The following is a 61,055-nucleotide window of genomic DNA, read 5'->3' on the forward strand; positions in this document are numbered from 1 at the left end:
GGTGTTATATTCAACACCGTGGAAAGCTTAGAAGATTCATCACTAAATCAACTCCAAAAGCTATACAAAGCTAACCTCTTCCCCATAGGTCCTCTACACATGATTGCCAATGATGCTAACAATAGTAGCATTCTGCAAGAAAATGATAATTGCATATCTTGGCTAAATTACAACAAACCAAGAAAGTCTGTGTTATATGTAAGTTTGGGAAGCATAGCTAGTTGGGAAGAGAAAGAGCTAACTGAAGTTGCTTGTGGCTTAGTCAACAGCAGACAAAATTTCCTTTGGGTTATTCGACCTGAGTCAATCAGCGATGTTTCAGCGTGGTTAGAATCCTTGCCGGAAGATGTTAAAGTAGGTGTGGCAGAGAGAGGCTGTGTTGTGAAATGGGCACCTCAAAGTGAAGTTTTGGCACACAAAGCTGTTGGAGGCTTTTGGAGTCATTGTGGTTGGAATTCTACATTGGAGAGTTTGTGCGAAGGAGTACCAATTATCTGCCAACCTTCTTTTGGAGATCAGAGGGTAAATGCAAGGTTGCTGAGTCATGTTTGGAAGGTGGGTTTGGAATGGTGTAATGCCATAGAAAGGGATGAGATTGAAAGGGTGGTTAGAAGACTTATGGTGAATTCAGAAGGGGAGATGATGAGACAAAGAGCAACAGAATTGAAGCATGAAATTGGGATAGCTGTGAGGGGTTCTTCATGTGATGCACTAAATGGATTGGTAAAGTACATCTTATCATTGAATGCCTGATTTCACAACAGAATTTAAGGGGGGCAAATTGAAGTACCTTGTAATTATGATAAGACTTGAATATATGTGAAATAGAAGAAATAAGATTGTAAGGTTAATTGAATAGGAGTTACTTTTTTAAAATTAAAAAAAAAAACATTAATTAGTTTGTTTTGTGGTGATCATTAAGGTAATTAATGTTTCTTGATTTAATTTATATATGAGCTTAAACCTACCGTAAATTAAAGACAAGAAGTGTAACCAAAAAAATTAAAGACAAGAAGAACCCGAATTCGAATCTTGGTTGAAACAGTAAGACTCTAAATTACCAGGTTCCTTCCTCTAAGAACCGGGGTAAAACAAAAAACCTAGAGGTAATCCAATACAAGAAGACCACAGTTGATTAGACGAAAGAGCGTCATTAATCATAACTTAACTTGTTACATTATTAAGTCAATTCCTTAGCAGTATTCTTCAAGAAGACCATGGTTGCATTTGCATGTCTTCCATACTGAGCTTCTCAGCAGCAAATTAAGGACTCCTTCAATTTCTCCTCCCTACCCTTGGCCAGAATGCGACCACCTTCCACCTTCGCAGTTGCTACCTTGGAGTTTGCCGGGGCCTTGGCATGCTCCACCTGACAGTCCTCCAACCTTTTGCTCAAAATTATTCGTTTACATTTAAAAAAAAGCACCCACGTCAAAATTATGCTTGCTAATGGAGCCTCAATTACTTGTAAATGGAAGATTTTACTTATCACGTCAAAATTATTCTTTAAGCCCTATCAATGCCCCTAAGGAGTATGTAGAAGGAGCATTGGAAGCTAGCCTGATGAGAGTTTTGAGCTCAAAGATCAGGCTGATTTACGATCTTATGATGAAGTCCTCTACAAATAGGTTCTCTTCAAGGACAGCAGTTGCGGGAAATAGAGGCGAGCGAGAAAAGCCATAAAGGTCCAACCATTTTTGAATCCCAAGGGAGAATCATTAAAGAAGCAGTCAAGTGATTCGTACTCCTATAGCATCTCTTAGTGAGAAGAGTAACTAGAACGTAGAGAATCAGCCGACTTGGTCGACAATTGTCTCTGAACTCCTTAAGATGCAACAACAGTCCAAACGGGACGAGTTTGAAGAAAAGAAGTGGCATTTAGGAATTATGATTTCAAGAAAATAGCAAAACCATTACTTGAACAACAAGCAAATGGCTCTGATGAGAAAACATGATCAAGGTCGAGGCTAATGGTTGATACCACATGATAGATATTTCAGTCTCAGTTCTTTTTTTATGACCATCTAAAATAATTTGTTAGATGCATTAGCATTTTCAACAAGAAGCTGATGAAACATACAATATTTGCGTCTAACATAACATAACATTACATAGATTAAAAAAAACATACACACCTATGAAGCACAGACACAGATAAAGATATTAGACACGACACGTATCCGACACTAGGACACAATTATCCGAGGATTGTTTGTGTTTCATAGATACTCATTATTATTATTATTATTATATATCATATATATTGTGATATGAAATAGACACGCACATAGAAGCATGGTAACACACTACAATAATAAACTTAAATCCCAAAAGAACAGACATACATACATACATACACACATATACATACTATGATTTGAAATAGACACAATTTAAGGAAACAAACTGAAGAGATTATACACATTCAGTCGGTGCCTTCAATTTCAACAACCCTAATGTTCCTCCCACCAGAACCAGAAGATTGTTGAATCTTCGGAACAGTGACAACAAGAACACCATTAACCATATTCGCTTTAAGCTCTTGAAGGTTACCATCATCAGGAATCTTAAACCTACTCATGAAATTACCACTCTCAACACTAACCTGAAGCATTCTCTCATCTTGAAGCTCAACAAACACATCTTCGTTTGTGAAACCAGGAAGCACCACCTTCCAAATATGAGCTCTCGGTGTCTCTCTCCAATCCATACGGGTGTTTAGGGATGATCCGAAGCTGAAATCAGGGAAGAAATTGGTGATGGGTGAAGGGAGTGGGAAGTGGAAATCCATGAATGGATCCCATAGAGATAGGGGATTTGGATCCCAAAGGTTAAGAGATGTGTTGGAACTGTTGCCTTGACGGTTGTTGATGGGTATTAGCGACATCTTTGGAAAGATTGATTCTGTAAGCAAACTGGTGTGTAACTCACTTTGGAAGAAGGTTATGGATGTAATAATCTCCTTACTTTGAATGTTCTAGAAACTTGGAGACTTCCACTTTTTCACCGTTTCATTTTCCACTTACTATTTCATAATTGTGCAATAGTCTGTATGAACACAATTAAGCTGGTTCTTAAGAAAAAAAAAAATAAAAAAATTCAGTTGGTTGGGACACCACAGTTAAAGTAAAAGACGACCTGATATGAATAAATTTTAATCATTATTTACAAAGGATTTTTTATTTTTTTTTATAATTTTTTTCAATAAAACATAATAATTGTGAGTGTTCGTTTTCCCTGAAAAAAAAATAAAAATTGTGAGTGTTCGTTAGTTGTTTGGTTTGGTTTTTGAGCATAAAAGTCAGTTAACAAAATAAAAACTGCAAATCAAATTAAACCATGTGGTCGAGTAAAAAATGATATGAACACATCCAAAGCAAATGTAGTTTTTTGTGGTTTCAATTTGTGTTGGTTCGGTTTGCAGTTTTTTTATTGGATTGATTTGATTTTGTACACCTTAATAATAATAACATTGGAAGATTTAAAAAAAACAGTTGAGAGACCAATACGAAAGTGCAAGGACCAATATCAAAAAATGTTTTTTTTTTTAAGGGAACAAAAAATGTTGAAAGTGCAAGGACTAATAATATTTTTAAGTAAAAAAATAATGTATAAAATAATAATAAAATGTTGGAATATTTTAATTATAAAAAATTTTCTTTAGTGTGCCACATGGAGTATAATAACTGGTCCACGTGAAACACCGTTAGTTTTGCTTTTTTTGTAAACTAAAACTTAACAGAAGAAGGATTAGTTGTGAAATTTTTATAAAATGCAGAGATTAATGCTAATAAAATGGTCTAATGCCGGAATATGGTAAAAGTGAAAGGATCAATAACATATTTAAACATAAATTTTATAATATGAAAAAGCAAACACCCTCAAAAACCCTTCAAATCATGTCGAAACACCTTTAAAAACCCTCAATCTTTTCATATATTTTATAATTTGAATAACGTGTGCTAGAGAGAAGAGAGTGAAAATAAATTCCCCTACTTTCCCCCCTCTTGTTTTGGTATGATGTTTGAGATTTAAATTTTTGGATAAAGGTCAATACAATTTGGGTAGCCAAAAAAACTGAAGAATTACTGTAAGAATACCTCATATTGCTTACGTACTCCTAAGTTGCCCAAAATGTCACTATTGTATACGATCTCAAGTTGCGATGTGATTCTATTTGGAGATAGCATTTGATCCATTTGGGATTTAAAGTCCAATCCGTTCGCGAGATAACTTATGTTTCGAATAAATAGGTAATTATCTCCCCCGAAATTGTAAGTTTCATCAATTAATCTCCTGAAATTAACAAAATTTCAATTACCTCTTTAAAATTTCACAACATTAATCAATTTACCCCCTCCGTCAAATTTTTCTGTTAGTGAACATGACGTTTTGCAAATACCCCCCTGAAGTTTTACACTTATGTGCAAAATGCCCCCAAACTTAAAAATTTATATTATTTTTTCTTAAAGACAAACAATTAATGATTAAATATTAAAACTAACTATTAATTTTGGAGTTTGGGAAAACTACATGCATATATACATCAAATAGGGAAAAATGTGTATTTTTAAAGTGACAATAATGGTTATTTCTAATAGACAAATTATTATTTTTAGGGGTTTATAGACAAATTAATAATCAGTTTTAAATTTATATTTTCTCCTTCACCATCTTAGTCTTTTAACTCCTCCAACTCCTTCAACAATTTGCTCAAACCATTTAAACTACACAACCCCCAATATTTTCATATGATTTGTTCTTGTTTACACACTTTATAGAAAACTTCATTCTAACTTCTTGTTTGTGCTTCAGGCAGGGACAATCATTCATCGTATACAATTTAGCTCACACCACAATACTATCAGACCAACATATCATATATAGCATATTAAGTAATATTCATGTAAAAAAGACACAAATCACCAGCAAATGAAATATGTGATTGGTATGTATAGAGGAACACTTATTGAGAAATGTCAAACACTTAGACATATATTTCTTTGCCTTTGAAATTAATCCACAAATCATCCCATTATTGTCACTTTAAAAAATACACATTTTTCCCATTTTGAAGCCTATTTTGATGTATATATGCATGTAGTTTTCCCAAACTCCAAAATTAATAGTTAGTTTTAATATTTAACTATTAATTGTTTGTTTTTAACAAAAAAATAATATAAATTTTTAAGTTTGAGGGGCATTTTGCACATAAGTGCAAAACTTCAGGGGGTATTTGCAAAACGTCATGTTCACTAACATAAAAATTTGACGGAGGGGGTAATTGATTAACATTGTGAAATTTCAGGGGGGTAATTGAAGTTTTGATAATTTCAGGGGATAATTGACGAAACTTACAATTTCAGGATGATAATTACCTATTTACTCCTTATGTTCCTATCAGGAGTTAAAGTCCAACGGACCTGGATAAAAAAGATGAGAATGACAAAATGCCTTTTAATTTGTCGTAGACATATATTTGTGTTTAAAATGCTTCATAAGAAAACATCAAAATGTTCCATAACAAAAAATATATATGTTAAAACATCATATTAAAATCATTCTAACAAAACAACAAATTGTGTTCATTAACAAAACATAATAATTAGGGTTCCAAAATAAAACCGCAAATCGATCTAAAAAAATTGAAAACCACAAAAAATCGAATATTTTTGGATGCGTTTGGATGTTGTTTTATCAAAACCGTTAGGATCGGTTTGAATTTTGGATCACTTTCTCAAAACCGAACCAAACCGAACCACAAAAAGTAAATATTAATACTTATTTATTCTTTTATTAGTATTATAGATTTTATAATTATGTTGCTTGTTGGTTTTTAATCTTATATATTGTGCTAATTTAATCTATATTATTGTTACTTCATAAGTTTAAAAAATAATCGATAAATTTCATATTGTAATTTTAATTTTTTAATATATTTTACATTAAACCTATTCTTTTGCCGTATTTGTGTATTATTAATATTGATAAAAATTATATTCTTCAACAAAAAGTAAATAAAAAATATATATATTTTGCATTTTGGATATCCAAAAACCGATCCAAATTAAACCGCATATATTTGGATCGGATCGGTTCAATTATTTTTTGAATTTTCATCCAAACCGGACTGAACCGCGTGTGATTTTTATTTTGGATAAGATGACATTTTACCTAAAAATCGATCCAAACCGCACCGCAAACACGCCTAATAATAATCATTTCGATAAACAACAAAATGGATAAATTATATGTGTTCAATGCTGATGCATATAAATAGTTCTCTCGAGTGCAGCGAAGATAACATGTCTATAAATGCCCAGAAAACATCCATTCTTTTTAAGCACACACTCAATCAAGTGGAAAAAATACACCAACAACCACACATGATCCATCCTACATGTGTGCGTAACCTTCATGATTCCTCTAATTATCAAAGACTAAAAATCATATGACGAGATCAAGGCAGATTGACAGTTTTGCCTCATGGATGGACAACCCGATCAACGTTCATGATTCCTCTGATTATCAAAGATGAATTTACTTGCAATATTATATCCGTAAATAGGATATTCGTCGGACTACCTCATGGGAACCGTGGAAGGGGAATTTTTCTGCACGGGGATGGGGGAGAAAGTCCCCTTCAAGGCAGGGCATGGATTTTCGCACAATACTTGCAGAAATTTCATTTATATTATATTTCTTTACGATAATGTCTTAATATTATATTTCTTTACGATTAAATTTTATTTTATTTACCAACTAATTGATTAAAAATAATAGAAATTTAGTGTTATTTTTTCATGCTGATGGGGATGGGGAGGAAAAACTCCCCATGGCAAAAAATGAGAACAGAGATGGGGGACAATTTGAGTGGCGGAGAGTGGAAAAATACTCCCCCACCTCCGTCCCGCCCCATTGACATCTCTATGTTTTCCATACTAGATTAAGAACAATATAGAGTAAGATGGGTTTTCAAGCGGACCATCCTGATTGGTGGTCGATGGTGGTTTGGTACTTAAAAATCACCTAAAATATCGATTGACAATGTTTCTTAAAAGTAGAAGTTCACGTGTCCTTCTTGATCTTTATGATTGAAACGTCGATTAGATCGAAATGAGGAAAAATTAATGGGTAATAGATGAGTCTTATGCACTTATATTCGTTTCCTCTTGACTTTGTCATCACCTCTCAACTGGGAAAACTGAGAACTACGATCTTCTACTTTCAAAAGATAAATATATGTTTGGTGTTAACAAGGTTTCAGTCGATTTTTAGGTACGAGCCAAGTATACGGCACTCCCATGCACCTATCAAAGCTAAGTGATATAATATAGAATTTGCCTATAGTGTCAAAGCAACATGTGGGTTATATGATGGAATCACAAGAAAAAAGAAATGTCAAAACAACATGTGGGTTATATGATGGAATCACAAGAAAAAAGAAACTCCACTACTCTTGCACATGCATTAAATATAGCGAAAAGTTTTTTCATTATGACTTGTTTTAATTCTATGATCATTACCAATATGTAAGTAAAATCATAAAAATTTACTGTTGGTTTCCGTAGTCATATCAAAGATGATGTAAACTGCTCTTTTTCTGAGAAAATTTGCATGAGGATCATTTTGCTGATATTGTCAATAATTGGACTCAAGACATCTCTAATTAGCACTTATTGTTTCATATCTATTGGATTCGAGAGAGTAAAGTGGAAACCAATATTCAATTGTAATGATATTTTTTTGGTTGAGAAATGCTATTAACACACATTTTAACATACTCTTTTTGATTGATTAAAATTTACATGGGCTCCACCAAATTTATATAGATCTCATACGATTTATATTGAATGTGTTAAAATGTGTATTGTCAGCATTTCTCTTCTGGATTATATTGATTGTTGTCCATTGTATATCGTGTTGTTTAGTTAACTTTTTTCATCGTGTACTAAACTAGTACTTGTACTAATGTTTTTTGTTTTTTTTTTAATCAAGTACTTGTACTAATGTTGAACGCGTATAATTTGCATGTGCTAAAGATTAAATTAGTCTAAACTACCAAATAAAAGATTAAATTAGTCTCCTTCAAAAAAACAAAAGATTAAATTAGTCATATTTGAGACAGTGTTATGTAACTGCCAACTGTTAATATTATTATTAAAATTCTAATAAGTTGAGATTAAAAAGTTGTACAAGCAAAAACAAACAAAAAATGAGTTGATTTCTGCAACGCATGGTTCATGACATATTTTCCTTTTTTAAGCTTAAAATGGTTATATGTTATAATATGAAAACTAATTTTAATCTGGGTGAAAAGATTAAATTTCATTTAATCTATCATAATGCTACGTTGATTTCTCATATTTAAAAATATATAAATGAGATTTTTTTGACACAATAAATATTATAGATGTATATAAAAGAATATGAAGAATGGATTCATCTTCTATCCAAGAACTACCTCACATTACATTAGTTTTATAATGACAAATATATGTAACGCGATTACAATGACTATATTTTATACGATCTCCGATCAATCATATGATACACGAATAGTTGGTATATATGCAACGCGTGATTGATAATTGATTTATTTAAGCAATATTCAAATAGCATCATTACAGTTTTGGATCTTATTCGTAATGATGATGTCTTGCTTTGAACCTTCACCTTTTGTTTATTGTACAAACAAATGGTTCAACACTTCAAATTATTATTTTTTGACAAGTAAAAGGTTCGATCTTAATCTTATATTATACGGCGGAAAGCGATATAAGTAAATATTAGGAATCTTTTGCAGCCTAAAATATGGCCTTTGTGCCATAGAAAGGACGACACATGTTGTGCAAGAGTGATTTTTTTGACTCAAATTGAACATTTTTTATTTTGCTTTTAGTTTTGTGCTACCTTGTGCCAACAACTTTGATCTCAAGCCTGCATAGAATGAGGAAATTTTATCCTCTTCTTTTGATACAAACATGAGTCCATTATTATACTTAGTTATCTATTCTATTAAGAGAAATGTTACTTCTATAAGCTTGTCATGAAAATTAAAAAACACAGTAACAAAAATATCATGAGAATAATTACGGTCACAGATGTCTCTTTGATTAAATGATTATAATAAATTTGTGGTGTGTTCATAGCATTGCATCAACCGAAGTTGAATCTAGATTGATGAGCTAACATGATACATCGTGACAATTAATATTCGAAGTTTAGTTAAGAGAGATATCCATATATTTGAAATCTAACTTTACACACTTATTTTGAAAAAATGTTTGTACATAGCCACAAGAAATAATATATAGTATTTTTCTAAAAAGAAATATATTGAAGAAGGATGGTATATTGTTTTGTTGCGTTTGTTTCAAACTATATTTAGAAATTAGAAGTTTGCAAATTGCAAAAGCTACTTGCTTGAAGTTACTAACCAGTGCCCGACACCAAACGTCAGAGAACAGAACAATCCATACAAATCAACCGCAAAAACAGGAAAAGAAGAAATTATCAAAACAAAGAAAACGGAAAAGATGAAGTGAACATAAAAGACACTTTATCCGTTTTAAATTATGTTTTTTTTGTTAGTTTTATACAGTTATTAAAAAAATTATTATTATTGTTGATTTTAACGGTAAAATATAGTTAGTAGAGTTGTTAGATGATTAAAATATAATAAATAAGAGTATGCCGGTAGAAATGAATAATAAATGTTGTACTCATGTTATAAAATGGATAAATAATTTGAGACATAAAAAAATAGTAAAGATAAGACCTATCTTGATACGGATGGAGTAATTGGAAAATGACACTCCCTTTGCTCCAAATTATGTCTCTTTGAAAAAAAATTCTCCTAAATTATATGTCGTTTTACAATACCAATAAAAAATTAATGTTATTTTTCCTATTATTCTTTAACTATTTATTACTCTTTAATTTTTCTCATTTAATTTATTAAGGACAATTTTGTAAAACAACTAATATTTTTTTTTTGATGAAAGGGAGGGCCGAAGCCCGAAAAAAGAAATTATATCTTAATCAAGCGCCGAAAAGTAACCCCCGCTTGATCAGCAGCTAACAAATGGTTAATTTGAGTCGGACACGACTCATAAAACATCATCTCATTCCCCATGATACATCCAATATTAGCTAACGCATCAGCACACCTATTTGCTTCACGATACGAGTGTTTAACCTTCACTTCCCATTCCATTTGAAGAAAATTTTAGGATAGATGGGAAATGTCCAAAAGGGCATAGTATAATTTGGGAAAGAGGGGAGTAATAAAAATCCTTTTAAGTTAAGACACTTGTTAAACAATATAATATAATAAGAGTCACGGTAACATGTGTCATAAAGGCGCATGATAGAATTTTCATAAATAGTAAGTATTTATCAAAAAAAAATATTACTTTAATATATATTATAAGATAAAGTTCATGTTTAGATTCATTCAATAAATGACGTATTTATTCTATTTTAAAAATTAGATATATCATTTATGTATTTTGACAAAAGATATATTATTCATTGAATAAACTTAAAATGTAATTTTTTTTATAATAAAAATATGAAAGAGTAGTTGAAAAAATGTAAGAAATAGATGGAAATGATTTTCGATACATAATTTCTATATTTACTTTTAAACATGTGCATGTAATATGTACCCTTATGTTTTGTAATTTATGTAAAGATTCTTTAGAAGTCTCAAAAACATTCTTTTCTTATAAAGCTTCTTTGTTAAAGTTCTTTAACAAAGGTTCTTAAACACTAGTTAACCTAGTTGAAAGTTACCGTATAAATTATTTTATGGAAATGTTAATGAGTACTTTCAATATATTCGTTAAAGACTATAAAGAGTAAGTATTTATAAAAATGTATGTAATCTATGCATTGAAAATTAAAATATTTTATTTTTTTAGAGAATAATTATTTGGTTTGATGATATGCTTAAAAAATATCTCGAAAACACTCGTTACCAAGACCCTTTATCTTAAGGACACAAGTAAACGACGATTTCTCTATTAGCTTTGCTCGACCCCAATCAAACGGCTGAGATTAATGTGAGAGAGGACTAGGTGGGTCCACGTGAAGCCCACCTACTGAGTCCCGTTGACGAATGGGTCCATATTTTAATCAAAGCTTTCTTACAAGAAGAGAATCAAAGCCAAAAAAATCCAATAAAATAATGCATCACGTGGGGCCTAGGATCACACACTACACTATCTAGTATCTATCCTCTTTCTTCTTTATCGTCACCGCTTTTTGCTCTCCATCATGTCACTATCACCGTTTGATCTTATTGTTTTTTAACCTTTCGATTGGATTCATGAAATGCATAGGCCGCTCCCCCCATAATCTGGACTTCTTTTTGCCACGTCATCGTGACATACCCAGCTTAATTCGAAAACAGGGACATCCTAGAGTAAACAACTTAGTCAAATTCTCTTCATTTCTCAAAGGGATCCCGATTTGCTGTTCTAGCAAAATTACACAGTTCCACACAGATATAGATCTTAACCATTAATTTAAGATCCGACCATTTATATTACCTTAATAATTTCACAATTAAATGATATTATTCGTTGATATTGATCAATAGTCGAAAGTTCGATTATCATAAAGATAGATACAAGTAAAATATTGGTGAAACATAAATTTGTTATTTTAATACGGCGTAAAATCTTAAATTGTTTGAGAATTGAGATATATTATCATTCACACTCATTAATTTAATGAAACATATTTTATAAAGATAAAATCGTGACGATTCACTCAACAAATAAAAACAGACAATACCTTAAAATACGGTATGTATATTTGAGGTTGAAACGAGACATCTATCAATATTTTATCTTTGTTTATCTTTTTTGTTGAAGTAATCATATTTGTGTTAATCTCATACTTAACAAGAAGAAAAAATGTAACCAAAAAAAATACTTAACAAGAATTTAACCTAAAAATATTTTATATATGATCGATAATTATTTTAACTAAAATTTTCTTTCAATTGCTCTCAACTAAAACTCATTAACAACTTAACTATCCGACAAATCGCTAAAAAACATAATACATTGTGAGATCAATAATTATAAGTCTAAACATAATATTCTTTTTTTTTACAAAATATTAAAATATTAAAATTTATCGTTATTAGCCAAATTAACTAGCTATTTTAAAGTTGGGTAAATAAGTCTAAAAACTCCAACTACCATAATATATTATTTTTTTTTGTAAAACATACACCTTTTTAATGCCTCTTGCATCTAGTAGTTGTTGTAGTAGGAGTAGCACGCACTCACAAATCAAAAACAATTATCTTCTCCATTCTCTCACTCAATCACTTACTACAAAGCACAGAGTTTAGGTGTGTACGCGGTTATAGCTAGGTGTCTTGTTCAGGTGATATTCTCAGAGCCTCAAAGACTTTTTAGCTTTCATCTCATCTCAACAACAACTTTCAGTAGCTTCAGACTTTTTACCCTTTGCTTTGGTTTATACACACAACACATTTATTTCTCTTACATCACCATCATCTTCATTTCTTCCCAAATCCCACACTCTTTTTTCACCACCGACACCGCTCCAACCTTCCCACTCTTTCTCCGGTATGCATTCCCTTTCTCATTTTCATTCTTTTAAGTTGTTTTTCCTTACATGTGCAATTTTTTTTTTGTTTTTTTTGCTTGCAAGTGGAGAAAGAGACTTCAATAATTTGATTTTTGAAAATTATAAAAATAATAATATTATAGCTGGAAATCTTGGTGTCGACGAAGATGGGTGCTTGTACCGTACCTTATCTTTTTTTATTTTTCAAAATTCAAATTAGGTTTGTGTCATTTGCATGGACCACTACACATTTCTTTCTTGTGACATTTTTTTTTTTTTTTTATCTTATATGACCAAAGTATCTACCCACTTGTTTAGTGACTAATTTTCGTCGAAAAATCTGTTTAATGACTCTCCTCTCAGCCATATTAATTTTTTAATTAAGGAAACTCGAACCTGAGACCTCTCTTTAAGAGATATCAGTCCAGTTCCATTAAGACGAATATATGTTTCTTTCCATCTCAAGTCCACAACACTTCATTTTTTTATGTATTGTCTATTTTGGGTCTTGTGCGAGTTCTCATGGTTTTGTCTTTTGTAAAATTCCCCTTTTTGAATTTTGTTATAAACTACCATGAGCCGAGATTCTCAAGCAATGTGAGACTTTTTGGTGTACTGGAACATTATCCTTGGTTGTGACATTTTTTTGTGAATAAGTGTGTAAATTAAGTTGTAAATTTCGTGTTAGTTTCCAATATATGATTACTAGAAATTCTTATGTACCACATTTTATTATGGTCATCAATCTAATACACAAATTCTCTGGATTTTCTCATCTTGCTAAGTCACCTTCACTCACGTGGTGTTATATGAAAGGTAATGTGTATGTAAAATAGTGACCCCACAACCTTTACAGCTTAATTTAGACTTATGCACAAAGTTGGGGCCATATGGGGAGGAGGGGAAATTGTCCAGAATCTTTCTTTGGACCTTATTATGCTTTGTGAGCTTTCAAATTTATGTCCCTTTCCATGAATTTTGCTTTTCATGTTTTTCATTATGTTATGAATTTATGATATTACTTATTGGTTTTGCATTGGTTCACTTAAGATATATACCACTGAAATCTATTTCTTTTTCACACAATAAACAATAATTCATTTAGCTTGAATTGAAATCTTTGTTTTTATCAGTTTTGATTTTTTCGATTATAATCCAGGTTTGGACAAGAAAATCAAGTTGTAGTATGTTTTGGATTGCAATTTGCGAGGTAGTTGATTGCTTGCGGGGCTTGAGCTCAGCAGATCTGAAATAATATTTAGGAAACAATCTATCACCATGAGTAGAAAGGTTTATGACGAGATAAAGTCGGGGAAGTCTTCTTTGCCATATGTTGCCGACCATCATCATGAAATTCACAAAAATGTGGAAGGCGGCACTTCAAAATTTCACCGGAGTCACCACAAGCACGGGAATTGTGATAGTGAGTATGAAGATGAGCTGGTTAAGTACATGTCCAATTTGCCAGGTTATTTACAGAGGGGAAGAGAGAAAGTTTTAAATGTTGGTGTTCTTGATTGGAGCCGTCTAGAACAATGGCAGCACATTCATAAAAATGCATCACATAGAAATAGCAGGAGTTCAACATCTAGTACTGCATCATCCTCTTCTGTTCCAACGGACGGGTTATCTGGTCATTCTGGTAAAGATCAAAGGAAATTGCGTCAGTCGCTGAAATCTCACTTTGAAGCGTCTTCAATTCAAGACAACTCTCAAGCTGTCAAAACCTCTAGAAGAAGTGTTGGACATTGTCAAGATTTTAGAGGTAGCATCGGTAATATTAACACACCGAGCAAACATGTCAGAGCAGATGATCGTCTTTCGGTGAACCATCCTAACAGCAGACTGAAAGGTTGTGACAGGAAATATTTGGAACCGTATATCAATAAGGAAAGCGGCGTCAAACGAAATGAGCAAATGCACAAGGCAGCATCAAGTGCTAAGCTAGACATGCGCAGTAGAGATGGTGGAAAGGATAAAAGAGTAGAGAATTTTAATGAACCAAATATTGATAATGTTGTGCAAGCTATGCTCAGGAAAAACGAGCCGTTTGTTCATCTTTTGCCTAGAGACAGCCCTCAGAATAGTCATTGTGGAGTTCCTCATATACAAACGTTCTTAGCTCAGAAATCAGAAAAGTATAGTCGATTGAGCTTTTCAGAACAGCCTAAGGAACTCTGTCAGAAAGAACTAAATTATGATGTTTCGCATTCAGGTAGCCTTCCTGATGAGCTTGGCTGTAATGATTCTCAGAATAAAGGTTCTGGTTGCAGTTCCACAGATATTGAAAGTAGCAAACTTCATGCTTCTACTTTTTCATCACCAATATCTACTTCCTCATCACCTTTATCAGTCAGAGTGGAAATAAGTCTTCCCAAGTCTAGAAAAGCCGAGGAAATGAGACAAACTGTGGCAAAAACTTCATCTGCAAATAGGCCTTTCCATGAATTAGACCAAAAAGTAATTTCTGAAAAGTCAAGAAGTTCTTCACCTTTTCGTCGATTAAGCATCAGCATTGGCTATACAAGTGGAGGCTCTGCTTGTAAAGAGGATGAGGATGTCCCTAATCAGAGCTCTACAACTGCGGGTAAATCTAATTCAGAAACTGTGAGAGGTTATGCTAACTCAAACATTTCAGGAAGTGATAAACCTGGTGACACAGGCAGAAGCAAGACAAGCCCTTTGAGGAGGTTACTGGATCCATTGCTGAAACCAAAGACAGCTAAGTTCAGTCATTCCTTGGAATCATCTCAGAAGGATTCATCGTCCATAAATAAGAATTATAGGTCAGCTAATGGGAGATTTTCAACCCTTCATCCAATCAAAGAAGTGGATAGGGACCAAAGGGTCGGTTGTAGCCCCGTTAAACCCGTCGATTCTTCAAAGGACAAGAAGCACGCTCCATCAATGAGTCAAGCTCTTCTGAGAATTTCTGTGAAGAATGGCCTGCCTCTTTTCACATTTGCTGTTGACCAAACTGACGGCAACATTCTTGCAGCCAAAGTGAAGAACTTAGGTGGGTCAGGAAAAGATGAATGCAACCGTATCTATACTTTTCTCACCTTTAGCGAGGTTAAGAAGAAGAATGGAAGTTGGATGAGTAAAGGAAGCAGAAGCAAAGGACCTGATTATGTTTCCCATGCTGTCGCTCAAATGAAGGCTTCTGATTCACACTGCTTGGATTTAACTGGACAGAATTGTGTGGACTCATCTACCATGAAAGAGTTTGTTTTGTTTTCAGTAAAGCTCGGGCAAGGGGATACGAGTCAGGACACCGACTATCTGCCAAATGATGAGCTTGCTGCTATTGCTGTCAAAATACCTCAGGCTATCAGTTTCGTTAACGATCAACATCATGGCAGTTGCCACAATAATAGTCATGACCTTGTCCGTGCAACGGTTGTGCTTCCAGGTGGGGTTCATAGTCTTCCGAGTAATGGTGGACCTTCATCACTTCTTGAGCGCTGGAAATCGGGTGGATCATGTGACTGCGGTGGTTGGGATTTGGCTTGCAAACTTAAAATTCTTGCTAGTGACTATCAAGCGTGTAGAAAACCAAGGTCGTCCAAAGCTTATTTTGCAGATTATGAATTTGATCTTTTTGTTCAGGTACTTTCTGTTCATGAAACTTATTTTGCGCGCAATGTATTATATAGAGTACTAATATTAGTTATTTATTTTCATGTATCTCTTTTTTGGATAACCACAGGGGAATGAACAAGATTTGCGACCAGCATTCAGCTTAACCCCTTTAGAGAATGGAATGTGTTCCGTAGCCTTTGACTCGTCACTCTCACTTTTGCAAGCGTTTGCCATTTGCATAGCATTAGTGGATAGCAAGATGCCTTGTGAGCTTTCTGGATCAAGAAACTCCATTGAAGAAAAAAATCCAAAGGAAACACTATTGGTGCAAACTGCGAAACTGAAGGCATTTGGTAAATTGGAGAATATTCATATTCCTGCAAGTTATGTTTCTTACCCACCAGTTTCTCCTGTTGGTAGAGTCTAAAATTAACATGTGGTAGATAAATGTCTCCGCTAGCTAGAGTATAAGATTGTAGCAGAATTTTAGCATAAGATTATAGCAGAATCTTAGTATTTTTTATGTTTATTTTTTATCAACAGAAGCAAGTATTAGTATTAAAAAATGCACAATGTGATAAACAATGCTCATATATCAATCAATTGAAGTGTGAATAGTATGAGTTAATTGTATTCTATTGCTGTACATTTTTTTCTTAATACTTGTTCGACCATGGAATAAACACCAGCACTGTAATGTAATCATAATTCTTTAGTAAGAAATATGTTTTGGCAGAAGCAGGTTCCAAGGGTGAGAAAAATGTTTTAATATAGTTGTTCAAGCATCATTGCGAATTACCAAACCAAAGTATTTAGCTGCTACTTGCTAGTTGAGTTTTCGTTTGCTTTGTTGGTAAGAAAATTGATAGATTCTAGCTTAAAGCAGTTAGGTCTTAATAAAAACAGATTTCATTTAGTAAAATTTATAGCCGAGAGAAATGCCACGAACACTTCCTTTTTAACACTCTTTTTAGCATTCATTTTTTTATTGGTTGAAATTCATGGGGTCTCACCACTGTATGCGGGATCAATTTTCAAAGTTTGAGACCGACATGGATTTTACCCGATAAGAAAGTGAGTGTTAAAGGAAAATAGAGTGTGTATAGTACTCTTCTTATAGCTGAAGACTAAGAATAGAGACAGTTAAGTTTTCATCATCTATATCCTTTAAAGCTTTGACACAAGACCATACCAAAATTTTCCGACCAAGCTTTTAGTTTTTCATGAGACTAACAAAATAGTCTTTTAAAAATCGTTATTTGTTAGGATTAAAAATATTTTAATTATTGATGTTTAATGTTGAACACATAATCTTAGATTAAAAAAAAAAAAACATGTATACATAGATTTAATACATGAAAACTTTTCTTCATGTTTGTGACAACTTTCCTTCATTTTATGATTCAATGCGCATGTGAGGATGCCTTACTACTCATGTTGCAGAGCTCCTATTCATTATAGCCTTTGTTACTAAAAATATCCTTTCTTGGGTGGTAGGGTAGTGAACCTCTAAAAAGAATGTTGACCCCCCAAAAGACTTAAAAAAAAAAAGGTATTAAATGTTCAAGAGAAAGTTCAAATTGACCATACATAAATTTTTCACGTGCTCACCATAGTAAAGTGTAACTGAAGTACTATAATTTTTCTTGGTGCTAATCTTTTTTTTGGGTGCTAACTTAAGTAGAATTTTACAATCAGCAACTTTTTACAATATTGCATGGCGAGGTAATTATATGTAATTTTGTGACAATCAAGTCAAGTAAAAGTAATTATATGTCCCTAGCAGACTTCAAAATTTACTGACTTTCCCTAATCTTGAGATTGCACCTGTTGTGTTTTTAATAACTATTTCATCCGTTTCTAAATATAAGCAAATTTTATTTTTTAGATTCATTCAATTAATAATGTATGTAATCTATATTATGAACCACATACATCATTAATTAAATGAATTTATGAATTTAAAAAGGAGGGAGTAGTATATTAGTCATATGTCTTATGTTGTTACACGTGACATAATGAGAATCCAGCACCCAAACTGTTAATTAGTAGAGACTATAATGAGAACAATTGGGGCCATCTAGTTGTTGCTGCTTCTGTTTCTATTTTGTTTACTTATTTAAATGTATGTTGAATTATTAATTTAACTATTTATAGATTATTGAAATTATTAAATTAGAATGCATATTGTATTGAAAGTTTTATTTTTTTATATCAATATAGATAGTATACTTTTGTTTTTTGTTACATGAAGAAAGGATTAAAAAAAAAAACTAAAGACCTGAAGGATAAGTTACACTCATTACATCTGCCATAAGTAACGAATAATGTCCAGTCGAAGGATCAGGAAAAGTCATCAGATTACTATAGAACGACGTTCCAAGCTTAGCTAGATAATCAACACAGATATTTGCCTTCTATGGGAGTATGAATAAGTTAGAAAACTCCATTAGCCATGTAATTTATGATAACCGCAATTTCATTATCATAATCATGAGTTGAAAAATCAGCATGTTGCACCTGATGTATGGTTTGCAACAACTTGGTGTAACAAGCCATATTTCTTAGACTTTTCACCTAGCAAATATAAATCTCATGCATAATTTTTTCATAGATAGCTGTTGACATATATTTTAGAGTGTTTATTTTCAACAGGAAGTTGTGGTGTCTGAGAGAAGTTTCTTTAAAGATATACTAAGTGCAACTGAGATTGACCAGGTTAAAAGAAAAGATTTCGACAAGTCTTTATCTTCAACCGGAAATAAATTCAAATCCTCTCTGAAGAGGTAAGATGAAAGGTCCAGATACGTGGGAAGTAGATCAAATCTTTCGAAAATATTTAGTTTAGGACTGTTAATCATTTCAGTTATTTTCTTATGTATATATACTTGTTTTTCTTAATAGGAAAAAAGGGTCGCAAATTATTAAGCAAAAGTTCTTCAAACTCTGAGTACCTAGCGTCGAGAGAAACGAGTAACAAAATGTACAGTCTAATGATTTGCTGAACCATTTACTTAAATGCAATAATATTTATCTTCTTTTAAACTTCTTTACCTTTATCTTTAAATCTTAATTTTATTTTCAAAACATAAACAACTTGTTGATTTGTGTCGAATCAGACAACTATCTTCATCCTTTTCATATTAAAATTCAATAACATGAAGAACATTCAAACACTTTTCTAAAAAAACATTGCACAACATGTCATAAAATTTCTAGTTTGATTATGCAAGTAACTTTTAAAACTAACATTCTTGTTTACCAAAAACACCGATTAGCATAATTTGTATTTTATATTAATTTTTTTGACACAACATAATTAAATAATAAACTTCGTCAAACCAATGAAAAATCTTGTAAAATGCCAAATGTTTTTTGGTGGATGGAGAGGAGAATTTTTTTGCCCACTCTCTATGCTTCTCGAACGCTATCTGAAAAAAACTGGAAAGTTTCTCTAAATTTTTGAATTATAAAATTGAAATTAGTTTTTTTTTTTTTTTTTTTTTTGGCTATTTTCAAAGAAAAGAATTTAGTCACGGTTGTTTTGGCCAAAATTGAACCATGACTAACTCTGATTTTTTTTTGTTTAGGATTTTACCCATTTAGATTTTTAAAATCTGAATAGAAAACAAATGTTATTAAACATTTAAATTTTAAGATCCGAACACCACTTTTATGGCAAAATTAAATTTCTCATTTTCCTCCTAATTTTTTTGGCTCAAGAGGGGTTCAAAGCATAGCATGCAAGAAGAGTATGAAGATTACTAAAATCTGAATTACTTGTTCTACCGAAATAATTTCATTTGAAACACAATTGAACATTAAATATAGACACATTTTACAATCAGATTGAAACTTTTATTCTCCAAATAAAACCAAACATACATGTGAGGTATAAAAAAGTAGATCATATTACTATAGTTTATTGTATTATATGTTTATGATTCTAATTTTTACCATTATCAACATGGGCGGCTGGTTTAAATAAATAATCAAATGTTCCCTTTTCCAAGACTCATCTGAGTCGAAGAATTATCTTCAGAGTTGTTGTGAATTCGTACAAAATCACACCAATGAATAACAAAGATGTGTGGAGCAAAAGGAAGTGGTAATCAATAGATAAAGTGTCTCCAAACAACAACAACAAAAAACAGACCTAGATCTAAGTGTAGAGCAACACAAGCATAATCAAAGCAATAAAGATAAGCAATGAAAGAAAGAAACAAACACACCAAGATTGTTAACTCAGTTCGGTCCAATATGACCTAATTTGGGGGAGAGAGCAGCTCTCCAATCCACTATGATGAACGTGTTACAAAAGAGTTATAAAAAATTAGCTTACAAGCTTACACAAGAAAAAAAACCTAATTTCTACCCATTTTGTGTCAGCCACTCTCACAATATGAATCCTAAGAGAAAACACAAAAGGAAGCTTTTTGATCCTTCCAATGGTGAAATCTCACTACCCAAGGTGTTTACAATGTTTCCCAACCCTCAAGAGAACCTCACTACAAAGACTCTCAACCCTAAAGTTACCTTCTTTGTATTCCCAAGTTTCTCTCTCAAAGCCACACACAAAAGATGAAGAAAGAAGCCTTAAATAATACTCTCTCTATCCCTTAATACATGACACAGTTGACTCCATTACGCATTTCAATGCATAATTTTGAGCTTACATATCTTGAATAATATGTTAGAAAAAATCATGAAAATTTGATATTTTGAAAATACTCATCGAGACGAATCTAACGACATCTTATATGATAGTATTATTTATCTATGTATATTAGTAGAAATATATGGTCAAAGTAAACTAGGTCAAAATTGCAAATTTTCAAATAGGTCATCTATTGCGGGACAAAGGGAGTATTCAGAAATACGCAGCATCGTGCCACGATGGAGCAGGTATAGTACATTACTATACCTTATCCGCTACATCGTGCCACGTTCCTCCTGGATCGTGCCACGTTCATCTTCCATCGTGCCACGTTCCTTCTGGATCGTGCCACAAATTTTCCAACGACAAATCCAAATCTGAACCATCCAATCGTGACACGTTGCCCTGCAAACGTGCCACGATTTCTCAGTGCTTCAACATCAAATTCTTGAGGCAATTTACAACAAGAGTGATGTTGGAAATTTTCCTAGCAGATCCCATAGAATAGCCCCAGTGTCTAAGCTGAAATATTAGAAAAAAAGTATATATCAAAACTATCGGTCAGTGTCACACAAAACCTTACAAGATTGTTTTGTTACTTATCATAAGGTTTTGGTGTGTGGTTTATAAGAGAAGAGAAATCTAAATATCAAAGATTAAGATATATAGTTCCTGCGTGTGTCTGTGAATAGAAAATCGGCCCAGCTGAGTTGGTGCTTAGGAGGATAAATTGGGCAAGTGAGAGCTGGAATGGTAATATACTTTAATTTAATTATTAATAACTATCACCTGAACCAGATAGGGCGTGTCTCCCCAGAGGCCTCCATTATTAGTTTGAAATGTTAAGGAAAAGAACATTATGGACCTTTCTCACGTCAAGTGTCTGCCCACTCATGAACTGTGATCGTACGTTTGTGACTTCGTAAGCATTCTAGCTGGATTTCGATGTAACATGTGAATCTTCACACTGTCATTTTGTTTCAAGATAAAACAATCAAAGTAATAAGATCTTGGATCGTAGTATAAAATAACAAAGAAATAGAAGGGGATGGAAAACATTGTATTTAATTTGGGTATTTGAAATGAAAAAGAGTCTTGTGTGTTTTATGTGATATACAAATATCGTTTAAGTTGAAGAATTTTTTTCAAATTATAAGATTGATGATGTTGTATGTAATAGAGCGTTTGCAGTTAAAGGACGAACACAAGAATAAAATAAGCATATTGGATATGAGAATATTGTGTTGGATGGTGGTAAGGTCGAACGCGATATGATTAAAAATGACAATATTAGTTGAAGTAGCACTTATAGTAAAAATATGGTGGAAAATAGACTTAAGTTTTTTGAGTATGTAGAAAAAAATATGTAGATTTTATACTAAGGAGATTAGAATAGATGAAAGATGGTCGGATGGTTGGAGATTAGAAAGACCTAAAAGATCACAAAAAAAAAAAAAAGAAAGAAAGATCTGAAATACTATTACGAAATATTTAGTTGGATCTAAATATGATTTATGATTAAACATTAGGCTTAATTACACTTTCGATCCTTGCATTTTGACCAGCTCACGAAAATGGTCATGCCTCTTTCAAATCGAACAAAACCGTATCTGAACTATCATGTTTTTTGGAGTTTTAGTCCTACACCCTATTTTCAACTCCAAAAACGCACATAAATGACAGTTTTAACTACCACCTATGCTCAACCATGAAATAAACAAGGAATAAAGCATGTGAGTACAAGCAATCTACTTATTCAACACACTAACCAAAAAAATCTAATTTCTAAGACCCTAATTTCAGGTAACATGTCTTAGAAATTAGGGTTTTTTTGTTAGTGTGCTGAATAAAGTAGATTGCTTGTACCCACATGCTTTATTCCTTATTTATTTCATGGTTGAGCATATGTGATAGGACTAAAGCTGCCATTTCTATACGTTTCTGGAGTTGAAAATATGGGGTAGGACTAAAAGAGCAAAAAACATGATAATTTAGGAACGGTTTTGTTCGATTTGAAAGAGGCAGGACCATTTTCGTGAGCTTGTCAAAATGCGAGGATCAAAAGTGTAATTAAGACTTTATGGTGTAATTTGATCTATGTAAAGCTTCTTGTTGTAAGTTTTTCCCTGTTAATAGATCGTCTTCACACTGTCATTTTGTTTTAAGATAAAACAATTAAAGTAATAAGATTAGAAATATCTTGTATCATCGTGTACAAAATAATGAAGAAGAAATATAAGGAGATGGAAATCAATGTATTTAATTAGGGTGATTGAAATGAAAAAGAGTCTCACATCTTTTATGTGATATAAAAATATCATTTAAGTTAAAGAATTTTTTTCAAACAACGACAAGAGTATGAAATAGAGTGTTCGCAGTTAAGAATCAGCGCAAGAATAAAATAAACATATTATATATGAGAACATTGTGTTGGATGGTGGTAAGGTCAAACGAGATATGATTAAAAATGACAATATTAGAGGGAGTTAAAGTAGCACTTATAGTAAAAAAAAATGGTGGAAAATAGGCTTTAGTGGTTTGAGTATGTAAAAAAAATGTAGATTTTGTACTTAGGAGACTGGAATAGATGAAAGATAGTCGGGTGGTTGAAGATAAAGAAAGACTTAAAAATCACAAAAAAAAAAAAAAAGAGAGAGAAAGACCTGAAATACTATTACGAAATATTTAGTTGGATCTAAATGTAGTTTATGATCAAACATTTTTAAGATCAATATTATAAAATAGAAAAATCTTATAAACATTTTTATATCGCATTCAATCCAAATGGTTTTCACAAAATATCATCAAAAAATTCTTTTTTTCTTTAGTGTCTTTGAATCGGTGTACGATTTTATTTCGGATCGGTTTAAATTTTAATGACCCTAATTATGAGTAGTAGCAAGGTGAGCAAGTGCATGATGAACAGAAGTGGTAGTGACTGACACAACAATTCATTGTAGCAGCAACAAGCCACACACAAATTATTACAAGCAAAAAAGTTGTAACCTTTTTGAGTAGTGTTATTTGAACAACCAAATGAGATAATTTATGTGACAGCTTCTTTTTTCTCTCTTTTCATTGGTCAAAAAAAATGGAGAGAGAAAAATGAAGAGAAAGAATAAGAGTATAATGTGAGTATGAGAGATAAAGTTGTTAAAAAGTTGTCAAAGACAAACGTAGCTGTACAAATATCATTTCTCAACTTTTTCCCACTGACTTTCTTTCTTTCTCTCTTCCCAAACAACACCGCCGTATTTCACTTTCTTCCTCCTTTTACTAAAAACTTCACTTCATCTTTTCTCCTACTTCAAAAACTCAAAACCAAACAGAAACAGAAAAAAGAACAACACTGTTACAGTGACACAACACACAGAAGCAAAAGAAGTTTGTTTTGTTTTTGTTTGGTTGCATTTTTCACCAATGGGAGCTCGTTGCTCTAAACTCTCTCTATGCTGGTGGCCTTCTCATATCAAATCAAATCATCACAACCTCTCTGATAATGGTGTGACAAATTTTTTTTCTCACTTCACTGGTCACTTTCAGTAGAAAAAAACAACAACCCAGTTTTTGAAATATAATAAAGTTTCATTTTTTAACATAAATTCATTTCTGGGACAGTAGAAAAATAACAACCCAAGTTTTGAAATATGATAAAGTTGTTGTTTTTAACGAAAATTTGTTTCTGGGTTACTTGTAGATGATGATGGGAGCAAGAAACAGAAGGATTCTTCTGTTGGTTTTGCTGAATACAGTTTGGATCAACTAAGAGTTGCAACAGAAGGATTTTCATCAGACAACATTGTCTCTGAACATGGTGAAAAAGCTCCTAATGTTGTCTACAGAGGTTGTCTTGAAGATGATAGGTTGGTTGCTGTGAAGCGTTTCAACAAGTCTGCTTGGCCTGATTCTCGTCAATTCCTAGTTAGTTTCTGCTTCTCATTCTGTTTTGATTTTGGGTTTGATTTGATTTCATTTGCATGTGTTTGGTTGTGTGTTTTGTGAGTGAAAGCTTTGTTTTTCATTTCTTATGGTTGATTAATGTTGTGTGTGTTTTGTTGGAGTGTTTTTTAGGAGGTAGCACGAGCCGTGGGGGAGCTAAGGAGTGAAAGATTAGCTAACTTGGTTGGATGTTGCATAGATGGAGACGAGAGATTGCTTGTTGCTGAGTTCATGCCAAATGAAACTCTCTCTAAACATCTTTTTCATTGTAAGTTTTCATTTATCTTGTTTATCCAACCATAATTTTTAATTTTGAAGTTGTGTATGTTTGGTTCCACTTTTGGAGTAGTCAAAACTTTATTTTAGAGGTGTTGGATTGATTTTGACATGTTTGGATGTTCTCGAGTAAAATTAACTGAACATTTAATTTATTGTCCACTTTGAACATAAGTGTATCAGAACATAAATCACTTTAGTTCCATTCAACTCAATTTTAGCCAATGCATTCAATATCAATATTTGTCATCGAACCAAATACACTTTGTTTTACCGCTATGTTTGACAAGGATAGAGCTTTTTGCTTCAATAGCTACATTTAGAACCAAATTTTAATAAGTTGTTCCATCAATTTCATCCCCATTTTTGTTGATATAGTTTTTGAAGTCGTGTCTCTATGTAAACTACTGTTTTTGTGACTTGTATGAACTGCCTTTGTAGGGGATGTCCAACCCATGAAATGGGCAATGAGGCTGAGGGTAGCTTTGTATTTAGCACAAGCCTTGGAATACTGCAATAGCAGAGGAAAGGCATTGTACCATGATCTTAATGCTTATAGAATTTTATTTGATCAGGTACTTATGCTTTATTGCTTTTGTAGAAGGGTTTTATGCGTCATTTCATTACGTTTTATAGACCGTCTCTTAAATGGTTTAAATGGTTGGCAGGAAGGAAACCCTAGACTCTCTTGTTTTGGACTCATAAAAAACAGTAGAGATGGCAAAAGCTATAGCACAAATTTAGCCTTCACTCCTCCAGAGTACTTAAGGACAGGTAGATAATGATCTGTTTGGATAAACATGTTACTTAAGCGCTTATGGAACTAAGCTGAAAACAGCTTATGGACTTGTCTTAAGTTACTTCCGTAAAGAAAAGTTCAAATAAGACAATCCAAACATGCCCTGAAATAAACATAAGTGGAGTTTTTTTTAATCTACTTTATAACTTCTCTTAGAGTGAAGATTCTTTGTTTTGGTAATTGCATGCATTGTGATTTATTCAATTTCCTAACTGACAAAACACACCTGTTTGAAATTTGGCAGGAAGATTCACCCCTGAAAGTGTAATTTACAGCTTTGGAACCTTATTGCTTGATCTTTTAAGTGGAAAGCATATTCCACCGAGTCATGTATGCTCCCTCCATCCCATTTTCTGTCTTCATTTTATATTAGGTGATGTTTTGTTTAGTAAATCTTTGGCCGTGTGAATGTTGGTACTTTTAAGGTTGAATTCAATGAATTGTACTTGTTTTGTTGTAACATCCTATGATGGTTTGGTTTAAAATGATTATAGTATTTTTTGAATACATAAGTTAATATGTTCCATAATTCCTTTACGTGCAGGCACTTGATCTTATACGAGGCAAAAACTTTCAAATGTTGATGGACTCATGTTTGGAAGGTCATTTTTCAAATGATGATGGTACTGAACTAGTGAGATTAGCTTCGCGTTGTTTACAATACGAACCTCGTGAGAGACCAAATGCCAAGTCCCTTGTGACTGCTCTCACCCCTCTTCAGAAAGAAACTTCAGTATGCTCTTCCTTTTCCCTCCATGGATCAAAGTTTACTTTTTGTTGACTTGTATGAATTATGATGCCTTCTGAAAGTATAGAAATGGACTTGATATTAAGCTTACAGTTTGCGATATTTAACAGGTATTGTCATATGTTTCAATGGGCCTACCAGATAGGAGTCTATCATCAAAAGAAACAGTTACAATAACGCAGTTTGGTGAAGCTTGTTCAAGAAGAGATCTGACTGCAATACATGAAATTTTGGAAAAGGTGGGCTACAAGGACGAAGAACATGTTGCGAATGAGGTAATTTGCTGTTCGTATTTCTTTCTAAATTATACTTTTATTAAGAGACTATTGCAATAGCCTTTTCTTATCTAATTTTTTCTGTCCACACAATTTTAAATATGCGTCAATGCTAAATGCATTCATCTGTATTCCTTGCTATTAGTTCTTTCACAAGAGCTTACATATTTTTCTAGCTAATCCATCCACACAAATTGACCTACATGCGGGGCATAATTGTTGATTTTACTGCACTCATTTCCTGTTTTTAGTGTTAACATTAAATTTTATTACGAGACTTTCCGATTGGCTCAACTGTTTTGAAGGGAATGTTTAATGAAGATAATATTTTTTTTATGCTAAAAATTATAGTCATCAGACGCCAGGCGATAGAAAGGCATGATCTTTGCTAAAAGACACCGATTTTAGATAACTGAACACGTGTTGTAAACATTTCTTATTTGTTATGCACGACAGTTTGGTACCTTTCGGTTTCATCATTTGCACAAGGGACTGCCGTATCATGGTTTTGATTCAGTTTTTCCATCACTTTAACTCTGTAATATGGCAAAAAAATGTTTTGTCAGCCTTTTCTTCCATAGTATACTTATCAAAACTGGACCTTGCATAACCATATATGATCATATTTATGGATTTGTATCCTTTCATTGTATCATAGCTATCCTTTCAAATGTGGACAAATCAAATACAAGATACACTAAATTTCAAGAAGCGTGGTGATTCGGCTTTTCACGCAAAAGACTTCTCTACGGCCATTGACTGCTATACCCAAGTAAGTCAGCTAGGTGTTAATATGAAACTATGATATCTTGCTTTTCTTAAAGATAATTCACAGTACATGTTTCGTGTAGTTTATCGATGGTGGCACCATGGTATCGCCAACTGTGTACGCTAGGCGCTGCCTGTGCTACATGATGAATGACATGGCACAAGAAGCACTTGGAGACGCAATGCAAGCTCAGTCGATAGCTCCCACTTGGCCAACTGCATTCTATCTTCAAGCAGTTTCACTCTCCAGCCTTGGCATGGATAATGATGCACAAGAAAGTCTCAAAGATGGCAAAACACTGGAAACTAGAAAGCATTGGAATTGAAATTGTATAGTGTTTTTTATTATTTCTCCCTTATTTACCAACCAAATTTTAAGCATGGTTATTGAATGTATCTAATGAATCTTTCCTTCAGCTTTTAGGCTTCTGGTTGTGATGGCCATGGCTTCCATGAATTTCCTTTTGTTTTTTTGGTCTGATGATGTGAATCTCAAATTTTAATTTTCTTATAATATTTCTTTTGATTTTGCTGAAAAAGATGTCACGTTACTAGTCAGCCTCGTACACTTCTAAGTTCTAAACATAAGTTGACCATTTATTCAATCTATTATTATTTTTCGAAGCGGGTGCTGCATTTTCTTCTTCCAAAGCTCTTCACACGTGATTTGATTTTGCATCAGACACTATTGACAAGCAATAGAGAGAAGAAAAATCTTTATAAAAAAATAGAAAGAAGAAAAGTGGATACTAATTTCATTTTAAAAATGAGATGGAAGGCAAGGCGTTAACCTTGGTTGCTAACTTATTTTCAACACTTTTTTTATTCATTAAAATTCATGTAGGTCCTACTAAAATATGTAGCATCTATATAAATTTGGTGTGTGGTCCATATAAATTTTAACTAAAATTGTTTTGAAAAGAGTGTGTTGCTAATGTTATTCGGATTTACTAAATTATTACCGTTCAGAAAAAATTCAAAAGCAACCGAGTATCACAAAACACTAACTGAGCACCATAAAACCAAGATATAACCTAACGACTATTATAGAATAAAACTTTATGTGAGTTGGATCCAACGTGTTAACTAGAGCTGAATTTCACTGAAAATATCGATCCCTTATGAGTATTAAATAAGAAAAGATCTCACAAAGTACTCGGTTAATCTTTCCCTTTGCGTATAGTACATCTAGTAAGAAGTAACTAAAATCATAGCATGCTCAGCCTTGCTACTTGGGTTTATCTGTAACATTTCCAGCTACAAGGATGCAGTATCTTAATTATTGCACACACGCTTGCCATCACATTAAAATGAAAATAGCAATTGTACCGAAATCTTTATGGAAAGAATACATTCGAATCGTACAATGGACAATATATCCTGAATAACGTGATGTGTTTACATCTCATAAATAATAATGTAACTGGTCTACTGAAGATCTAAAACGATCAGCGGTATCCAGGTTCCCGTATAAATCTACAACAAAACCTCTTAGATTATTTCTAGAAAGCATAGGTTAAAAATTGGCAATTTGCTCCAACTGCTGATAACAACAATAATGCGTACAAGAATGTATGCAAAAATCTTAAAGTGTGTTGGCAAAATTCTCTATCAGGCCCTTTACCACAAGCCAATGGCTTTCCACCAAATAGACCCAAGTCCAAGCCAGATGACAATATTAACAATACTAATAACAAAGCCATAACCCCACCATTTGGCAAGTGGGACATAGTTGGCACCGAAAAATACTGGAGCAGACCCAATCCCATAATGAGTAAGGCCTCCCATAAGGTTGGAGAGGAATGACAACACCATGGCTCCGAAGAATGGTGGAGTTCCCAAAGCAGTAGCAACAGACAAAAATGCAGTAAACATAGCACCAATATGAGCAGCTCCACTGGCAAAGAAGTAATGAGAGTAGAAGTAGAGGAGGACCAGTATACCAAAAGATAGTTGCCATGAAAGGCCCAATCCACCAACAAACTGTGTAATAACAGTAGCAAACTCTTTCATTGACATAATCAAGGTATATATATATAATTGTTTCAATAATTACTCAAAAATTGAAATTCTATCATAAAACATGGTGCATAATGCAACACATCGGTAATATTGTATGGTATGCATGTAACCTATTATTACACTTAAATAAATAGCATTTCTTCAGTGGCAATTACTAGGACTCATAGGACTAAGAAGTAAGTACTCATGATAACCTTGAGTGGACCAATTTAAAACCAAAAGAAAATCACATATAAATACCAGAGGAAGGGAGGTTTTGATTTAGTATATGCTTTGACCATGAAACAGATGCTGATCAACTCAGAAGTAGGAACAAAGCACCCCAAATGAACCAAGATCCATGATGTGTTCCAAGAGAACACACAACACAAGCATGCCGATCAATCATTACCTATGAAGCACGGACACAGACACGGACACCGGACACGACACGGACGCCGACACGCCGACACGGATAATAATTTGAGAAAATTACATAATTCAGTGTAATTATAGGTGTCGTGTCGGTGTCCGACACCGACGCGTGTCCGACACCGGGACACGCCTATTCTGAGGAGTGTCCGTGCTTCATAGATCATTACTTACTAGAGGCATGTATGTCAAATAATCATAAAAAGCTGGCTGAAATCTTATTTGCTTCTGAATATTTCAAAACATGCTCCAGTGGTTGATTTGGTCAAACAACTAGTAAAAGATAGTATGAAATAAATTAAACAAAAAATCATGCATTCACCATTTTACCCAGAAAACAGATGAAAGGCAAAAGAACTGAAGATCAACGATCATCAGAAGCAGCATAAGTAAAGTTCAATGAATATTACACTCGAGGTAGAAAGATGAGACATGAAATATACCTTGACTACAGTTTGACTGAACCAAGAGATGAGACCATATTTGTTCAAGTACCCGGCCATTGCAATGAGGGCAGCAAACCACGTGAGAGTATCCCAGGCAACACCCTCAGCTAAGCACTCTTTCCATGTTACAACCCCTGAGATGAGGAGTACAGCTAATCCAAGAATGGCAGCAGTTACGGCATCTATATTAAGAAGCCCTCCAAACACCCAAAGTCCCACCTGGTAAAATTGAGCAAGGGATGGAATAAGTCACAAAAAAAAAACTAAAATTCTAAGGCATTTAAAGTACTACACTGTATTCACCAAATCAAGACATAAGGTATACATCAATGCAACTACTACTAGACAAGGTTTTAAAAAAGATCCACTACTCGGAACGTCAAAGTTTTTATGTCCCTATGACTGCATTGAGACCGCGATCGTGACCGCATCATCCATATTTGTCAGGAATTTTCGCAATATCAAGGATAGCAACGGTGGTTTAAAAACTTGCTACTAAATGATTAGTTTTGAAGACCATTAGGAGGATGCACAACCTAATTTAGAAAACAAATTTAAATATGGAGTAACGAGTCATTAACCAATGCCTAATGATTTACAGGTCACTCAGCTAAAAAGCAAACCACACCATCTGTCTAATGACCAACCAACAATGCCAATTGGACGCTCGACTCAATAAGCACAAAAGTCCCAACAGAACAGTTGAGAAACAAAACCATTCTATTATATACTGTTAACATTTGATTCCAAAAGGGTATGGCACAGAATGGCATCATAAGTTTGTGATCGGTTGAGTGGCATGAGGACCAACTTTGCATATAGATTGGCTTTTCTAAAAATTTGGGTTCAGTCTAACTCAATCCTTCAAAAATCAAACAGAGTTCCAGAATATGAAAGTAAAATCTACAAAAACAGTTCCAAAATAGTGAAGTTATCTACCCGATTTCATGTTTATACTCTACAATAAAACACATTATATTAGACAGATAAATTGTGCAAACTTATTACCGTAAGAAACAGAGTGGCAGTCATAATTTTCTCATTAGTCGTCATAGGCCCCATTTTCTCCAACTTCTCCCTAGCAAGCTTAGGTGCATCAGGACTAGATTTCAACTTCGGAGGATAAATAATATACAAAATCAACGGCACCAAAACCAACGAAACCAAACCCGGCACAATAGCCGCTTTAGCCCAATCCACCCACCCAATCGTCTGGCCAATCGAATTCAAAGTAAGAGTCGCACATAACGGATTCGCAGCCATCGCAGTCAAAAACATGGCCGACGAAATACAAGACGTTTGAAAACAAGTAAGCATCAACCAAGATCCAAGCTTCTCCTCAGTCCCATCACCAACATTACTTCCACAAGCAACACAAAGAGACTTAACCAACGGTAAAAATATCCCACCAGCCCTTGCCGAAACCGAAGGAATCGCCGGAGCTAACAATGCTTCACTAAAAACCAAACTATAACCTAACCCTAATGAAGAACTACCAAAAAGCTTCACAAATTGATACGCAACACGGTTACCTAATCCAGTTTTGATAAAACCTTTAGCAAAGAAAAAAGCTAGACAAATCAACCATGGAATTGGATCACCAAAACCGGAAAATGCTGCAACAAAGGGAAGGGTTTTGGTGAGAACTGAAACTCCTAAACCTAGAATTGCCACAGCGCCGAGTGGGAGTGGTTGTGTGATGATTCCAACGATTGTTCCGAGGAAGATTGCGAGTAGTTGCCACGCGTTGCGGGATACACCTTCAGGAGTTGGAACAAACCAGAGGATTACTCCGGTGAGGATTGATGCTATAAGTGGTTTAATGGCGGCGCCTTGCCAAGGTTGAGCTGGTGGCGGAGCTGGTGATGGAGATGAAGCTGGTGTGATGGAGGCTGATGAAGCTCTAACGGTGAGAGTGTGGCGTTTTGAAATGAGGGGTGAGAAAATGGAAATGGGGGGCGTGTGAATTGATTTGAGGGGTTTGAAGTTGAAAGTGGAGGTGGATTGGGAATGTTGGCGGAGGGGTGGGGAGGAACGGAGGCGGAGGAATGGGAGGTTAGTGGCGGTGGTTGTGGTGGTGAGAGGAATCGAAGCCATTGTGGTGATTGAGATCGGTGAGACTTGAGAGTGATCAGTGAAGTGGGGGAGTTATTACATTATTCTTGTCATGTGTTGAGATTTGAGTGTGGATCGTTGGATTTGGAATGGACGGTGGAGGTTGGGATTGGAATATGCGGCTTTGTTTGTTGGTGAGGAATTGGTGGCTAGTTTTGATTTTTGAAAGCTTTGTGATCCTCGCTCGACTTTGACAACTTGACACGTTGATGTCTCCGTCACTAAATTACAAAACAAATCATAAATACAAAAGTTCGTCGAATTATGTCACGGATCTTGCTAATCAGTGCTCTAAGTATTGTTTAAAAATTTCATAAATATAAATTTTGTTTTGAAAATATAAAATATTATTTTTAATGAAAACTTACTTGGTTGAAAGTCTAATCAATATATTTGGGACACTCTTTAATATTTTTATTGTACTATTTCAACACACAAATGTTGGGTGTTAAAAGAACCGACGCTAAAATAAGTTAAATGTAACATAGATTATGACATTGTTTGATTCATGTAGCTTAATGAACTTAGTTGAATAATAAGTCTTGGTTGTTGTTGGACATACGAAAGTAAATTGATTATCTCTACCCGAAAGCACAAAAATTAATTTATCAAATTGATATTAAGAGATGTAATAATATTGCATTTCATTTTTTGAATTCAATGTTAGAAATTAAACTAAAGTTGAGAATGAATTCTCAAAACTAGGCTGATTACTCATTACATATTTATGTATCACTTTTTAGGTTCATTCATTTAATGATGTATGTGGTCCATATTATGGACCACATATGAATGAATCTAAAAAGGCAATTTCTATGGTACACTTGATAATTTTGATCGTATCGGTACACCCGTGTATTTAAATGAATAGCTTAATGATTTATTTTCTTTAGAAAAAAATATTTTCTATCATTTATAATTATAATAATTATATTTAATTTCTCAAAAGTGTTGGCAAAGCAAAATTCAATTTTTTTTTATTTTTATTACTCATAATAGTGAATATTGATTATTTTTTTCAAGAAAATATTAAAAAATTAGTATAATTTTTATAAAAAATGAAATTATATTTTTTCTTATGGATAACATTTTCTAAAATATGAAAGTCGATAAATATCTCTTCATTACATAAAAATTATCGTTAATTTGTAGATTTATGAAACAGGTATACCAGTACACCCTAATTTAAAGGTGTACCGTAGAAACTCCTACCTAAAAAATAAATTTTGCTTATATTTCGAAAGAGAGGAGTAACTATTACTCTATGATCTGATTGTCCTAAACAAAGCCTACGTGGCAAGATACTAATGGGTGAGTGTCCATGTTGGATTGTTGTTCGAAGTGGATTGTATGAACCAGTTGTAATGACACATGATAAGTCTCTCATGATTGCATGTGCCAGCATGGAAGGAGAAGCTGTGTTTTATTTGAGCAACTTTCAGGTTATCTAGGCATTAAACCACACATAATTCTAGAATTATATATTTCGAAGGAACAAAAAACTCTTGATTTATTTGAAAGGACAATAGACAAGAGTCTTGTTGACATGTCAATTTTAAGGCAAGATGATATTATGTGGTGTGACAGGAGGATATGTATGGATTTTTTTTTTATAAATAATTTCATATTTCATGGTTGTTTTCTTAAAAAAAAAAAATCATTGTCATAATTGTAAAAGATCAATTTATTGAACCGGTAAGACTGCAACGGATATAAAACTCTCTTTTGAGAGGATATATTGGAGTTCTGTTAGGTGCCACTATCCCATAAACAAAATTAATTATAAACTTAAATTTATTTTAAAGTAATTAAATATAAATAAATTGGGTGATATTAAATGATTAGACGATGAATATGTACCAAACAAAACTCCAAATATGATTATATAAAAACACTTAGATGAGCCGACACAAATCTCTTTTAATTTTGTTGTAGTATGACTCAAAATTTGATGGATGGAGAATATTGTTGCTAAAAATATAAAAGATTTGTTTCAAATATATTTTGTGCGAAAATATATTTATGGACAATAAATATATTTTTGTATTGTATGAAGAACGATTTGATGCAAATATATTTTGAAAGGGAATATTATATTTTTGATGCAAATATTCTTTCACTGAAGGAGAAAAAAAAAAGTATCTTCAATGTGGTATTTGTTCCAAATTTATGAGTTATACTTTTACTATAAATATAGACCTTGTATCATGCTAAACTTTGAGAGAGATAGAGGGGGCTGAAACAAGGGTTTAGAAAGGCAACAACAAAACTAAGGTTTGTATAGAGTTTGTCTCTTTGAAACAAACACTAGGGTTTGTGGGTTGATTCACCTTGGGAAACACTATTAGGATTGAGTCTCTTGGTTACGGGAAGAGGCTGGGACTTTGGGTAGAATTAGGCGGTAGACTTATTCTTGTAACCCATTGATTTCTCTTTTGTAACGTTACTCATCATATAGTGGATCGGAGGGCTGCTCTCTCCCCCATACTAGGTCAATTTGGACCGAACTGGGTCAACAAATTCTTTTGTGTTCTTCTCGCCGTTGTTTTCTATTTTTGGCTTGTATTTAGTTGTTCCATACACTTTGTTTTGGTTGCTTGATTATCCCTTGCTCCACACATCAAGTTGTTATTGGTGTGATTTTCATCGAATTCGCAACAAATTTAATCAAGGTTCTGATTTCAAATTCATCCTTAGACATGCAACAACGTTAAAACTTTTAAGGAGAGTTTGCCGTCCATTTGGATCCCATAAGAGTCAAGAGATTAGTCTCCACAGTTGTATGCACTGATGCTCGATTTACACAAAAAACTTCGGTTATGAAAGTGTTCACATTTCTTGAAACAAAAACAAACTCTTTTTTTGTTGGTACAAATAGAGCAGAGCCCAAAAGAAAGGAAACTTATCTCATTTCTAAATTATTAAGATCAATAATATAGGTTGGATTGAAATACTACTCCAATTGCAAGATATAAGGCAAGTCAAACAAAACCGATGTATTTGATTAAAAGTTTCTTCTGGTAAAAACTAATCTTATAGTTTTGATTTAAAAGTTAACGGGTTTCTTATAGAGCGAAAGTCAATTGCATAAGTATAATCTCCATAGATTTCATCCGCCATTGGTTTACATTCTAGTTCAATGGTAACCCTGTAAACATCCATCTCATGTAACTATTTTAGCACGTCCGGTAAACAGACTGCTTTCGCTTCTTGAGGAGTTCTATTTGCATTTACCAATATTGTTTTGGCGCACATAAATTCATTATTCTCGTCCCGAATGCACATATTGATCCTATAGCATCCTTGTTGAGGAAATAACTCGAATGCACATATTGATCCTATAGCATCGTGTAGATTGAACATCAAAATATAAACACCTATTTGATACTGTATATGTTTATCTCCATCTTTCTTTTACTTATTATCTTATACAACTTATACACATTAAAAAAATACACATAAAAATCAAACGAAATGTATTCGACATCATTGTACCAAAAAAAAAGAGAGTATCTGACATCAAAATTTTGATTTACAAAGCTAAGAGGTTGATATCTTACGTACATGAACAATAAATGTTAATTATACCTATGGTGAAGTATTCAATACTGCAAGTTACATATCAAACTTTATTTATTCTAGGCTTAAATATGTATTTGATCCTTGCAATTAGGGGTCGTTTAAAAATTGGTCCCTGTATTCGCTAATCCTTGCAAACTAGCCTTGCAATCATTAATCATTTAAAATTTCGTCCCTCTCCCCAGTTAATCACTGCCACGTCACTAATCTGATGAGGTGGCACTGATGATTTGCCCATACGCACGCGAAATGACCAATTTACCCTTAAATTCATCTTCAACCAAAACACTCTTTCATCTTTCTCCTCCTACCATTCCCAGTCCAAAAACCTTCAGCAATTTTCATTCATGGCAGAGAAAAAAAATTCAAATCTCAGTGGAATTAAAACCTTCAACAATTCAACTCAAATTAAACTCAAAAGCACAACAAAATCTTGAGCAAATAATGCAATCAAAATAAAATTGAGTCCCAAAAAAAGGAATTCCACCAAGTAACTACCCCAATACGAGTACAAAAATCAGAAAAGATCATACTAAAAGTGCTTCTAATCAAACAAGTTGAATCCCATGTCATCGTCACTCTCATCCTTAGGTTCTTCCTTCTTCTCCTCGGTAGGAGCAGCAACTGCAGTGGAGGCAACAACAGCAATTGGGGCCGAAACAGAAACCGGAGCACCACCTCCAGTGGCATTCAATATCAAATCAAATCATCAAGGTTCTTCTTCTCAGCAAGAAATTGATTGAGAAGAAAGATGGAAGGGGCATGACAGCTGAAACCCCAACAAACCAAACCTGAAGAGCGCCGGAGATGACGACGACGGTGGTGGTAACGTCACCGGCGGAATTTGTGCCAACCCCAATCCAGAATTCGCTGAATTTTTTTTACCCTAACCCCAACCCAGAATTCGAATTTCTGTAAATTTGTGGATTTGCGAATTTGATAAAAAAAACTGGATTTTTGAGAGTGAAAGAGAAAGATGAAATGAAGTTTTTTGAGAAATAGAGAAGAGGTTGAACAGATCTCTAGTAGAGAGAAGAAGAAGAAGAAGGGCATTTTGGTCATTTCGCGTGCGTATGGGCCATTTAACATAGACTCGTCAGTAATTACGTGATGTGGCAGTCATTAATCGGGTCAAAGGACGAAATTTTAAATGATTAATGATTGCAAAGCTAGTTTGCAAGGATTAGCGAATGCAGGGACCAATTTTTAAACGACCCCTAATTGCAAGGATCAAATACATATTTAAGCCTTTATTCTATAACTCAAGCAAAATTTTTACCTTTGAAATGGGAACAGAGTAAAATACAAAATCTGGTTCAAAACTGAGTGACATTGGCCTCACCAGGATAGCCATTATAGTGGAGTTTGACATGCAGTGAAGAACAAAGCATCTTGAACTTGAGCCTGAGGCTATCCATTATCTCTTGCACTTGTAGATCTTCCGGATCCATCAAAGGGTATTTTTGGATCAATTCTTGCATCTGGGTGATGGTAGTTTTGGCCCGGGAAGAGAAGCAAGTCGGATCAATCTGGATGGCAGATGTCCAGATGTGGATGCAGCCGCTGTAGAATCCGAGTTCCTCACCGACCTCAAAACCAACTTTGAGCCCAACCTGCTTCCCCTCTTCCCTGCCGGCATCAAGGCCATGACTGTAACCTTCATCATAGCCTTCCTTCAAATGGGTCTCCTCCAAATTAAACGAAGAATCAAACGGGTCATCCATCACTACTCAACACCCAATTCACAACCTGCTAAAGAGAATGGACACTTTTCAATTTGACATTTTTCTTTTAAAAAATATAAAGGCATTATGGTCGAGAAAATGGAAGTTTAGGTTATTTTCATTTATGTATGGCCATTCATGGTTAGTTTCATCAGAAAAAACCAATTCAAAATGAACTGAACCAGAACTCAATTTGAGTCAACCCCGATTTTCTTCAACCCAAATAGAGCTATTTTAAAACCAGTTCAAAAACTGGTTCGGTTTGTAAGAAACAGATAAAAAAATTAGTTCAAGAACTAATTCCAGTTTAAGAACTGATTTGCCAGGCTCTAATGGATAGTCCCCAAACTGGTCTTGCAACCAAATAAAAAAAGAGCCAGGCACCAGCAACATGAAAAAAATCTGGGTCATCTACTTCATTTACCACATAAAAAATCCATCACGTTTTAAAGTTGAAACAATCAAACATGGAAAGAAAGTAGCATCACATATAAAAAGCTTTTTAAAAACTTGTGTAAGACATCACAAAATATTAGTGCATGTGGGTGTGAATGAATTTTTTTCCTTATTGCACAAAGCATCACAGAATATATCTTAAATTTTTCTATAAAAAGAAAGAATGTATCATAACTTCATAGGATTTCACAGATAAAATACAAGAACTAATCTATCACTACTAGCCATAGTAGTATTGCCATGAAACCTGCATCAACAAGCACTACTCGTTCAGTCAGAATAAAATATTAATATTAATGAAAGTGGTAAAGTCCTGCAACGGCGTAAGAGCCCAAGCCAAGTTACTAGGTATTCAACAAAGAATCTTCAAACACCACCTGCTCAGCCATCTTCCTTCTCTTTGTAAAGAACTTTTGAGAGCCACGTGTTATCTTTGGAACACTTGAATGAAAATTTCTCATTCGTTTTGATTTTTTTTTGTTATTCGTCTCATTTCATTATTGCTTCAGCCATCAAGTTATGTTATATTTAAAAGCAGCAGATGGCATTGATTCAGTTTGAGACTTTCAGAAACTGACTGTTTCCCTAAGAACTCTACTTAGGCTTACCATTCCCAAATATTATGACAGTACTTTTGTAAAATATTTGACACCACAGGAGGCTTTAAAAAGTTAATAGCCTTGTTGATGTTGACTTTAAGTATAAAAAAACACTGAAATCATCTAAGTATCATGTAATCAGCTATATATCCGGTCATTTCATCTGATACAGCAACAAGGCTATTAACTTTTTAAGATGAAATGACTACTTGAGATGTGTGCTGGTGGTGCCCTATATTACAAACATACATACCACACAAAAACAAAACAATATGCTAAAAGTCCAAATGAGCCAAAATTAAATGCATAACTTTAGTTGGAGATTACACTTCCTATCACTGGAAACATAAGAGATCTGTAAAGTATACGACAAATACCAAGGGTTGTCAACTTCAAACATCAAAAGAGCATTGATTTCCCTTCATTTTTATACCATGACACATATATCTATGAGATAACTCAAAAACAAGCACCAAATTTGAACAAAGCAGAGTGGATTATATTTCTAAAAGAAATTACAAGTCTCTAAGATTGTAAATCTACAAGTACGTCTCTAAGATTAGATCTATAATAAAATTGTCTGAAAGTGTCATGTGGTTTATACTTCGCAATTGCATTTCATGTCTTTTGTTGTTTTGTTGGCATTATTTTTTATATTATTGCCAAGTAGTAAGCTCCAAAAGGAAGAAACAAGTAATTGAATCCAATTTGAATATGGATTAAAGCTTTGTATTGAAATATGATTTCAACATTAAATGATAACCAAGTCCTAGTACATATCAGCAAGCTTAAAAGCAAAAAGTATGTGACACATCTATTATGAAAAATATTTTGCAAGGTTAAGGCTTAAAAGGATTTACCTCTCTAAAATGGTTTGTCCTAATTTTGTCAACAGTTACGTCTCCAGCAACTATGAACTTTTTCCAATCACTTTCAATATATTTGAGCACCTGTATTGGAAAAACAAAATTGAAGGATGTAATAGTTAATGTCACGAATTTCATGACTTACCATTTCAATAAAACTTGAAAGGGAAGAAGAAACAATTTCTTTTGGAGCACTCCCACTAACACCAATTAATAGTGTAAAATAAATTTGAGCTCAAGTTAGATAAAAGGAGAAAAGGGTAGGCGCAAGAGAGTTAAGGACTTACCAAGCGATACAAACTAAGTTTCAAAACTATCTTATAAGAATGACTAACACTATTACCCTTGTCATGTATCTAATATGGAAGAACATAATGTGCCTATCATCTCAATCTCAAATTTGATATGCTTAATACTCTACATTTCAACTAGATCCGTGTTCAATTGATTCAAGGTTTACAGTGTTGTGTGTAAATATAGTACGAGTGGACCTCCGCAAGCATCCTATTCCTAAACCATTCTTCGTCCTTTTCGTAGAACTTTTTTATTTTTAAATAAAATTTACAGCGCTTCTTTGATCCCATTAGCTATACAGAACTGAATCAAATTAGCAGAGAGATCAGGAAAAGGGGAAATAAATAAACTTAATAAGCTAACCAGGGTAAAATATATCACTCTGCCTTTTTAAATTGTGTAAATGTGAGAAAGTAACACACTTCTTCTGTTTCATATTTTAACTTGAGGGACGACTTATAAATAGCATAATTAGTTAACATAGAGATGCAAAGAAAACATGCATCCTCTAGTTAAAATAAAACAAGAAAACAATCATTTTGGTCCTTGAATGTGTCAGACGATGTTAGTACTTGGTATAATCCCAAAATACATCGAAATTGCAAAGACATCCCCAGCGCACCTTTTGTTAGTAATTTAATGGACTAAATTGACCAACGAACTCGAGGACTAAATTAACTACCTAAAAACATATTTGAAGACCAACATGACTAATAAAAGAGACACATATGGATGTGTTTGTAATTTCGATAAACTCAGAGACAATAATGACAGTATCTCACACATTCATGGATTAAAATGATTGTTTTTGCAAACACAAACATAAAGTTATGATCATAATGAAAAGCAACAAAATTTCAAAATCTCACTAATCCTCATGTTTTACCTTATGAATTCAATCAAAAGCAAAAGGAAAAGCAAAATTTATTGAAAGAATGATTCACCTCAAACATTGAATAGCTAAGATTGAAGCATATAAACATGCATAAATCTATGGAGTATGCAGTATAACAAATCACTATATTAGAATTTAGATATGGTTGAAAATTAAAATAATCACCTATCAACAACATGGTAATTGAACTGAATGGAATAAAAACGGAAGAGTGATCGAACAGAATAGCGAATCAAAATCTATTATGCAGTGGAAATTGAGAATTTAGAGAGTGAATGAAGGGAGGAAATGAGAGAATTGGGATTAGGGTTTATCGATTTGGGATTTTGAGAAATGCAAAGAAAGTTCTGAAGTACGCTTCGAGAATGTGGTATTAATAATTTTGGCCCTGAAGGATTTCAACAAAGACGCTTTGGCCGAGTGGTTAAGGCGTGTGCCTGCTAAGTACATGGGGTTTCCCCGCGAGAGTTCGAATCTCTCAGGCGTCGATTTCTTTTTGTAAGAGTATTTCATCCCAAAAGGAAGTAGTTTATTCAACTCAATAGGAAGTTCAATTTCTTTTATTTTTTTTTAGTGAGGAAGTCCAATTTATTAGGGAGAGCTTATTAGTTACTTTGTTGGAGAAGAAATAACAGAGATTGATATTAAGATGATAGACTTGAAGAGTTGGGTTAGCCAATGTGTAAGGTAGGGTATTGTTGCACATGGTTTCAAAACTTTGAGGACTCAAATTTCTCAAAAATATTGATTAGAAATTAAGTTCTAAATTTTTAATCAAATTTAAAATTTTGAACCTAAGGGTCAAATTCCTACATAGGTTTTTATGTATACCAATACCCGCGTTCAAAATTACGAGGGTTCAAAATTAGAATAGAATCTACAAAATATTTAAGATTTATGTAAATTTTACACAAAAATGTTTCTCTTGCACAAATATGGATCATATTCCTTTAAAGTAGTAAAAAAGAAGGGAAAATAACATGTTTTCCTCGTGAGAATATTAAGATCATCCACATACTAGCTTAACTCGGCAAGCTTAGTACTTAATATGTGCTTCCATTGTTGAGAAAACAAAAAGAGTACTTAGTGGAAAAAGTAACTCAAATAATCACTCTTTTTTCTCAGATCTTACTCTGGTTAAATATTAAAATATTAAAAAGTAACGATATGAGTTATTTGCATGATCTAAAGTTTGGTTAGAGCACTTTGTCTTGAAAACTTTTAAATATGTTTCTTCAAAAAAATGTATTAAAAGTTGAGTTCACCGACTTCTAACACAATATTTTTATGGGTCATGCTAATCAGTGCCCTTAGGGCAATGGTTAAGGAAACCAAAAAGAGAAAGTTTTAAGTTGAAAATACAATTTTTTAGACTTTTGAGGAGTTGAATGCACAAGTTCCAATGCGATATTACTATATTTGCTTCCTTAACCATTGTCTTGAGGACACTGGTTAGCATTTCCCTATTTTTATTTGAGCTCCCTTAATCAATGTCTTACTAACACTCTTTAGCATATCCATAAAATCTTAATTGTTTTAATTGCTTAACCAATGCTCATGTAGCACTATGTAGCATTCTACTTGCTTAAATTATTATATTCTACTTGCTTAAATTATTATCATGTTAATTTTTTTAAAAGATTATCATATTAATTATGTTTCTTGAGAGACACACGCATGTTAGTTATTGCATGGGATGTCAATGTTAAATGAAAATATAAAAGCACTCCCCCTTGCCTATCTCCTTCACAATCCAACTAGTCATTTCAAATTAATTAAGTTGCGTTAAAATTACTTCATGATAACTATTCCATATTCAATTACAAATTTCTCATTGCACTCATTATTTGACATGACAATCATGTTTAGGCATCTTTTAAGTTGAAAATCAAAGCTGGAATTATAATTATTACTCTTAGAATTCAACTTTCAGTTAACCATTCATATTTATTTATCAATAACTAACATTCATTTTCACAAATACTTTAAAAAATCCAATTAAGCATCCATTCACCTTGCATGATTCATTCATCTGATTTTGAATATCTGGTGGACATATTTGTATGGTTAGTTATGCTCTCCATGTTTCTACAAACACGATTAATCTGATTATTGCTTTGTTCTAAAATTCTAAGAGCAGAATCATTATATTTCGCATTATATGATCTTAAATTCTTAATGGCATTCAATTTGAATAAAGCAATACAAACTAACCACTATAAAAGTTGTACTCACCAGCCTATTCCATATCTTAAATTTTTTAACCATGTTATTGTGTGAATTATCTAGAAGGCTCCAACTCAAAACTTATATCTTCCTTGATTTAATTTGGTAATATGTTTTTCTTACCAAAATATATAATAATAAGTGAATTAGAAATTCAAGATCATATAATTTTAAAAAAAATATTTTTTCTTAGTTTGGAAACAAAGTAGTAAACACCGCTGAAACTTATGAAGTGATGAATTTGTTTTTCAATTTTACTATTGAATACAATTAAACTGTTTTATTTTTAGGAGATTATTTATACTCTCATATTGAAAAATGAGAATTTTGTAAAGTAATTAATAATAAAATCTAGAGAATTTCTCAAAAAAAAAATAAAATTAAGAGAATTTTGACATGCATCAATGAAATGATTTTTTAATGTGTGTACAAAAACATTAAACTTCCAAAATTTTGAAATGGATAGAATAGTGTTAAGTGATATATCTTAGGGTAGCCTAGCCATATAGTAAACATAAACAATATCTAGAAATATTTCCATAAATATTTTTCTGTTGAGACCATATTTCCATAAAATATTGTTGAACCAGAAACTTTATTAACAAGCAAAAATATTAAAGCAGAATACAATAGATATTCCCAACCACATATGTATCATAATAAATTTTCTGTAAACAAATCATCATCTACCCAATCTGAAAACCTAAGATATGAACTTCTATCCTCCAAATAAACCATCCCAAAATAATGTTTTAACATGGGACCACATAAAGTTAATGTGTAACTATCTATTGACATATATATATATATATATATATATATATATATATATATATCTTTTCACAATTGTATATATCATATATGACAGATTCTTGTATATATTTAACTACAGTAGTTTTCTGTGGGATACAAATTGACAATTTTGCAAGACTAATTACATGATCATCAATTCAAATATACAATGATTGACTTTTATTTCAGTCCTACCTTATTAATCCCTGTACTGTATAACAGCAAAAATACAAATATAACCCTGGAGTGTAAAAAATGGAAAGGAATATGAAAACACTTTGTTGAATCTGCTTGCATCATCAGTTTGAAAAATCAAGAAATGGAAATGATGAAACATCTTTCATCAAGTCTTCCAAATTCCAATCTCCAACAGATAAATCTCCATGAAACAAATTCTCCACCTCATCATCAACTCTATTTTCACTTCTCTTACTAACAACATTGCAGTTGTTAATAACAATGTTGTTTATGTCATCAAAGTTATAACTACTATTGTAATTACCATCTTCTCCATTGCATGCATTCTCCATTTTTACACTATGTTCAGAAGTAATAGTACTATTAACACTCTCTAGAGGAGGAACATTGTAAATTTCCATCTCATCACCTTCTACACCATTAATAATATTTACACTCCCAAACACCTTTTCCAAATAGAAACTTTTGCTGTCATGATTATTCTGTGACAAGTATGTTCCTGTTGTACTATTATTGAAGAATCCACATCCAGAACCTGACATAATGGTGTTGAAAACTGTGTTTTGCATTGTTGGTGGTGATGGAGATGAAGTATTGAACATAGGCATAAAATGATTATCGATATGTTGTTGATCTTGTGTTGAAGAAGTTATAAAACCTCCCATGTTATGGTCTTTGTTAGGGTCGTACGAGGATTCATCGCTTGCGTTTGGTGAAGTGTTCAACGACATGTTCTTGAGTCTTTTCTTTATTGTTGAATTCCAAAAGTTCTTGATTTCATTGTCTGTTCTTCCGGGTAAGCGTGCCGCAATTTGAGACCATCTTTGAAAATGAAGCAAAATTTAATATGTTTGCTTAATAATTCAAAAAAATTATGAAATAGACAGTAAATAGATATTTTTTTTGAGGGACATTAAATAGAGTTATGTTGAGTTACATATATGTTTATTAATTAATTTCTGTCAATTTTTTAAAACTAAAAAAGAATGCATGCTTTGCATGGAAGTTAATTAGTCTTTTTTTGAACAATACACGTAGTATGGAGTGTCTTCAACTCGAAGTCCAAATAAAGACGAATCACAGTGCCTATATGTTGTTTTCAGTTGTACTTTTGTCTTCTACAAGGAGCTGTCTTGATCATATACATATATTATTATTAATATATTTGATGCATGTTGTGCATGTATTTTTTAACTTTGAATTAGTTGTGTCGTATCTTAGATTGAGGAGGACTTAAATTTTGTCACAAAAAGACTTCCTTTTACAAAATTGTCTGTCTCTCTAAATGGAAGCACTATTGCTTATGAAAATAATTTGCATGATCACAACAACAAATTTAAATCACTTGGGTACACACAACAAAAAATGCACATTAATTAATTCAATAAAAATTAATTAATAATAATAATATAATTGATTTTTTTTGTCTCCTTTTCATTTTTAAATTTATGAGTTTGTCTAAAAAATCTAAATTAATCTTTGGTTGTGATTACACAAGTCTTGATCTGCTTATGATGTATCTATTGACTTTTTGTGATAATTCTATGTTTTCTATATCACAAATGATTCAGGAACACAATTTTTTTACAACATTTTTTAAGAAACAATTTTACACAACATGACACCATATACTATATTTGTTGTGTATACTATTTCAAAATATACATAGCTAATTTTTTCATGGGAATATAGAATTCACCTCTTGATGTAGGTGAGATAACTTGAGAGAAAAAAAATGGTGTATCAAATATAAATCTCTAAAAATAAAGGTGAATATTTACATTTTTTAATAAATTTTAATGAAATACTACATCTCTACCCTTTTTTTATTATTATAAAATTCATGATTTTATTAAAAAAATGGTCAAGTCCATCTTTAAAACATTTTTTGTGGTCCATATTATACATACTCATGTTTGGTGCATACAAATATTAATTATTAGTTCACAGTTGAAATCTCTTTATGTCCACTAAATAGTGAGTTAAGGAGCCAATGTAAAAATGGTTATCTTCTCAGATTAAGATAAATTTGGTACTAATAAGATAAATAAATTGATGAGCTAGGTAGAAAAGTGAAGTGAACCTGTTTCCAAGAAGGGAATGCAAATGAATGATATGTTCTTCTTCCTGTGGTGAGAATGCACCACGTTTAAGATCAGGCCTCAAGTAATTGATCCATCTTAACCTACAACTTTTTCCACATCTTTGCAATCCAGCATTTCTAGCAACATCACTCCAACAACCTTGTCCACTATTTAACATATAGTTCATAAGCTTCTCATCTTCCTCTGGTGACCACAATCCTTTTCTAAGTTTATTGTTTGTGTTGTTTTTTCCAGATGCAATATCTGGCTTCCTCATTGTACTATTGAATCCTTCACCCTCACCTTGATGTAGAGATGAAAGAATTAGGATTTATAAAGAGAAAGTATATGTATATATATAATAATAAGAAAGAAGCTTCATAGGGTGGGAATGATGATGATAATGATGATGGTGATGGTTGTGGGGTTTGCTTACAAATTAGGGAAGAGTAGTGAGAGAGAAACAGAAAGAGGAGTTGGTTGGTTGATGAGTCTAGTTGAAAAAGAAAACGGTTTGGAGAGAGACTTGAGGGAGAGAGAGAGAGAGATAGAGAAATATTTAGATGTGTGTGTGTCTTCTTGTCTTTGACTCCATGGCCTTGTTTTCTTTTTCAATTTTCTATTTTTTTTCTTCACTCACAAGGTAATCATCATACATGAATCACAGTGTGCCAGATAAATATAGATATAAATATATATATATATATATATATATATATATATATATATATATATCTATACATATATACTATACAACTTTGTTTTATAATGAAGCCAAGTTATTTGCTTCCACTTCACATAATGATCTCTCTCTCTCTCTCTCTGCTACTCTACCTCCACACGTGAAGCTGAAGATATATAATTAACATGTATATCACATAATTAATAATAAAGAATAATTACGACGGCACATACTTAATGATAGTTATATGCGTGTGTGTAACAGTTATTATTATTACTATTTTGTTAATTTTGGTGTATAAGATGATCCACTTGCTTAAGCTTCATTGCCTAAAGAAGTAAAATATACTCAAAATATATATGAAACATATATATAATATACGCCACTTTTGATCAAAAAGTAACAAAAGAAGAGATTTGGAGGTTTCTTAGTCTCTTTATCGATGTACACACGCACACACGTAGATACATAATGTTATCCTTGGTACTATTAGTCAATTTGAACATATATCTGTTACTTAACTATAAGTCTATAACCACAAAGATATAAAGGGTTCACTACTAATTGTACAGATGTATTGGTTTTTAAGTTTTATCCGTTCCTACATCCTAGGGTATATGAAGGTCAGGCCAAATGGAAAGGGTTGTCTGCTTTAGGTGATCAACAATAAGTTGAAAATAGTGACCTCTGCGGTCAGTGTATAACAGTGACCGCAGGGGATCCCATGTTGTACTATTATATGGTTTTTGGTGAGGATCCGTCAAATAAGACCTCTTACAATTGTTTATGGTGCAATAGTTATAAAAACTGTTAATTTTAGAGAGAGAAAAAGTTTCTCTCTTTAATTTTATCGGTCTTTATAACTGTTGCACTATAAAACAACATTAAAGAATTCTGGTTCGTAGTTTTGTATATCTCATTCATGTGTAATTTTCATATCTACACACACAACATTAATTGTTTTAGATTTGAGTACTTTTTTTATATTATATATCCTTCAATTTTTTTTACCAACTATGGCAGAAACATATATGCACCAGATGTAATTTTGTAGAGGAATAATGGTGACTTTATTGATAAAATAGTAAACAGCAGAGTTTAGTAAATTGAGATTGAAGAAAGTGATTACTTTAACCTTCTATGGTTTTGTCAAGCATATTATTTCCCAAAGAAAGGTGAATCATGCTAAAAAAAGGAAGAAAGAAATGGTGCAACCAGAATTTGACTTTTTAGACTATCTTTTAAAAGCAAGGAAAACATGCATATAAATGTATGAACAATTTCCTTGTATAATTACCATTTCAACCTGAAAAACAAGTTGAATTAGAGAACTCAAAATCTACTTTGTTTTTGGAGGTTAATTAATACATCCTGATGACGTACTAATGATAATATCTGTGTTGAGAATCTGATTATTTTCCTTATTTTAAAATCAAACTCATAAAAAACCTGCTAAATAGAGAGGACTTATGTGTGTGGTAGTTAAAGTGGTGTATCTAAAGCCTAAACAATTATAGATGATTAGAAGAAGCATAACTTTAAGCACTAAGTTGATTAATGTATAAAAATGAAACTGGCAAAATATCTGCAATGAGGAATAAAGTAAATTAACCAACTCTTGCACAAGTAAAAGAAGAAACCATTTGAGTAAGATAATGGATGTTCTTTCTATATAGTCACTATGAGAGTTTTTTTATTATGAGTGTTCTTACTCATTATAACTTCCTTACATTCTACAGACTCAAAAGCTACAAGGATTATCAAAAAGTTACAAGATAGTACAAGGAAAAGTTAAAAGAAGCAATCAATTTAGTAAATTGGCACCCCCCAGAGGGACCTAGTAGTGGGCTAGAGGGAAGGATGGATATGATATATGATTTAATTCATATACACTGTCAATGTAAATATTTTTTTACACGGTCAGTCAATCATAATTGTCAGATTACCAAAAACATTTTACTTTAATTATAATTACTATAAAGTTGCACATATGATTGGTTTTGATATGCTCACAATGTAAAACTTTTTACACATGGAGTGTATCACAATTAAACTCTATAATATAGTATCATGTCCTAATTGTCCCAAGTAGATAGCTCGGCTTATGAGCTAAGAAACAACGCAGAAGTTCTAAGCATGAGATACATGGTTCGATCCCTGGAAACTACCATAATCACTAACTTATCACAATTAAAATCATGTGTTTGTGGAACATTGTGTCACAAAGGATTTTCTTTGGCATTAAGAATTGTGATTTGTAACAGAGGATATTTGTTTGGGTGTAGGTAGAAAAAAACTTCAAATAAAGGAAGAAAACAAAGTACCATTTGTCCACCTCAGAGATCCAATTCATGTCGTTAACTACACATCATATTGCTTTGACTTCAAATAATATAATGATTAATCACAAATTTAGTAGATACTGTAGACTATAGAGAATATGTGATAGGATTCGTGTCCACAAATCCTAAAACCTTCACACAAATACACATCATAAGAATTGACCAGTGCTTGAAGTTGCTTCAAAATGCATCTTTAATCAATAAAAAATAAAGGGTAGAAAAGTATATTAAGTATATCAATGAAAACCATAAAAAAAACAAACATTTACAATTTACTTATACATACGTACTACATCTTTGAATATTACTAGCCATAAGCTAAAATTTGTTATAAAACTTCCAAACACATAAGGCTTCAGCTTTTCTATGCTTTCTCTATACTGCATGTTATCTTGCCAAAGTTTAGCTCTATTCTTATTCAAGTTGATTACCTCATAAGTAAGCAAGCATGACTTTAGTTAGATAAGAGGGGTCCTACCAACAACAACTTTCCAATACAAAACTATCAATAAATTAAGAAAGTGCAACCACCAAAGTAACGAACTATCTAAAGGTAGTGGCCCTATGATACATTAATTTTTTTTAAATGAGCAACAAAATCAACATGGAAAAATGTGATAGTTAGACAAGTATAATTAATGAATAAGCAAATTAGTACTATGAGTGTTTTACACTTATTTAAAATATATCACAATGTAAATTTGAGGGTCCTGGATCCTCTACTGCAGCACTCACAATAGGTCTCTATAATCTCTTTTAATTTTTCTTCTCTCTTTCATATGTTTCCATTTTATTTCAATATTTTCTCATCCACCTTTGTTCTTTTCTGTGACATATAGTACAACACTAGAGTAGAGGATGCATATAACTAGAGTGTGACGGGAAGGGAAAAATTGACATGTAATGGGGTATGTGATGGATATACCTACCTATTTCATCGTGATTAAAGGGACATTTTTAAAAAAACTTACTTTAACTTATCTTATGATATGAACACATGTTCCAGCAACAAAATATATGTCCTAACCAAGCGAGCTCAAGTGGTTAATTAATTTCACCAAGGACGAATCGTTTGGAAGAATCCAAGTTCGAAACTATCTTCACCTCACGGTCGAACTCCGAATTATCAGTGTCTCTTTCCCCTAAAAACCATAAGGTTTAAAAAAAATGTCCTCCATAGATAGAAATTTTGTGCCCCCCCACCCCAAGAGTTGACCTTGCATGGACGGGGAGGATGTTCTTAAACGACCCACTACAAAAGCAGGATAACACCACTAAACAAAGTATGCATATTTTTCCACTCACTAGGTGTGTGTTTGGTTTTATGATGACAAAAATTGATTTTGAATGAATTGATTATGTAAAATTGATTCTCACTAAAAGTGATTTGAATGTAAAATTGTGTTTGAATACAAGTGAGTCGAATTTTAAATTTGTATGTATAAATTAATTGTAAAAGTGAGTTGAATGTATAAATTCTAGCTTCAGTAGAATCAATTCTACAAACAAAATCAATTCTACTTTAAAACATTCCAACATGCAAAAAGCAATTATATTCCTCTAGAATCAGTTTTGGTGTTTTAAAATTGAAACCAAAACCCACAGTTGCTGCACCATGCTGGTGCAGTTTGTTTTTTTTGGTTGTATCCCATATGCCGTTCTCTCTCAGTCTATCAGACCAGAGGAAGATTTTACCTCATACCCCTTCAATTGTACCTGCACCCCCTACCATTCAAACTAGAGAAGCTTATCTGTTATAACAATTTCTTTTCCCACCCTCCACACCTGGTTTGGATTATGAAATCTGAAAAAATGTAGGGAGTTGGAGGATGTTTTTAGAGTATTTTTACACATTTTGGATTATATATCCGAAATGTTGTAGGACACACGTGAAGCTTGTTGGATAGGATAAGAAATTGTCGACATTATAAGAGGATTTAAATGTTAAAATATCCCAGTTTCAAGTTTAAGGATAAAAACCCCGACTACAATAGGTAGTTGCAGTCAACTTCCACTATATCGAAGTTTTTATTTGATATCTGTGTAGATGTAAACAAATTAGAGATAGAACTAAAAACAAACATTTATTCAAGGCAAGAACTGAAGTCTCAAAATTAGAGACAAAATTCTTCTGTCTATAACTTGACATATTGGTCAGTGGTCACTAGCATTGGACAATAAAAAAAAAATGCAAATGTCTTGAAAAGAGATGGGTTTGTCTCATACTAAGATTGTAATGTTTAAGTTAGAACAATGTGTCCTTATGAAGATGAACTTTAAATCCCATTTCTAATATTTATTATTTATCAATGATTTAGTCTCTAAAGTCTATCTCCAGTTAGAGACAAATATTTTTTATTTTTTATTTTTTTTGTACCTTTTCTAAATGAAAATCAAAATATTCCTTCTTTTGTCAAAAAAATCAAAATAGTCCTTTTTTTTCCATAAAATAAAATCAAACATGCAAATGACTCTATTATAAATATCAAATCATTCATATTTCAATCAGGTGCACATTTTGGAACTCTAACAAGCAACACACTCATAAATTCGTGCATAACATAAAAAAAAGTGTTAATATTTGATTTAGACAGTATTTAAGTGAATATGTGTCCTTTCTTGCTGATACCAAGTCTATGCTTTTGTCAGACTATTGGGTACATTGCTCGCTACTACTCTCACCACTCTCAGATTTTCTATCAGATATTTGTGTTGTTACATTTCCTGAAAATGTAGTTGTTAGTCTATATATATATTTTTTATATTTATAAGAGATAAAACTTTCAAGACTAGCATATACATACATTTAGTTGTTAGTCCTTGAACCACTAATTTGGTTTTCACTTTGGCCTATGAGGTCGATCATAAAGCTCAAAACATGTTGGTTCCCTTTTCATTTCCACCTTCTAAAAAATAACAAGCAAACATTAAATTAGTGCAAAATTAGTTAACTATCCATGCTATCATTAAGAGTTACTAACCATTCTCTTGGAATGTTCTCTTGTGGATATGGATCCTCCACTATGCACATTGTATCCATCTTGAGACTGCCTATTTTTCTTATTCATCGTAGAAACTTTTTGCCAATCATCGGCTTGCCATTTAACCCTCAATCGTTTTAATTTTTTTCGCCAATCCAACCACCCTTATCCTTACTACTACGCACCTTGAACAAAGCATTTTTTAGTGCTAAGGATCCCCTGCTATTGAAGCTCTTTTTAATCTTGTCTTCATCGTGTTCAAGCCACTTGTATTTGGCCTACAAACAAAAACAATTCCAAGATCAATTGAACAGCAGCATAAAAGCAATTCTGAAACTCAAATAAGACTGAAGTGTTTCGAAGAGTGGCTAAGTTACTTGTTTATGATCAGACCAGTTTAAAGATTCAGAAGACTTTTTTATAAGCAATATCAGCTATTAAGAAGGTATTAGACACTCACAGATGTTGAATGTGAGGAGGCTGGGGTGTGGGCATAAAGGGTTGGAGGCATACGAATGTAAGGTCGAACCCGATCCATGCTAACATACTAACCCAACCAACAATTATGACTTTCACCATTCAAAAAGTAAAAAATAAAAATAAAAATAGAACTTAGATACGAGGGTATGAACCCAATGAGTGATAAACAAGACACGGGCAAGACTAGATTAGATAAATAATCTAATCATACAAAATGTATTATACATTAAATAGTTACAAGAATAAATGACTTCCTGTAATTTCACTACCAAATTCTAATATTGTTAAGACATGAACCATAATATTCTAAATTTGTCATGTTAAAGTTCAAATTTAGAGATGATCAAGTAAATGACAAAAAAATTATAAGCAGCAGAGCAAATCGGATATGTATGGACGAATATATTCAGCTGGTCCTATTCTATGTGAACAAATCTGATATGGACAGCATGAAATAACAAAATGAAATTGGGTTCATTGCAATTTAGACACTAGCCTAGAATGTCACAAAGAAGTCTTAACCTACTCCATAACAGGAAACCTCTCCTATGGGATCAAAATCTAAAAATATCAAACATGTTTTGCTTTCTATTGGTAATTCTATTGGTAAGGAATGTCATATAATACCTTAAATTCAGCAAACCACTTGTCTATCATGTCATCATCCACATGAGTTATTTTTGTATGAAGTGTCTAACAATGATCTTATGAGTTATTTTTGTCTTTTTTTTGTTTCTTGTGTTTGTGGATTTATGTAGAGATTTCCACATGGTGGTTTTCCGAACAACTGACACTTGAGCATAGGTTCCGATCAAGCGAGAAATAGAAGTCGTGTTGCATCATTCATTTCAAGAGAAGTTAATCATCATCTTATTTGTGCGTTTCTCTTAGAAAGTGGTATGACTACTTTAAAGTTGGATGTTATTTTGTTTGATGGGGGATGAACATCTCCTTTTGACAATGCACAAATTAAAAAAAAAAAAAAAACAGAGGGTTTGTGAAGCTTAAAAGAGAAGTCAAAAAAGTTGAAGAATAATCTTTCTCCAAATATGGTTAAGAGAATGTTTTATGATATTTTGAAGATTATGCTGACGACAAAGTAAAGAAATGTGAAACTTTGGATGAAGTCAAATATTCATCTAAGTCTCACATCACATAGTGAGAAGAAAAAAAGAGATGCAAGATTATTTTAAATATAGAGTTATATTGAGTTATCTTCACCACTAGGGACGGACCTACGTTAAGCGCTATGAGTGCCTAGGCCCTCACTACTTTTTCAAAAAAAAATTCTTCTGATAATAACACTTATTATATATACTACTCTAATCATAATTGATAAATAAAGATATGAATAGTAAAAGGCCACACTTAATAATCTAAATTATTAAATAAATATGTTTAGTCATTACAAAATTAGTGAGTTTTTAAGTTTAGTTTCTATAGTTTTAATGGTAGTTTTTAATCCTCTATAATATTATTGTAGTTTATAAGTATAGTTCTTATTTTAATTTTTTTTTGCAAAAAATGTGTATTTTTAGTCCTTCAAAATAGTTCCTATATAATTTGAATATGGACTAAAAATGGATTTTTTTTTTTATAGAGACTAAACTTGAAAGCTCATAATTTTATAGGGATTAAGAACATATTTAATGCTAAACTAAAAGTCAAATATATCTCAATTCTCAAATTGCAAACCCCATTCGAGATAAAACATGGCAACACAACTAATGAAATAGTTATTTGTTATGAGTATTTACAAAAATTGGATGTGAAATTGCATGAAAGATGAATGATTAATTAATTATTTATTTACTTATATTGAGAGTGATATTTTTATTGACATTGAAAATGAGAAAATCATTTAATGTTTGAGTATGAAAGGTCGTAGAGAAAAATTATGATGTATATTTATGCGTTTAAAAATAAAATATTATATATATATATATATATATATATATATATATATATATATATATATATTCTTTTCTTTTTGCCTCAACAAATTTATATTTTTGTGGCCTACACTACTTAAAATTTCTGAGTCCGTCACTGTTCACCATAATATCTCTAGTCTTTTGGATCTACTGAAGACTTGGGTAGTAGTGTGTCATAAGTGGTTTGCAATTTTTCCGTTGTAATTGAGAGACTTGCAATTTTGTTCTCGTAAAAATTGCAAATGTTGAGAGAGTTTACAAATTTGTTTAGAAAAAATTTATCGAAGGGTTTACAATTTTCTCTTGTAAAAAGTTGTAGTTGAGTAATAAATATTTGTGTTAAATAAATTTTTCATCCCTATAAAATATTCAAATTTTACTTTTAGTTTATCTAAAAAAATTCTTCAATTTTTAGTTTTGCAAATATTTTTTATAACTAATCTTTACTTTTAAATCAACTCTTGTATATCATTTGAAATTTTAATTTTTTTACATTCATTTAATACATTATAGATTTCTCCCTTAATTTGTTTTTAAAATATTTTTTAACAAAATATGAAGTAAATATGAATTTTTATGTTTTTGGTGCATGTTTTGTTAAAAAAAAAATTAAATTTGTTTGGGAGAGAAAGTATACCTAAATTTCTTTGATTGTGCATGTTGAATAAAGCCTAATAATACAATTTTTACATGTAAATACCAATCATACTGTCCAAAATGATGTGGACTACGTGGATCAGTCTTGACCAATCATTCACGTGAGTAATGTGTTAGTCTTTCCACTCTGAGGGATCCATGACACCCCACGTTTGACTTGCATTTTTTCACTTCGCTGCATGATCCGTTGACAAAGTTCACATGTGTGTAAGTCTCTACTCAACGCGCCTCTGTGCTCATCATTTCCTTATGTTGGTGTCACCTGACTCTCGCTCAGATGTCTTAACGTTCACCTAACCTACTATCAACCGTCGGAAATCGATATGTCCTTAAATCGTTTATGTTATAAGTCCTTGAAGTTCTTAAAGTTATAAGTCCCACATAAATCTTAAACGTTTTCAATTTAGTCCTTTTGTTAACCAAACGTTACAAACATGATGATGTGGCAAAAAGACTAAATCGAAAACATTTACAAACTTAAAGGACTTAGGTGTGACTAAAATAACTTAAAGGACAAATCTATTACAAACCTCAAACTTAAAGGAATTAGGTGTGACCAAAATAACATAAATAGTTAATGAGTCTTGTTAAAGAGTGCCCCCGAGCACTCTTTAAACATACTAAAATAAACAATTATTCTTTATAAAAGTCAAACATTTCAATTTCCAAAGCACTGATTATATGTATTTTTTATAAATATTTTCTACATATAGTCCTTAAGATTGTCCCGGAGACACTCGTTAACATTTTCATAGTTAATCTACTGCAAATCTCAAATCATGGTGTAATTTAGACTTTTAAAATAAAAAATTATAGCTAAATATGAACTAAGGGGGCAGCGCTTATGTTCCAACCGTAAACGGATGAGCATCAACACGAAAGATGTTGAAAATGGCAGCGCGGTTGAACTGGAGACCACTCTGTTCTCTCCCTCTTTCTCACTTCACGCACCAAAACCTCCGCAAACTAAACCCTAATCTTCGCTTCCACACCTCACAACTCTTCTGTTCCGCTTCTCTTCAAACCTCACCTTCACCTTCTCTCAATGCCGAACTCGACCCATATCTCCACTGTTCCATGCAACAGCAGAAGCCACTCCGAGTCGCTGTTCTTATCAGCGGCGGCGTCGACAGCAGCGTTGCTCTCCGGCTTCTTCATGCCGCCGGTCATTCTTGCACTGCTTTCTATCTCAAGATATGGTTCCAAGTTTGTCTTCTTCCTTTTTTTGCATTCGTTAAACGATAAATTTGAAAATTCTGCCATAAATGTTATTTTTTTAATTAGGATGATTTTGAGAACTTTTGGACTGAATGCCCTTGGGAAGATGATTTGAAGTATGCTAAAGACGTTTGCAATCAGGTCTTTTTCATATCCTTATATAGTGTGTGTTTGGTTCTACAGCTAGAAAAATTGATTTTGAATGCATTGATTTCGCCAAATTGATTTAAGTTAAAAATGAGTTGAATGTGAAGTGTGCAAATTTTGAGTGTAAAAATCAGTCAAAAGATATAAATCCTACCTTCTAGTTAAAATAAATTCTCGAGGCAAAATCAATTATACAGTTGAGAGAAACCAAACATGCGAAAGCCAATTCTACAGAGTGAATACACGGTGGAGGCAAAATTGATTATGGAGAATTTTGCCTCCAGAACTTATTTCAACTTTAAGCTAGAATTTATAGCTTTTGCCTCTAGCATTGATTTTTAATATTCAACTTGCTGTTCGATGAATATGTATTATTGAAACATAAATCATTTATCATGCAGCTTACTTTTAGCCATAATCAATTTTACAAAATCAATTAATTCAAAATCAACTTTTGTCACCACATAATCAAACACACACCTAATGGGATGCTATCACATTACCATGTAAACTGAAACTGTATCTGTATTTATTTCATTGTTTTCAGGTTGAAGTACCGCTAGAAGTTGTTCATTTGACCGATGAATATTGGAAAAACGTGGTATGCAATACGCCCTTTAGTCCTTCTTAACTCAGCCAGTACCATTTTACTAGAATTTTAAGTTTTTGACAATATTAGACTTTTAATTTAAAGGCTGATTTGGAATTTGGATTTATTGACTTATTTGAGCTTATCTATTCGCATAAGCACATGTGAGAATGTTTGATAAAACTTATGGAAACAACTTATGACATGTATACATAAGCCGTTTTCAGCTTATTTCTATAAACTATTTAGGATAGCTTATGAAAACAACTTATAGCTTTTGTAAAAGCAATTTGAATTTATTTTATCTTTTGGTTATAGAAATAGCTTATGCCAAAGAACTTATATGATAGGCGTTTAATTAAACTATTTATCCAAATATGGCCTAAGTTAATGAATATGTTCTATTTTCAATTTCGCTGTTGAGGCTCTGTCTCGCATTTGACTTATTGAACTGTTTATCAGGTTTCATACATCATTGAAGAGTATAGGTGTGGTCGAACTCCGAATCCGGATGTTCTTTGCAATACAAGAATAAAGTTTGGTATGATGCATTGAATCCAATCTAACCGAATTGTAGTTTGTTGTGTGTGTTTTGTTTATTTATTTTTTCTGTTTTATTAAAAAAAAAAATTTCTCTGTTAGGTGCATTTTTGGATGCAATTGGTGGTATGGGTTTTGACTATGTTGCCTCTGGGCATTATGCAAAGGTTATCCACCCATTTGCAGATGAGATGGATGGGTCTTCTGCTCTAGAACTATCAGAAGACACGGTACCAATTTGAGATATACTTTTGTGGTTACAAGATCTTATTTTCATTTGTGGTTTGTAGGTTTTATTTCTGCACTTCCATATCTTTTGAAGAGTTTTCACTGATTATCTAACCTAAGTAAATTGTTTAAACTAATACTAAGTTTTTCATATGCCTCCAAAACAAAAAATCATATTTATATTCTTGCCTGTACATTAGTAGAAAAACATTGTTAGGTGCTCCTACATGCTATAGTTTCTAATGTAATTCAAAATTTCAGGTAAAGGATCAAACTTACTTCCTATCGCACCTATCTCAGTCCCAGCTGAAGCGACTTCTCTTTCCACTTGGTTCTATTCCCAAGGTTTGTTGCGACTAGTTTTGTTTTGAGTGCTGGTATTTCGTTTAACTTTTTTAGAGGTTTAGTCATTTATTATGCCAGAGTGAGAATTCTGGCAGTATTATTATCTCACTACATGATGTTATGGAGAAACTTTCACTCTAACCCTGTCTCCTGCCGCACCATCTGTAGGATGAAGTCCGCAGGCTTGCAGCAAAATTTGATCTACCAAATAAGGATAGAAAGGATTCCCAGGGAATATGTTTTTTGGGCAAGGTATTAGTAGTGTACAAATATATGATTCCTATCTATTTCAATGTTTGATAAATATATGGCTCATTACAGATTACTCTTGATTTTCTCATCAGTTTTGAAAGAGACTGGTATAAATAAAATGATACTTATGGCGATGTCTAATATAAATTATAATCTAAAACTATTCTTTTACTTTTAAAACATCAATGCCGTTACTTTGTTCAAAGATATATAATTGTTTTTGAATTAATTTTTGAAGATAATTTTATTTTCTAATTCTGTCTTTGTGCATTGGAGTCAGATAAAATTCAGTGAATTTGTTGCAAGACATATTGGGGAGAAAGAAGGTATCATACTGGAAGCTGAGACAGGAGATTTCCTTGGCAAACATCGAGGCTTTTGGTTTTATACTATTGGTCAACGCCAGGGTCTAAAGCTATCTGGAGGTCCATGGTTTGTCCCCTCTCTATTTCTTTCGTGCATTCATTGTATTGATCTGATGAATTTCCTGCCACATTTTATACATTCCATTTTTTTCTGAAGACAGACCCACATTGTAGTGATAGATCTGTTACTGTTACTTTAGAGATTAGTTAGTTAGTTAATTAATTAGGTTGAGGTAGAGGAAATGATAAAAGGTCTATCATCTATAAATAAGGAGATTTTAGAGAGTGGGTATCTTGTTAGTTGAGTGATTTAGGGCGTTTTGACACTGGGATATGGGCAGACCCTCAATGAGCTGCCATTATTCTGTAATCAAGGGAGTTCTTCCTCGCTGTCTTTAATAATACTTGTTGGCTCCTATCATGTAGGTGTAGAAACATGGAAGTTTGAATTTATGTTAGTTAGCTGTAATGTACTTTTTAACTTGGATCATTCATTTGAAAGGTTGCAATTTATTTCTCCACCTTGAGTCATTTGAAATTTTTCTTTGGTAGCATTCCTATTACTCAAATATGGGCTGTGTTTGAAAAATATCCCTTTTGTCATCTTATGCAGGTATGTTGTTGAGAAGGATGTTAAAAACAATGTAGTTTTTGTGTCCAGAAATTACTTTTCCTTTGACAAAAAAAGGCGCGTATTTCGTGTTGGATCTTTTAAATGGCTTAGTGGGATGCCTCCCAGCCAGACAAGTCAGCTTCGATGCAAGGTAGATATCTCGAACATTAACTTCTGTTCCCTGTTATTACAAATGTTTTTCATATTTACGGTACTTGAAGTTCTAGTATCTTAACCGTTTCAGGTGAGACATGGTCCTGGGTTCTATGATTGTAGCTTACAAATGGAACTTAGAGAAGATAACTCAATTGACTCCGCTGTCGTCTGCATATCTGAAGATGATCAAGGCCTAGCAGCTGGGCAGTTCACAGCCTTCTATGAGGGAAGAATATGCATTGGTTCTGGTGTAATTTTGGAGTCCGGGGATGATCAAAGTTTTCCAGTATGCGCAAAAGCTTTGGAAATTGCAAGAATGGAAGATAAATCAAAGATTGGGAAACCAGTTAAGATAAAATTTAAACCAGATAACCTGCCAGAAGTGTGTGATTCCGTAGAATTGGCAAGTAAAGCATCATAGTCTTGCTCCCACAAAACAAAACATGCAGACTTGTCAAAGGAATGCAATTTCCAGATTCCCTTTTATCTGGCATTCAAAAATTGGCAGGCAGGGGCATTCCTATGTGTTAGGAAATTGTACACTAATGTAAAAAAAATAAAAAATAAAAACGCTAGGTAGAATAAGTATTTTTTTGGGGGGAGGGATGCTACTTTAAATTGCAATGCAAGGTGGTAGGGATCCTCTGCACATGGTTTAGAAGGGGAAATGGGGTCCTCTACAGGTCTGAGAATGAGGTAAAATAATTTGAAGAGAGATGAGAGTTTGTGAGATAGATAGTGTAAAGAGATGTATGTAAGGGGAAGAATCAAGGTTGAAGCAATTCCCCCCAGAAAATAAATTGGTTTACTTAACCATATTTATTAAAATGTTATTTTTGCCCCCATAAATAAATAGGTTTTGCCTCCTCTATCTTAAAATAATCAATTTTGCTTAAAACGAATCATTTTTAGAGATATTTTAGTGCCATTATAGAATTAACTTGACTGACATTTAATATTTTTGAGAAAACTGAATTTTTTTAATTTTCAGAGAACAATTATATCTTCATATTTATGGTTAAGGGTCACTTTGGACCTCTACTTGTATGCTATGAACTTGTATATTTCAATCACCTAGTAGAATTATTTGATTCTCTCATGTATGATTTACGGATGAGAGGGTAATGTGTACTCAGCCACCATACAAATTAGAGGAGGTA

General features: G+C 32.8%; 7 protein-coding genes, 1 long non-coding RNA gene and 1 other non-coding gene across 12 annotated transcripts in view; 5 read left to right on the forward strand and 4 right to left on the reverse strand.

Moving 5' to 3' along the window:
* LOC25492557 (UDP-glucose iridoid glucosyltransferase) overlaps positions 1 to 898 on the forward strand; it is a 2,416-nt gene extending 1,518 nt beyond the window's left edge. For both annotated transcript variants that reach the window (XM_013600719.3, XM_013600718.3), the window contains exon 2: positions 1 to 898. This exon is cut by the window's left edge and continues 128 nt beyond it. In XM_013600719.3, coding sequence (XP_013456173.1) covers positions 1 to 753 — 753 coding nt within the window. In that variant the 3' untranslated portion in view covers positions 754 to 898.
* A 1,172-nt stretch (positions 899 to 2,070) lies between these two features.
* Positions 2,071 to 3,029, reverse strand: LOC25492559 (17.5 kDa class I heat shock protein). Its single transcript, XM_013600721.3, has one exon. The coding sequence runs from the start codon at positions 2,885 to 2,887 to the stop codon at positions 2,426 to 2,428; it is 462 nt and encodes a 153-aa protein (XP_013456175.1). The 5' UTR covers positions 2,888 to 3,029; the 3' UTR covers positions 2,071 to 2,425.
* A 9,217-nt stretch (positions 3,030 to 12,246) lies between these two features.
* Positions 12,247 to 16,935, forward strand: LOC25492560 (uncharacterized). Of its 3 annotated transcripts, none has more exons than XM_013600722.3 (3): positions 12,247 to 12,408; positions 13,775 to 16,224; positions 16,325 to 16,935. In XM_013600722.3, the coding sequence occupies exons 2-3, from the start codon at positions 13,894 to 13,896 to the stop codon at positions 16,622 to 16,624; spliced, it is 2,631 nt and encodes an 876-aa protein (XP_013456176.1). In that variant the 5' UTR covers positions 12,247 to 12,408; positions 13,775 to 13,893; the 3' UTR covers positions 16,625 to 16,935. The 3 variants fall into 3 exon arrangements, with proteins under 3 accessions (XP_013456176.1, XP_024637782.1, XP_024637783.1); XM_024782014.2 differs by having other exon boundaries at positions 12,278 to 12,614; XM_024782015.2 differs by lacking the exon at positions 12,247 to 12,408 and adding an exon at positions 12,692 to 13,431.
* A 7,124-nt stretch (positions 16,936 to 24,059) lies between these two features.
* LOC25492561 (serine/threonine-protein kinase BSK5) lies at positions 24,060 to 28,173 on the forward strand. Its single transcript, XM_013600723.3, has 10 exons — positions 24,060 to 24,356; positions 24,552 to 24,775; positions 24,926 to 25,061; positions 25,511 to 25,644; positions 25,738 to 25,843; positions 26,113 to 26,198; positions 26,413 to 26,601; positions 26,727 to 26,891; positions 27,550 to 27,663; positions 27,743 to 28,173. The coding sequence occupies exons 1-10, from the start codon at positions 24,275 to 24,277 to the stop codon at positions 27,983 to 27,985; spliced, it is 1,479 nt and encodes a 492-aa protein (XP_013456177.1). The 5' UTR covers positions 24,060 to 24,274; the 3' UTR covers positions 27,986 to 28,173.
* Positions 28,174 to 28,961: 788 nt separating this feature from the next.
* On the reverse strand, positions 28,962 to 32,789 carry LOC25492562 (dicarboxylate transporter 1, chloroplastic). Its single transcript, XM_013600725.3, has 3 exons — positions 31,547 to 32,789; positions 30,536 to 30,757; positions 28,962 to 29,642 (listed from the first exon to the last, which is right to left on the reverse strand). The coding sequence occupies exons 1-3, from the start codon at positions 32,633 to 32,635 to the stop codon at positions 29,280 to 29,282; spliced, it is 1,674 nt and encodes a 557-aa protein (XP_013456179.1). The 5' UTR covers positions 32,636 to 32,789; the 3' UTR covers positions 28,962 to 29,279.
* A 3,329-nt stretch (positions 32,790 to 36,118) lies between these two features.
* Positions 36,119 to 41,424, reverse strand: LOC25492563 (uncharacterized). Its single transcript, XR_003011584.2, has 3 exons — positions 41,232 to 41,424; positions 39,872 to 39,961; positions 36,119 to 37,981 (listed from the first exon to the last, which is right to left on the reverse strand). It is a non-coding gene; the product is annotated as an uncharacterized lncRNA (long non-coding RNA).
* Positions 41,425 to 41,472: 48 nt separating this feature from the next.
* Positions 41,473 to 41,554, forward strand: TRNAS-GCU (transfer RNA serine (anticodon GCU)). Its single transcript has one exon. It is a non-coding gene; the product is annotated as a tRNA-Ser (tRNA).
* Positions 41,555 to 44,134: 2,580 nt separating this feature from the next.
* LOC25492565 (transcription factor MYB46) lies at positions 44,135 to 46,851 on the reverse strand. Its single transcript, XM_013600727.3, has 2 exons — positions 46,366 to 46,851; positions 44,135 to 45,104 (listed from the first exon to the last, which is right to left on the reverse strand). The coding sequence occupies exons 1-2, from the start codon at positions 46,641 to 46,643 to the stop codon at positions 44,384 to 44,386; spliced, it is 999 nt and encodes a 332-aa protein (XP_013456181.1). The 5' UTR covers positions 46,644 to 46,851; the 3' UTR covers positions 44,135 to 44,383.
* Positions 46,852 to 56,263: 9,412 nt separating this feature from the next.
* On the forward strand, positions 56,264 to 60,744 carry LOC25492567 (tRNA-specific 2-thiouridylase MnmA). Its single transcript, XM_013600729.3, has 10 exons — positions 56,264 to 56,648; positions 56,727 to 56,801; positions 57,355 to 57,408; positions 57,859 to 57,937; positions 58,039 to 58,166; positions 58,426 to 58,509; positions 58,678 to 58,761; positions 59,042 to 59,193; positions 59,740 to 59,890; positions 59,984 to 60,744. Exons 1-10 carry the CDS (start codon positions 56,325 to 56,327, stop codon positions 60,314 to 60,316), a joined length of 1,464 nt encoding a protein of 487 aa, XP_013456183.2. The 5' UTR covers positions 56,264 to 56,324; the 3' UTR covers positions 60,317 to 60,744.
* The last annotated feature ends 311 nt before the right edge of the window (positions 60,745 to 61,055 follow it).

The sequence above is a fragment of the Medicago truncatula genome, chromosome 4, assembly GCF_003473485.1.
Source record: "Medicago truncatula cultivar Jemalong A17 chromosome 4, MtrunA17r5.0-ANR, whole genome shotgun sequence".
Classification (NCBI taxonomy): Eukaryota; Viridiplantae; Streptophyta; class Magnoliopsida; order Fabales; family Fabaceae; genus Medicago; species Medicago truncatula.

Coding starts and splice junctions, on each gene's coding strand:
- LOC25492559 (XM_013600721.3), bottom strand. CDS start 2,887: ATGTCGCTAATACCCATCAACAACCGTCAAGGCAACAGTTCCAACACA.
- LOC25492560 (XM_013600722.3), top strand. CDS start 13,894: ATGAGTAGAAAGGTTTATGACGAGATAAAGTCGGGGAAGTCTTCTTTG. Junction 16,225..16,324: donor AATTTGATCTTTTTGTTCAG/GTACTTTCTGTT, acceptor GGATAACCACAG/GGGAATGAACAAGATTTGCG.
- LOC25492561 (XM_013600723.3), top strand. CDS start 24,275: ATGGGAGCTCGTTGCTCTAAACTCTCTCTATGCTGGTGGCCTTCTCAT. Junction 25,844..26,112: donor TCCAGAGTACTTAAGGACAG/GTAGATAATGAT, acceptor GAAATTTGGCAG/GAAGATTCACCCCTGAAAGT. Junction 27,664..27,742: donor CCATTGACTGCTATACCCAA/GTAAGTCAGCTA, acceptor TGTTTCGTGTAG/TTTATCGATGGTGGCACCAT.
- LOC25492562 (XM_013600725.3), bottom strand. CDS start 32,635: ATGGCTTCGATTCCTCTCACCACCACAACCACCGCCACTAACCTCCCA. Junction 30,758..31,546: donor CTGCCACTCTGTTTCTTACG/GTAATAAGTTTG, acceptor CAATTTTACCAG/GTGGGACTTTGGGTGTTTGG. Junction 29,643..30,535: donor TCAGTCAAACTGTAGTCAAG/GTATATTTCATG, acceptor GTTATTACACAG/TTTGTTGGTGGATTGGGCCT.
- LOC25492565 (XM_013600727.3), bottom strand. CDS start 46,643: ATGAGGAAGCCAGATATTGCATCTGGAAAAAACAACACAAACAATAAA. Junction 45,105..46,365: donor CATTCCCTTCTTGGAAACAG/GTTCACTTCACT, acceptor TCATTTTCAAAG/ATGGTCTCAAATTGCGGCAC.
- LOC25492567 (XM_013600729.3), top strand. CDS start 56,325: ATGTTGAAAATGGCAGCGCGGTTGAACTGGAGACCACTCTGTTCTCTC. Junction 57,938..58,038: donor CAATACAAGAATAAAGTTTG/GTATGATGCATT, acceptor TTTCTCTGTTAG/GTGCATTTTTGGATGCAATT. Junction 58,762..59,041: donor GAATATGTTTTTTGGGCAAG/GTATTAGTAGTG, acceptor CATTGGAGTCAG/ATAAAATTCAGTGAATTTGT.